The sequence below is a fragment of the Dermacentor silvarum genome, chromosome 3 (assembly GCF_013339745.2).
Source record: "Dermacentor silvarum isolate Dsil-2018 chromosome 3, BIME_Dsil_1.4, whole genome shotgun sequence".
Lineage (NCBI taxonomy): Eukaryota > Metazoa > Arthropoda > Arachnida > Ixodida > Ixodidae > Dermacentor > Dermacentor silvarum.
Genome location: NC_051156.1, coordinates 161,529,276 through 161,601,364, shown reverse-complemented (window position 1 = coordinate 161,601,364; position 72,089 = coordinate 161,529,276). Strand labels below are relative to the sequence as shown.

At 46.8% G+C, this 72,089-nt stretch overlaps 1 protein-coding gene and 2 non-coding genes across 3 annotated transcripts; all 3 read right to left on the bottom strand.

Moving 5' to 3' along the window:
• Window positions 1-14,089: 14,089 nt before the first annotated feature.
• LOC119444971 (Na(+)/H(+) exchange regulatory cofactor NHE-RF1-like) lies at window positions 14,090-65,029 on the bottom strand. The gene is made up of 5 exons (XM_049663777.1): window positions 64,838-65,029; window positions 50,800-50,971; window positions 48,385-48,555; window positions 43,333-43,551; window positions 14,090-15,931 (listed from the first exon to the last, which is right to left on the bottom strand). Exons 2-5 carry the CDS (start codon window positions 50,878-50,880, stop codon window positions 14,933-14,935), a joined length of 1,470 nt encoding a protein of 489 aa, XP_049519734.1. The 5' UTR covers window positions 50,881-50,971; window positions 64,838-65,029; the 3' UTR covers window positions 14,090-14,932.
• Trnaq-uug (transfer RNA glutamine (anticodon UUG)) lies at window positions 64,829-64,900 on the bottom strand. Its single transcript has one exon. It is a non-coding gene; the product is annotated as a tRNA-Gln (tRNA).
• Window positions 64,908-64,979, bottom strand: Trnae-uuc (transfer RNA glutamic acid (anticodon UUC)). The gene has a single exon. It is a non-coding gene; the product is annotated as a tRNA-Glu (tRNA).
• Window positions 65,030-72,089: the final 7,060 nt, after the last annotated feature.

Below are 72,089 nucleotides of genomic sequence, written 5' to 3'. Positions count from 1 at the left end.
AAATGTGCCTCGCGGTTTTGAAACCACGTCCTTGCGCTACCGTCAAGAGCGAAGTACACATTGGAAAGCTTCTGGTCTGGACGCCACTGATTGACCCTAGCCACGCGTTCGTACTGGTCCAGCCAGTCTTCGGCGTCTTCATACGTGTCACCGCGGAAGCTTTTGGGGACTAGATTGTTCTGAACAGTCACCTGTGTTGTACTTGCAAGCGCCATTTCCTGAGTCGGTGCGGTCGCTGACAAACTTCCTTGCAAGGGACCGAATTCCGGGCACAGACCTTGCAGGCGGCGGCTTGCGCGGTGCACAGGTGTCTCGACGCGTGGATGATGTCTTGAAGGGCTGGATGCAGGGCTACTCGCCGGAGTCGTCCCAATCATTAGGCGAGGATGCGATACCCAGCACTTCCACCAGTGTCACGGCTCACTGGAGACAAGAGCGAAGAGCGGTATTTTAATTGAGGCAATGAGGACAAAGCGCTCAGTTCAAAACTTCGTCTTCTCTAGCACCTCGCTTGCAAGCTCGAGGTCGTTGTCTTTGTCGTCAGCGTGGTTGGGCACAGATAGCGTCGCGGCAATATTGTAAATACATATATTTTCTCCCCGTAACAATATGTTGACTATTAGAAGAAAAACGAAGCAAAAAGATATATATCTATATATAGATATATATCTATATATCTATATATATATATATATATATATATATATATATACATATATTGTGGGCATTTTTATGCTAATCATTGTCATCTGTACATGATCATCATACCGTGGGGTTCACATGGGGTTCTTCTTCATCATCGTTTGTTGGGTTCTCTCTTGTGTGTGAGCTGTACTTTGGGCGTTTATTGCGCATCTCCGACGCGCACTAAACATCGATATAATTGCTGCATCACAAGTGCTGGAGGTGCTGGATGCACGAACTTAGCACTGCAAATTGTACGTAATGCAGAAGTCCATGGATGGAAATACGAGCAGTGCACATGGCGGTTGGTCAAATGGCGGCCCCTTGAGCAGCCAGTAGTGTAGGTCCATCATAGGGGGTCGTAAACACAATTCATTGTGAATAACTGTAACACTAGCACCCGTGTCTATCAAAGCTTCCACTTGTACACCTTCTACTACAACCAATATGATATTGCACGGACGCGATGGAGGAATTTCTGTCCTGTCGTTCGATGCAGATTTTCCTCCAAAAGCTGCATAATTTTGTTTTCCGGACGACTTTCGGCGAATCGAGTAGCAGGTCTAAGTGGGGAACGCGTTATCGGCAGTATGTAGAGGCAGAGGCCGTAGAAATAAAATCCCATCCTAGAGGCTGTCCGCTGTCTGTTTCCTACGAAACCATACAACGGTCCTCCAACTACCTTCCTTGACAAGCTTTCGCGCGATCCCTCTTCACATGCTTTGTCATTGACCACTGTAGACGAGATGCCTCCACACGACAACAGATTATTCCAATCTCAACAACTTGCTGACTCTTACTGTCGGCGCATTAGAGAACACCGTCAAGGAGCTTCGCGCCCGCCTTACGCCCGCCTTCGTCGACAGCTGACGCAATTTAAGCTTGACAACAGTGTTCTGCACCGCCATGTCTATCACCTTGACGGTCAACACTCGGTTCCTGTCCTGCCACGCTCTCTACGTGCTGATGTCCTGCAGGCTTCTCACGACGACATGACTGCTGGTCACCTTGGTTTCCTGAAAACCTATGACAACATCAAAGGTCGCTTTTACTGGTCCGGCTTGTCCACCAGTGTAGCGAGGTATGTCGCTTCCTGCGCCCTTTGTCAGTGTCGAAAGCTCCCTACATCAGCCCCAAGCGGACAACTGCAACCGGCTCCGTGTCCGTCTCAACCATTTTAAGTCGTTGGCATTGACCTGTACTCTTCCTGTGACTCTCACCGGTAAACAATGGATTGTGACAGCCGTTGACCACTTGAAACGCTACGCCGAAACAGCTTGTGTGAGTTCTGCCTCAGCCTCTGAAGTTTCTGCATTCATACTTCAAGCCTTAGTACTGCGTCACGGTGCTCCTCGCGTCATCCTGAGCGTCCGTGGAAAAGCATTCCTGTCGAACTCGTCGACGAAGTACTCAGAGCCTCCGGAACCACGCACAAGACTACCTCTACGTACCATCCGCAAACAAACGGCCTAACACAGCTATTTCATCGCACGCTCTCAGACATGATAGCCATGTACATCGAACCAGATCACAGAAACTGGGACGCAATTTTGCCATTCGTGAATTTTGCGTATAATACCGCCGTTCAACGCCCGACCGTTTACTCGCCATTCTACCTTGTCTATGGTCGTTCGCCCTCTTCCTGTCTTGACGTTTCATTCTTCGCGCCGACTCTCGTTCGATGTCTATCCTCCTGGGAAGAATATGTGTCCCGCATTCTGAGTGGTCGCCAGCTCGCCCGCATCAATACCGAAGCACGGCAACAAGGCCGCAAGCAGCATTACGACGCCTCTCATCGTGTCGTGTGCTTCCGCCCTGGCGAGGAAGGGCTGCTCTGGACACCAGTTCGTACTCCTGGCTTGTGTGACAAGTTTCAGCTTCGGTTCATCGGCCCCTATAAAGTATTAGAGGAGAGCTCTCCGGTTAACTATCGCGTGGCACCTGTTATTGTTCCAAATGACCGCCGCTCCCGCGCTGCTGCAGTTGTCCACGTTTACCGTATGAAGCCTTTCACGAGGCGTTCTCCGACCCCTTGAATTGCAGCCAGGATAGCCGCTCTCGCGCGGGAGAAAATTAGTGTGCGCATTTATTATGCTATTCATTGTCATCTGTACATGATAATTATCACGTGGGGTTCACGTGGGGTTCTGCTTAATCATCGCTTGTGGGGCTCTCTCTTGCATGTGAACTGTACTTTGGGCGTGGTCGGTTCGCCGCATCTCCGACGCGCAATAAACGTCGTGATAACTGCTGCGTCACAATATATACATATATAAATTCTATTTTACACCGGAACCCCGGAGCCCGTACGTTAGTGTAACGTCACAGATTTCAACGTGTTTCTTCTCTTCTGAGCCGTGTTGGCGTGCTGAAAATTCTTGAAACTTGCTAACTTCTGTTTATGGTTCGCTTAAGATAAAATGCAGTCCGGGAAAGTTCGGGGGCGGGAGGCTTGGGCGTCCGAGCCCTACCCCCTCCCCCCTCCGTAGTAGTCGCCTATGGTCATCTGAATAAACATGCACTTGTGTATTCTGCCCTTTAGCTTCTGACGTGTGTTATGTTAAGGCTGTGTCGAATTTTGCGCTCTTATGCTGCTATGGGCATTTCTTCGCGCGGGCCTTTAGAGTGACATTTCATTGCCTTCGGGATCAGCCAATGCTGTAACGGAAAAAGGTTGTACGGTTTCCCCGGTAGGTCGCAATAAATAAGTCGTCGCGCTAATGCCATCCTATCCATCTTCGTAATGTCAGCGTCGTTGCTGTCGTCATCATTACGTTGTCGTCGCTGCTTCCGTTATACCTTGTTCATCGCCATCGCCGGTGTAGTCATCGTCATCGTGTCGTTGCATTTCAGTATCGTCATTCATCACCCAAAATGCGTGTGTGTGTGTTGCTCGAGTCACACACACACTTTCTCACCCCACGGCGACATACCATGCAGTGATAAAAGGATTAGTGTGGAATTTTATTGCCTTATTCTTTTATATTGCACAAATATGCACCAAGTGAAACATGAAAACATTTCCCGAAAAACTAAACGAGATACATAAGTCAACAACATTGTTGAGCCGCCAGTTAAAGTAAATGTATCATCCAAGGCTGCTGTTTGGTACTTGCTGTAGGAAACCAGCAGCGCACCGCTCTTTTAGAGCTATTTTAATGGTCAAAGTGGTAAAAAAGTTGTTTGTACTTTTGAAACAGAGAAACGCATTGCATTGTGTTTCCTCACTGCTAAATACCAGCTAAACGAAAACTGAAGGATTACTTTCCCGCCGAAACTAGGCAATCTGTCACAACCTTTTCAGGCATCTTACGTAGGCATTTTGAGGCAGTGTTGTCTGGAAAATTAGTTTCGTTTCATGTTCTAGAATTTGTCACATAGAGGTGCCTTTCTTCTTCGTCATAATCTGTGCCTTGTTGTTAGTAACAGGGAATCATGACGAAGCTATAGCTCATTGGTATCCATGGTGGTAAAAAGCAGCGCTAAAGACACGGACAGGAGGATGAACGCAGGACCAACGCTGTCCTGTCTCCTTATCCCATGAGGTTCCACATGAAGTTCAACTGCGATAAGATCGTGGCCCCGAGATAGTGTAAGTGGCAGAGGGTGCAGAGGAGCCGAGGGAGATTTGCGTTTATATCGCGCGTGCAAGGGAAGAAGGTGGGGAGGAAGCGCATTGTCTTCCATCGCGCAAGGCAGCGGAGGGAGGGGGGACGGCAGGTGGAGTTCTACGCATGACGTGGCTGAGCGCGGCCGCGCTCAGCCAGTGTCTTGTTAGTAATCTGTGGTGAGTACAAAGTCTAGACTCGCCGAGGGCTAATGATTTCGTGTGCACTGTGTTCTCGCCACTTCGCCTTGAAGCGAGAGACAACACGAAGGGCAATTCGTTCACTGCTGCAGCCGCGCTTTCTCACGCCAGTGTTCTGACAGCGAGTTCCTGTGGTCATTGAGTGAGATATGTTCATGCTTGCCTGGGCTTGCATGACAACATGCTTGTTATTTTAGTTAGTAAGCGAGTGTTTACAAGTTTATATGGCTGATAAGACTGCTATTCTTACTTCGTAAGCTGCCTAATGAGTTGCTATTGCAATCGACGCTTCATCTTTCGGGCGAAACTGCTACATTTTATGCTGCCTGCAGACTGTTTTAGGTTCGACGATTTTATCAGCAGCATTAATATCAGTTCAATAAAACTCTCTCTGTCTCGAAAAAAGTTGAATATCTGGGCTGCGCTTCGCTACCCTCTTGATACTCTGCAAAGTATGATTTGGTCTAGGCTGGCTAGACGAAAAATTATTTGCGTTAAGCTCACAAACCGACGTTTTTATGGAAAACTGTTTGTCACCTGCCCAAGCCATTTTTTTCTATCTCGCCCAATACATCATTTGAAATGTGCTACTGACAATCTCAATTTTGTGTAAATGCAATATTAACTAAATAATATTTTCTCGGAATTCATAAAGGCCATTGAAGGTAGAACATCCGGTGCACAACACTAAACTTACACCTCAACCCTTTACTGGCAGTTAAACAACTTTGTTGACTGTTATCGTGCACCGCCTACAGGATATATAATGGCAAAAACACTTTGAAAACGTCAACGTGTGTTCTTGGGACGCACCTTTATGCACATTTAAGATAAGAGCTTGCTTGAACAAAGGAAACAACTTTCTCAGTGACGAGAATATGACAACCACGTGTGCTAAGGTGAGAACGACGAAGCGTACAGGTTTTGTCACCAAAACATCTGATTGTGCTCACGCTTAACATTTTTAAGAATACTACTGTAGAGCAGGCAGCAGAAGTAAGTCACTGGTGTGTGTCCCTCACTAGGGACAGGACAACAGCAATTGTCAAAAAGTTAGAGGTACGGAAAGGCAGCGAGGTTAACCATATGAGCACGGCAGTTTGCTGCCCTATGAGGGATAAAAAGGCGAAAAAAGAAAATAACTGTAGAACTGGTTAGAAAGTGCAATGATTTACCATAAGCGTGAAGATTTATACGTCGAGTCCATATACGGTGGCAGAGACCTGCAGTCGAGTTGGGGAAGTGGAGTAAATGTTCTCTTAGATTTTCGCACCGGTGCTGTGCACGACCCCATACCTGGGAGTTTTACGCTACATACAGCCAGCGTTTGCCAAAATCTGCAAAGTTATTATTGACTCGTTGGTGAGCTTGCAGGGCCAGTCACTGCGCACGTCTTTGGGACTTCCTTATCGTGCTTCAACGAGTGCCACAATCATGCTTGACAGAGATAATCCAATCTCATCGTTCGCCAAGTTTTCGATGCAGCAAAGGAATCTGGCGCAGGAGTGACAACACGTTGTGGTATTCGTGCGAAAGCAAACCACCGAAAAAACTTGAGGAGACATACGTTTGGATGTCATTATTGTCATCCATCTAATTTATGTGTCCACTGCAGGAACAAGGCCTATCTCAGCAATTTCCGTCAGCGCACTACATCATATGTCCTGCATCACATAGTTCATTTAAGTATCGCAGAATCAGTGGCTCTTTTTGTTGTTTAAACTATGTAGTAATTTATTCAACTGCAGCGGATTTTGCGGATCCTTCTAGTATAATCTTGGTAGTGCTTTATTTGGGTGTAGGAGATTACAGCGTCTTTCTTTCTTGTATAAGCTGTTCTTCAGTTTTCCTTTTATGGCTTGATCCTGTTTGAAAACAATGTCTAACTTGAAAAAAAAAATGTTGTGGAATTGTGCGGTCTGTCAGCTGCAGATTTTGTTGACAAAGGGGAGAAGGACCCCTCAAAGCTTTAAACAGATTTTGCGTATCCCTCATGTTACACTCTACTGTGACGAAGCAACTAAAGCAGCCTGTAAATCAATCAATCAATCAATCAATCATTTTATATTCCAAATCTTATCACGTAACCTAGTCTTCGGCGGTCCTTGACGGCGTTATGTTTGGATTCGCACTCTTTCCTTCACTCTAATAGGCTACCCATTATCTGTTTTACGCAAACGTGGCCGGCGCTACTCCTTCCTTTTAGGTTTCGATTAGAATATCATTCACCGCCATTTTCTCTTTAAACGACACAGCTGCCTGCCTGCTTCTTACGCCATTTATTTTATCGCGATAGCAACTATATGTGTATTGCAGTCCAAGCTTCACCATAGCTGTCGCCGTGATGTTGTGTATAAAGTCCAAGTGCAATAAAAATAGGAAGTCCGAACTCCTTATCCTGCGGATGCGAGGCAATGTATACGCAGTGCGCAAACCGAAGCTTCTTTCGTTCCGATTTTCGTTTAGGATCCATGAAAACAATTCTGTTCCGGGTTAATTCCGGAGCGAGAATTTACGGTTCAAGCTGGTTGAAGTGAATTTGCATAAACTAAAAATAATTGCAGGAAAACAGCACGCACTTATTTCCTACAAAAACTCGACCTTGCCGTTAACCTGTACACCGAAATGCTACGCCTGTTGTCCGTTTTCCAGGACGCACGTAGTTGCAAAAGTATTAGGTAGATCCAATGCCAATGCAGAATTGAGGAAACGCCGAGAGGTCTTCCAGCGTGCTACTCTGCTCAGAGGGAAAGAGAAAAGGAGAAAAATAGGAGACTGAGGGGTCATGGATAAACTGTAGTCTTCGAAGGGCCGTTCGCAACCTTCAATCTAGGCCAGGGTTAAAACTAAATATTCTAAGAGAACATCTATGGGTCGCTTCGTTGAAATGTCTCGTCGACGGCCATGTAACTTATTTTATCTGAACGCATCAAGTTGATAATTGGCGCTAACGAAGAGATCAGTGCATGCCGTTCACAGTCGTACTGGGGACAAGCAACAAATGCACGTGCTCCACTGTCTCAGGTGCTTGGGGCGCATCACAGTATGGCGAGTGCGCGTGTCGGAAGCGATGTAAACATTCTCCCAATAACACAACACCTATTCTGTCCCCTATCACATTACGCTGAAAACCGTACTAATTGTGTTCCTGCTTTTAAAATCACGGGAGAAGGAGTGTGTGTATTTACAAATGAGATGACATAGCCGAGTCACAAGTGCAGCAATGCATGAATAAAAAGGTCCAGTAAAGGCCCCAAGCCTGAAGTCAATACCGTTATTTTTGCCGTTCTCGCTCGGGGGCAAAGAAATCGTAACATTCCGTTTCAGCTGTAATTCGAGCAAAAATGAAGTTTTTTTTTTCAGGTTTTTGGTTGAATTCCGGTTCGATACTATGTACCGTGTACGAGGGTGAACCGAGAAGGCTGGTGGCTCGAAGCGCGCCGTCTTCCCGTACTCCTAGTGTAGGAAGTCGGGTAATATCAGTAAAGAGCGAGTGCTCGTGGTCATGGAGTGAGATCTGTTTATGTTTGCCTGTGTGCGTGGGACGCAATGCTAGGGAAATCAATTAGTAAGCGAATGTCTACTGCAACTTAATCTGCCGTTAGTACTGCGAGCCTTACTTCGAGTAATTGTCTAGTACTTCGCATTCCCAATCAGGGCTTCGTCTTTCGAGCAGAACTGCGACTTTTTTCGTTCTATTGCTTGTTTCACAGACGTTATCTTCTTGCCAGGCTTTTTTAAGGTCTTGCCTCATTTGTTGATGCGACAGTCTTTAATCATTGTAAAGCTTACATAGATAGCGGTATCTTCTGTGTATTTCCCTCTCATACATACATACATACATACATACATACATACATACATACATACATACATACATACATACATACATACATACATACATACATACATACATACATACATACATACATACATACATACATACATACATACATACATACATACATACATACATACATACATAACATACATACATACATACATACATACATACATACATACATACTATCGACCAAAAACGTTTACTCACCACGGGATCTCACAAAATGCTAAATATCCGAGCAGCCTTTAAAAGTAGACAGTAAAACCGTACATCGGAATGTTGTTCGCATATACCAGTAGAGGCTGGAAATGGGAATACCAGGCTGCGTTTTGAGGCAGCCGAGATATTCAGCTTTTTGTCAGATCCCTTGGTCCGTCAACTTTGTTTGGTCGATAGTACATACGGACATACATACATACATACATACATACATACATACATACATGTATGTATGTATGTATGTATGCAACCTGTTCGTGAACCTATCCGGCGTTGCGAAGCCTGCCCTCTCTGAGTGTGTGTGTGGTGTGTTTGTGTGTGTGTGTGTGCGTGTGTGTGTGTGTGTGTGTGTGTGTGTGTGTGTGTGTGTTTGTGTGTGTGGTGTGTGTGTGTGTGTGTGTGTGTGTGTGTGCGTGCTGTGCGTGTGTGGTGTGTGGTGTGTGGTGTGTGTGTGTGTGTGTGGTGTGTGTGTGTGTGTGTGTGTGTGTGTGTGTGTGTGTGTGTGTGTGTGTGTGTGTGTGTGTGTGTGTGTGTGTGTGTGTGTGTGTGTGTGTGTGTGTGTGTGTGTGTGTGTGTGTGTGTGTGTGTGTGTGTGTGTGTGTGTGTGTGTGTGTGTGTGTGTGTGTGTGTGTGTGTGTGTGTGTGTGTGTGTGTGTGTGTGTGTGTGTGTGTGTGTGTGTGTGTGTGTGTGTGTGTGTGTGTGTGTACATACATACATACACACACACACACAATCAGAGAGGGCACGCTTCGCAACGCCGGATAGGTTCACGAACAGGTTCGTCATAACTAATTTGACCCTCCCTCTCCCAGATTCTTCTCAAGTGGCATTTCATGTTTTTCACGTCTTGTCAATTTTTCATCGGTACAGGCATACTGCTGAGCGAAATGCCAGAAACATGCGGCGACGTTGCAACTACTGCCGAGAAAATTGAACGTCGCAAGTGCTCGACGGATGCTTATGACGGTCTCCAGATTTAGACTGTGTATGAAAGTGCAACATGAACAGCTTTTCAGTTTCCGCATGTGTGCTGTACTCACTCAATGTTTTCTTCAGTTCTCAAAGCCCGTTGTTCCTCCACAAAAAATTTCGATGGCATTCAAATAACACTAGGGAGGGATAGAAGAACACTGTGGCTGCTGCTGTAGCAGCTGCACTTACGGCATCTGTACTTTGACAGATGCTGTAGTGGAGGACTCGGCGTTGAACTCTAATCAAAGGTGAAGCCCAAGCTTTTTGCATTCAGCTCCATACGGAATACAGCCTCCACGGCCAGGAATAGAAAGTGGTCCTGGTGATTAGCAGAAGAAAGCTACAGTCTGTGAGCCACTGTGAAGATTCAAGCAAATTGTGCCAGATCAGTGAGAATCATTACAAAATTGTTGCAAAAGCTATCGAGGACAATGCTAACGTAAGCAAATTAGCTTATGTGGACAGCAGAAGGCGGTACAAATTCTTGTCGAGATGTTTTCGTAGTCGGCATAACAAAGCAACGACGACGATTTTGCGACGAGAATCGAGATGACGCCGCGATGACGATGGCTGCTTGGCCAAGCTGGGATGACGGCAACGGAATAGCGACAGCGCTGCACGAAATGCCAAGCGAATGCGACTAAAATGAAGGCATAATAAATGTAAATCGCGGAGGTTAGGTGAACACTTGGTGCCTCAAAAGTAGCATGGCTCGTACCTCAACTTCAATAGTTTTTTTTTTTCTTGTTTTGTGGGCACGTACATGTTATTTGTAGAAGAAATGCAGAACGTCACAGGCAGCCCGTATTACAGCAAAGGCGTTAGCCACTAGTTGGCCGGGATTTTTCTGTCTATGCTCGCTCAAAAACGAACGGCATCTGGGAAAGGGCTTTGTGTTTGAATTTTGACGTAGCAGAATTGCATTTTCTCGTATATTGGAAAAACAACCCGATGCTATCATGTCTGCAGGTTGTGTGTAAGTCGCACTTTACGAATTTGCTGATGCATATTACTTTGAGAAATTTAATTAGTTCAGAAAGTCCCAGTTTCGCCATTGTGATAGAAAATGAGTGGGCAGCTATACGAAGTAAGGATAGTAGTTTTATCCGCCATATAAACTTGTAAATATAAGCATGATGATTAAATTAGGAAGCACGGTGTCACGCGCAGGAGCAAACATGAACGCATCTCACTCGATGACCATGGCAACTTGCTATCATAACACTGGAGTGAGCAAGCACGGCAGCAACAGCGAACAAATGGACCTTCATGTTACCGGTAGCATCAACGCGAGCTAAGCCTCGAAAACACAGCGCTGGGCGGACCCTGTCCACGCCGTAGATGGCTTTCAAGATACAGCCGCCCGGGCGAGTGCGCGTAGCCTATAGAACGCCCTCTGCCGCACACCGCTGGAAACGTTTTGGAAGGGTGTCGGGGTTTTCGCCGGTTGATTTGTGAACCTGCGCCCATGTCGAGTGCGCATCGGTTGTGCGTTTCGTGGATCGCGAATAATTATTAATGGCTTCTCCGGGGCAGCATGTCGTTTCTGGAAGCCTTGTAAAACCCACCAACTATGTATATATATATATGGTGAGCAGGCCTGAGTGCTCTGTTTTGTTAACAGTGCGGCCGATAAAGACACGTTGAGTTCTGCTCTTGCACCTCACCTTTTTTTATAATTTTTACACATTCTTTAGATATTTCGCGTTAAATAAGAAGTCTCCGAGCGCGCAGCCTTCCGCGTCGGATTTAGCAAAGTAGTGCACTTGTTTACATCGACATCTATCGTTGTTATCGTCAAGTATTGGGGAAAAGGTCATCGCTGATATGAAATAATGTCAAAACGTAGAATAAAACAAACATATCTGCGCATATGAGCCGCGTTGTTCAACCGTAAGACGAGTTAGTATGAGCGGCTGAGCCACTTAAATAACGGCGACTGTGAGCCATTTACATATATCGGGCTGTTAATTTATTACTGATTCTCACCTTTCTTTAACTTCATCGTACTTACAGTTTGTGCGTGTCATAAAGCATTATTAGAGAAAACTGCTCGCATAAGCGCTCATTTAAAGGCTGTGTTCTACCGCGAAAACGCGGATGTCATCGCTGACACCGTTGACATATAACTGAGCGAGGCGATTGTTTATGCTGCTGCACCGAATGTACCGTCTCATGTTTCGCGTTTGACGCATAGGTAAACAGTACATCTCAGGAATTAAGAAATGCATCCGCATGACAACACGCACAGACCCACCCATCTACGTTGCGAATGCGACCGGCAGCCTACGGGAACGGTGACAGATGTTGGCACAGCCGTTGGGCCGAGCGCTCTGTTCCCGCTTGCAGCTTATATTATGTACGCGCCGTGCGAAGCGAAGAGTAGTTTATTTCAAATCGCTAAGGCCAGAACTGAACTATAAAAGCAGTTTCCGTTCGTCCTAGCTGCAGACTTTTCAGTTCAGGTCCGCCGGCAGCGAGTGCACGAACTCGATGGCGCCAGGCCTAGCCTTCGCTGAACAGGATCTTCTTTCTGGAGTTTTACGTGCCAAAACCAGTTCTGATTAGGAGGCACGCCGTAGTGGAGGGCTCCAGATTAATTTTGACCACCTGCTGGTTCTTTAACGTGCACTACAACGCAAGCACACGGGCGTTTTTGCATTTCGCCTCCATCGAAATGCGGCCGCCGCGGCTGAACACGATCAACATTGGGTCAAACTTCCTGCGCGCAGCTTGAGAGGGTTGAAGTTGGTGCATTTCAACTTCATAGGCATGGTATGACTCACTTTGAGCGCGATTAATTATATGTGCAAACGAATGCGTTGCGGCTAACACATTATCGGCTCGACGGCCGATCGCGCGGGGTTCGGTCGAACGATGATCGGCACGCTGCTTTTATCGGTGCCGTCGACAAGAAAGTCCGTCGCAGTACAACAACTCGCGCTCGTCGGTTGCGTCTTGTAGGCCTGGTATAATGAAATGGTCTCAGCGACAGACTGGGCTGAATAGTCGGTCGATCGTTTGCGTGAGCGTCTTGTCGGCCTCGTATATCGACCCAGTGTTACCACGCCTGACTTCACGAGTACGTGAAGTAAGGCACACGCTGCCACTACCAGCAAGCGAGGACCGACGCTGCAAGAAGTCTTCGTCAGCAGTGTGATGTTTTTAAGTGCCGTCCAAGCGTAACGCAGGGGTTTACCGATAAATTTTCTATTGTTGCCATCAATACAAGGCGGAAACTATATATACGTGGTTCCCTGTGCAGTCCGGACGAAGCCCTCGCCGCTTTCTGCTTTAAAGTGGAGTTGCAGTCTTACGCTACGTACTTTTCAGTACGCACCGACGTCGAGCTACCAGTGGAATGAATGAATGAATGAATGAATGAATGAATGAATGAATGAATGAATGAATGAATGAATTACACTTTATTTGAAAATGTGGAGTTTCAACGTGTCACACGGCACGAGTGTTTGCAGTAGGGCGCATCCGAGTGCTTTTTTTTTTTTCTGAGGACTTTCCCCTGAGATGGGGCCGCGCGGCGCGCGCACGACCCTTCCAGGGGCCGTATTCTGAAACGTTCCACTTCGGCGAAATTTCTTTTTTCCCTTTCAGGCGCGCGCTGATTGGCTGGTTGAGCAAAATTGAATGACGTCGGGCTCAACCAGCCAATCAGCGCATCCAATTTTGCTAAAACAGCCAATCATCGCGCGCCTGAAAGCGAAAAAGAAATTTCGCCAAGTGGAACGTTTCAGAATACGGTCCCAGAACGCTTCGCGACTAATCCGCCAGGGCAGGGCGCATGCGCCTTCGGGCCGTGAAAAAGCCTCCGCCAGTGTGGTGGCGCCATCTAGTTAGGGCACCGGCAAACGCAGCGTGCCCGACATGTAAGTTGCATATAGCTGTTGCATGCTGCATGTAACTGGACCTGGTTAACTCAAGCAGGCTAGGCGACTATGTGCCACCAGCCCGTTTTGAAAATTTTAAATAAGTATGATCATCATCAACAACAACGTACCATGCCACGGGTTAAGGGATGTGAGACGTGCGCCACGTATTCTGGGTACCTCTTCGGTACGCGTTATGGCGTCTCCTCGCAAGGTACGAACCGCTGCTGAAGCGAATCGTAGAGCTACGTGCGCGGCTACAACCAGGCATCACCGGGCTCAGCAGACTGCTGTGCCGAGAGCATTACAAGCCACAGCTCGCCGTCGACGCCGGGCGGACAGTTCAGATCGTTCTAGTCAAAACGAGGCGAAGAGACTGCCGCAAAGACCCTGTTGTGCGTGGTGCCAAAATTGGAGCTACTCTTGAGCCACTCCACCACCTTACGTTCTGACTGTGCTGCGTGTGCCACGCAGGCCTGCGATTTTTTTCACACAACCATTACATGCCACCCTTACAAGCCCGCTCATGTATCTAACATTGCCTGCATGCTGCTTTATTAGGGCTGAAGGATCGAAATACCTCGCACAATAACTGCTGTGGCAGGCTGCGTAAATGTTGTGACTGCGCAAGGTGAAAAACTTATATTTAACAAATATTTCTGGATGAGAACATTTATGCGTCACATCAAACATGTAATTGAGCACACATGGCATGCAGAACTTTTGGCATTAAGGCTTAATCACACAGAAACACAGAGACCATCGTTTTGGGAGCACGTCGTGATCTATTATACGTTGTTATATAATGTTCATTGCCTTTTTAGAAAAGACAAAGATGATGACGGCTCGTACGTCCTGGTAATGGCTCGCTTTAATGTTATATCGTGAAATTCGTATAGCCACGGCCTTATACAAATTGCCCTGCCGTCATCGCCTATACAATTTTTGAAATCGCTTTGGACATGAAATTTGGCTCTCGCAAGGCACTTGAGAGCGTCATCATTTTTGCGCCAGCATTTTTCGTCTACGAGTAAAATTTTGCTTTGCATGCAATATTCATTATCTCCCCGGTGGAAATTGCCATGGATATTTAACATGCAATTCGAAGCACCTTCATGTATTATATTACAAAGCTACTACATAATTCTATTACCCTCGCAGTTCTTGAGGGCCAGCTCGACCGCAGACGCGTTTTACCGGTCACGCTAAAGCGTCGACTCGTCTTTATGTCTTGGTTGGAGACAGCACAGTGAATAGCGCTTGCGAGAGAGTTGAGACGACGAGACACGACCACGAAACGCCGAACACCTGCACCGTCTACGTCGCAAAAGTGCAACGTATATTCGGTTCACACAAAATGGAGCCATGCATCCCTGCGCAAGGAAGCGGCTCTATGTCACTCTCATTTTGGCGCCGATCTTAATACTATCTCCTATAAAAAGTAATGCAGCAAAGTCGCAAGAACGGCATATACGACGGCTTTGAAAGAACAGTATAGACGGCACTAAGAGCTCCCCACGTCATGGCCCTTTGTCCGGCTTTTGATCCTGTGGGCCAGGAGAGTGTGATTCTTTAGCCTTGGCTTTCGCCTGCGGCTTCTCCTTACGCGGCTTTGCTTCTCTCCGTCGGCTGGGATAAGAAGAGACTGCCTGATGCGTCGAAGCATCAGCGGTGCCGCCCTCTTCAGCCTGTTCCTCGTACGGGCTGGGGCCGCCAGCGTAGGGGAACGGTGGGTACCTCGGGTAAGGGGCCGAGTAGAACGAGACGTCGGGATAGCTCGGCGGCACGTACTGGTAGCCGTAGAAATTTGGCATCGGCATTAGCGGCCCGTAGGGTGTCTGGTACGACACCATTGGCGGCATCATCGGCGGCGACCAGTACGGCGATCCCGGAAGCGAGTACGGCATGTAGCCACCAGCGCCGGACATTGGAGACAGCGCGTTGTACGGCGACATCGGGTAGGCGGACGGCGCGTACGACGGCGACGAAGGCACGCTAAACTGCGGCGCATACATGGGCGATGAGGGAGGAGCCCACGGGTACTGGTCGCCGGTCCAGTAATAGCCGGCCGAGTCGGTCGGTGCGCCATCTGGGAATCCACCGTAGTAACTGAGTTCTGGCGAGGGGTACGGTTGCGGAGACGGGAATGCGGATGTCGAATTCGCCGATACTAAGAATGCATTGTTGTCGCGGCGTTCGAGCGAACTCTGAGGGTTGGCGTCCTCGGCGGGCTCGAATCGTTCGGTCGGTTCCAGATCGGTGTCGTCCCCGGCTTTGCCCAAGTCGGCCTCGGCGCTCTCAGCCGCTCGGGCTCGCAAGACCTTCTGCAGCAGCTCAGCCTCGGCCTTGGACACCTCGGCGGCCTTGGCTTTGCCGACACTCTTGGCGGACGCCTTCGGTTTGACGGGGTTGGCCTTTTTCCTTAAATTTCCGACCTCGTCGGGCGTAATGCCGCCGCTAGACGTCTCCTCGATTACTATAACTTTGCCGCTGGGCACGGAGGGCGCCTTGTGGGCATCCTGCGAAAACAGACGTGATGCTTTGAACAGAAGCAATGAGAGCAGATCTTCTAAGCACATGCATACGTTCTGTCCACACCTCGTGCTTTACCTGAATCTAACAATGTCTCTACGAATGTGGCTGCGAATGTTGGAAAAACTGGGAGTTTTTGAACCTCTGACAATATTCACTTGTTCTTAACACCCAGTAATTGTACACAAAACTGTCCTAGGTGGACACCGCATTGCACGGCAATAAGTTAACTTTTGTCGCCAGAGTTTCTTCAACGTACACACGGTTTTCGATTTCCCTCCCATCGGAATGCGGTCGCCGCAGCATCACAGGGAAGCTGCTATGTCGTGTTGAGCCGCGAATAAGCCGCAGCATCCACTCAGCCACCTCAGTGGTCTTGTACGTTTTTTTTTTTATTCCTACGTAGTTTCCTTATAAATCAAACTTGTCTACGCCGACACCTTTATCCACCAATAGACTACTCATCTCTGTCATTTCGCTTACCAACTTCTTAAGAACAGGCTTAACCTCGAACCAACTCCGATATTCTTTACTTATTCATGCGCATGTGAAACGCAGAAATGCTCGCGCTAGACTACCGCCAAACCTAGTTGAATGAAAGTAGTATTTAAAACAAAAGTATAAATTCTACCGATTTAAGGCATCGGAATTCCTATACTGGGCCTCATTGTTTTTAAGAAAATTGCCGTTTATTGCAGCTTCCGTGGTACTGATGCAATAGTTACGGGAATATTGTAAAAATACCCGCCGTGGTATCTATCGTATAGTAAAAGAATACTGGTGTATTGGTGGAATGAAGGCTGGGAATAAAGAGAATGAATAGACGTTACTATATTGGGCAAAATTGTTTTCAGCTTCGATTCTTAGTTAACACGAACCACAGATCTTAAGAGCCGAGAAAAACCGTCGAAGGAAGGTAAATATATTGACCATGGTGGCATAAGCTACCACCACGTTTCAAAGGGGATGCTCCTCACGTTCATTCCTTCATTCGTTCATCCATCCCCATCCATTCAGGCAAGCAACCGTGTGTGACGCGAACGTGTAGGTGGCGAGAACGACGAGACGGCTCCACGACGTACAACGAAGACATGACGATCACGGCGAACATGACAACAACGGCGAAGACGACAATGAGAACAATTGAGTGGCGATAGTATGAAGATGATGATGGCGCTCAGCAGCATGTAAAAAGCCATGGCCACAGAGCCACGACTGTTGTGGATTATCCAGCGGCCGTGAGCGTAGTATGAATCAGTATATTTGAAGTATTATCTTCATGATCCAAGCATTTCCGGGCTCAGCATGTCCACGCGGACGTACCCCACGGACGAATTTAATCAGTGCTCGAAATAGGAAGGCGACATAAAGGCAATTATCGACGTAACAATGATTCCATGGTGAAAAATGACCTTCAACAAAATTACTGTAACAAAGCCACCACGTCGTTTGAAACCAGATGGTCGAAGCTTCAGGCCCAATCACTGACCTGCGCCAGCACGTGCGAGCACGCGCCTACGCTTTAAATGCCGACAAAAATTAAGCGTCGGTCTCGAGCATGGTGACGCGTCGCGCGGAGATTTTGCCTTCTACCGGTGCTAGAATATCGTGTGACGTGTCGCCGGCGTCCACCAATCAGAGGGCGCGACGCCTCCGGCTGCTATGATGATATGATGGCCGCCGATTAGAAGGCGCCTACACCAACGATCGTCCGAGTTCTTTGGACGCACGACACACACGACAGTATTCCTGAAAGACAGTGTCGCAGAAACTAGGGCGACAATGCCATGACAGAAGACCATGGGTGGCGGCAGTGCGACGTGAATATGTGCCCAGTTCAAACGGCACCGAAAAATGCAACTGGCCGACTTTGATTACGCCGGTCTCAGTGCGATTGTCTGCTAAAACATTGTACTGAATCGTGATTGCCGCAACGCCTGTGCTTGTTGTATATATATGTTGTTGGGCTCGAAACGAATGCAAACATGCTTTCGGAGTCTGAAGTCTGGATAATCAGTAATCGCCTACCGCCGATGTTGTTTAATGTTAAGCTTAGGCCTAGCGCGTCCGTTGAGTTCGTCACCGGGAGTGAGCGAGACCAGCTGAGGAACTCTGTTGAATGAATTTCACTTCTGTTAGCGCTGCAGTCACTTGAAATATGGCGCTCTTGACTTCATGGGGTGTGGTGCGGTGTGGTGAACCGCGGTGTGTTTCGTGTGTGATTAAACCTCGGCCCTGTTTGCAGCTGCAAATGTAGCTTTCGAACGCGAAAGACATTAGTAGCGGAACAATGGGGAGTACATCTTCAGCCATGCCGTTCGTTTCAGTTGACAGTGCGCTCTTCGATAAGACATGTGAAGTCCAGTTCAGTACAAGCACACAGTACTCCTTCACTAACTTCTTTCAAGTGCACGCGCCGTCTGGGCTAGTTGGTGATAAAACGCTCGTGCAGCGCTCAAGAATATTGATGCACTGAATGAAACATGACGCAGTGCTGTCATGTTTGACTTTGTGTGTCCTTGTACTTGAACACTGAAAGAAAATATGTTCTTCACAATTTGTGCACCATGTGCACTGCATAGGAGGATCTGCATCCTACAAGACCTATGCATGCATGCTGCCAAGTATACAAGAATTGCTTCGATACCTGCCTGCGGGGGCAGCAGCACGCACTGAGTCAATGAAAGTGTAATTAGTTTTAGATTTTTCCCCGTTTATTGAAAGAGCGGCTGGTATGAGTGCATGTGCAGGGAATGTGAAAAGGTGTCATCAATGCTTTGAATGTGCAGTGAGTATGCATTAAGATGACCTAGTCTCTTTAGCTACCACTAAAACGTTTCTCGCAGGGATACCACACTCTTAAACAGTCGCACCCCTTGGCGCTTATCTTGTCACAACGACAATGGTCGTCTACCTCGCTTGCGTTCCCTATCTTGATAAGTCTGCGCTCGCTACTTTCCTGCCAAAAATGCTCTGTCACGCGGATTACGCCCATGCCGTTCTTGGCCGGGAAGTACCGAGCGCGCAGCGTTATGGAAATGAAAAGCGCGCAAGATTAAATGACGATTATTTCTGCGGGGCAAGATAAGCCCCAAAGGGTGCAAACATTTTCAAGAAGGATTCAACTGTAGTCAGGGAAAATATTACCTGAACACCAAGTTCCTAATGCATTTTCCCAGAATGCGTGTAATTAACGAGTTAACACTTCCACTGCCATATTATGATGATATGCAGCATATGCGCTTGAAATAATTATGTTGTGTGGAAAAGGAAATGCACAAGGCAGCGCGGACAATGAGAAAGGAAGAGTGGGCGAAGACACATAAGTAAAGCAGGCATTCGGCAGAATGGCTACTTGTCCGCTTCCCTCTCTCACGATGCTGCAGTCGACAGAATGCGCCAGGAGATATGTCCTGTTCCGTCGGAGCCACATCTTCGGAGTTCAGTGCAGTCATTGGCAGAATGCGCAGACATTCGCCCTCTGCCGAGCGATGTGTCACTGAATGAAGCCAATGTGACCAACACGGCTGACGGTCATTATTATCAGACACCTGCCCATGCAGCCTAAAGGCCCAACCACACGGAGCACGGGATACGCGTCTCGCGAAGCGTATTGACCCTTTTCGGGGAGCTGTTTGTTTTAGAGAAACGAGATGGCGCTCACGGCAGCGCGCCATACCTCTCCTCAGCGACCGCGCACGAATACGAAACCATTACCGCTTCTACCTGGCTTCTGTGCGATCAGCTGTCGGAAACGAAACTGAGTTTTCGCTAACACATTGTGCTCCAATCATGCTAGATTGAATCATGTGGATTGAAGACGTGTGCAGTAGTTGGCTGCAAAAATAGTGACTAGCATGTTAAGGAATAGAATGAATCTATGTGGCCAATTTCGCGTGCCGCTGCTGCAACTGTCCGAACGTGTTACTGGCACTTCTTGATGTGCGGCTTTCCTCGAGGATACAGAAATTTGCTCATCCACCAACGTTGTATCGCTAAACTTCAAAGAAAGGGCTTCATCCCCAGAACGTCGGCAAGAGTGAGTACCACTCGTTAAACAATGACAAAGGGAGTAGCGCCGCTTCCTGTCATAGTAAGTTTCGCGCACGTTATCTATACACATCTTTCCCAAATGGCAGGAAAACTTACGCCCAATCTATCGCCGACGTATCAAGAATAAGTGAATGGGCGCACACTTGAATATATGCGCACTGTATACGCACAATGAATGACGAACTACACCGATGGCGCACGAATGGTTGAAGCTGAATGTTTCGTGACGGTCCACAAGAGTAAGCGAGTTACTAGCTGTAATATATATTTGCTACAAGATATCCAATGTATAAAACAGCTACGTTTCAAGCCTTGTAAGCAGCAAGAACAAATCTATAGGAACTGAGCACACCCGCGAGCGATTAGGCAGAAAATAATCAGATAGTGGCCGCACCGAGGAACTTCACCGAGTCAGAAACTGACAAGCCACTGCTTCAAAATATTTGCCGAATAAAGAACAAAGAGCAAAACACATTTCATTTCATTATGGGGTTTTAGGTGCCAAAACCAGTTCTGATTATGAGGCACGCCGTAGTGGGGGACTCCGGAAATTTGGACCACCTGGGTTTCTTTAACGTGCACCTAAATCTAAGTACACGCGTGTATTCGCATTTCGCCCCCATCGAAATGCCGCCGCCGTGGCCGGGATTCGATCCCGCGACCTCGTGCTCAGCAGCCTAACACCATAGCCACTGAGCAACCACGGCGGGTAAAGAGCAAAACACACTAATCCTGACTGAATTCATAATCGGAAAGCTTGGAATACATATTTAGCCCCGCTTTTAGAACAAGCACCATATACGCTGCTTGCGCCGTTTGGACATAGCTTAATCAGCTCCTAAATCGCTTTTGCATGTTCTCTGAAGCTGTGATCAAAGCTTCGTGTCGTCCACCTAGTCACCCTGTACGATGTCTCCGAAAATAGAGATTTTCTAAGCCGCGCCGGCGTCATACACTTCCATTGTAAACAAGGAGGCAACGGAGGCAGTTGAGGCAAGCAATGGACGCGTTACCACGCGATCAAACATGGCAGCGCCCACGGGGTCGCCGCGAAAAGGGTCAATACGTGAGAGTACGCGTGTGAAGAAGGAAAGGGCGAGCAGCCACACGATACGCGTGCAAGTTAGCGCTTCAATGCGCGTAGCGCAGTGCTCCTAGACTCACTTTCGCGGGAAGCGTTCGTTGTTGGATTTGAGGAAAGTTCTTTCTTACGCTGCGCGAAATAGGCAATCGCCATCAAGAAATCTGATACCGAATGAGCTCGAATGTGCCCCGTGTATGACTCCCGTATAAAATTTTGAGCACTTGCCTGTTACGACAGCATGGGCATCGTCTTTCTCGCCACCTCGGCACAAATATCTCGTCACGTGCTTATTCTTATGGTGCTTGTGCTTGGCCGGCCAGGGCCGGTCGCTATCAAAGCGCAGGCCGAGCCTGACCGCAGGCGACCAGCGGTTCATTATTGATAGCGTCCATCGTCTTTGTGCGACACTGAACTAGCAATGACTCCCGGCCACTCAGCCAGGGGGGTGAATCTTCCTATGGGGCTCCTGCGTTGCCCAGGGGGCGCGGTGAAAATGGTGTTAAAAAGCGCCCTCAATCCGAAACTGGGTAGTACCAAGCTCGGTCGTCTGCTTCGGAAAGCACCTTTACAATATGAACCCGCCACTATCGGTTGTGTTGTACCACGGCTTGCAGCGAATATTTGGCGCCGATTTTTTCAGGGGTGGCACGCTGCGTAAAGGCAAGAAATTATGCAAAGCCGTATACGTGTACGCCGTTCAAGAAATAAGCGGCGAAGTTTTAACGCGGTGTCAATCGCAAGTGAAGCGAGTCGCGTACGAAGTTGAACTTCAGGTAAGGTTTGCACGCTGCTATATTCAGGCGCACAAACGCGAGGAAATGCTTGCCTATAAATGAAGTCACAGCAGCGATAAGCAGACATCACGTGTACGGAATAGCTCGAGCGCACGACGGTACGCGCCGCGACGGCAGCGGTCTTTCAGCATGCCGCGAAACGGCGGGACTCCTGCAATCTTTGTTGACTGCATGTAGCTAGACAAGTAGTTATGCCTGCGCTGCAGTAGCGGCCGTCTGTCCCTTTAGCAACTGATAAATAACTGATGCAATGCATATGAGCTCGCAGTAACGTACGTACATGTACGAGCGAATCTCGCGCTGCAGCGCGAGCTCGTGCGCTCCTCGCTTGATGTAGCTTTTAATGACAGAGCTCGAACAACGATGTGCTGTAATCAATACTGCTTTGCTGCGCTGCCTCAACGTAATGGCTTGAGGTCAAGGATGAGCACATTTAACTCTGAAATCTGTGCTGCTCATGGTGGGCTAATGAAGTTATCCAGCGCGCCCGACGCTCCGCAGCGTGAGGCCTTGAAGGAAAACAGTAGAATCTGATGTTGGGATTCCGGCCTTCTTGTTCATGGCAGCCCACGACCCAGTTGTAACGGCGGTGACGCTTTTTCGAGGCTGAGCTAGGTCTCTCCGGATCGGCGTCGCCCATGTCTTCTGCTTCCACCATTACGTCCCACGGCACAGTACTACCAGAGTCTTTCTATGGAAGGACTCTGGTACTACCCAAGCCGGGTACTACCCAGATGGCGTTTTTCGCCGCCACCAGGCGCCGGTACTATACCTCAAACTCCAGCGCAAGATGCCCATACCTCCCATTGGTTCTCCTATAGCAGACGCTCAGTCGACGCTAGCGCCAAGGTGCACTTCAGTTAGGCCCTAGCGGATGGATGACGGTACTACGGTGGAGGAAAAAAAAAGAAAAGCGGCGCGATTTTTTTTACCCTCCCCCTTTCGCTATAGCGCTTTTTTTTCTTGCTTTCTTTATGATAACGTTGTTCCGCTCGTTTTTCCTTTCCATTTTGACTTTCCTATCCCTCTCCCATACCTCGCGCAATGCTCTTTTTTTATTTCTTTAGCTCTCCGCGACGCGCCTTTTTTTTTTTTTTTTTTTGTCGCGGGCGTTATCACTGGTAGAGAACGGATTTTAGGCAAATGCCTTTTTTGTTCCTTGCACTCCTATCACCCCATTTTGATATATGAGCATGAATTAGAGGTTAAGGAGGGCCTTTATAGTGTTTTTGTAGTGCCTATAGATGCCTATTTTGGCGTTTGAGCCTAAATGCCTATAAACGCCTATAAATGCCTATTTTAAATATCGACACCTATATGAACACGATTTAGCCTCAAGTTTCGCTTGCGAGTGCAGTTAGAGATCGTTATTCATGTTACCGGGCAACATTGTTCGGAACTCTATGGGGTTCAATAATAATAATAATAATAATAATAATAATAATAATATATGGGGTTTATTGGCGCAAGGGCCAATAATGGCCAAAAAGCGCCAGGCCAGTGGTGATGATGATATATGGGGTTTAATGGCGCAAGGGATAATAATGGCCAAAGAGCGCCAGGCCAGTGTTAATGAGTTTGAATTGAAGCGATGAATTACGAGTGGTGGATATGACGTGGCTGTAAGGGGGCCTAAAATAGTCACTGTAAAGTGCATAAAATCTACAGGTAATAAGATTATGGAAATGACTGATGGCATGTGCTATGAGCATGAAATATGCATTGCAAATAAATGTTACTATTTGCAAAGTATGTCTGACGCGAAAATTGACATGAAGCACTATTGCCTCAACAAAGCCCTTGAACATAAACGCCTGGAGGCATGTGCTATACTGAGCACTATCGCAACAGCATCCTCTAGGTGGGAGGATGTGCTACGAATATCTAGGGCTAATCACATGTAGTACCACGTCATTCAAAAAACCTAGGACTGCTTTGGTATTAAAAAAAAGTTGTCGCAGTTTCACCTGAAAGGCGAAGCATCAATTGCGATAGCAAATTTGTAGAGAGCTATACGGAGCAATGATAGTAGCTTTATCAACTGTATAAGCTTGGACATGCAGCAGCACCGGCAACACGCAGAACTGTTGTCGACGCCGTCGGCGTTTTGCCCGCGTTCGCTCAAAATGCGTGCGGCGTTGGTGACTGTTGCCGGAGCCTCTGATATAAATAGGCACTTGGTGCCGCAGCTAAACGTCCCCTCCCTTCCCTCCCCCTCCCCCCACGGCCTTTCGTGCGTCCGAAGAAGGCGCGTTTGCTCTACATATATGGTGATTGTAAAGGAGGAAAGAGACGCCTACTTCTGCAGCCCTTAAGGGAGCACGGCAGCAGAACGCGCGTTTGTTCTCCGCCGTGCGTTCACTCCCCGTGAAAGCGCGCGTCCCTTGCGCCCTTTCACTCGCACATACAGCGTTCGGCGGCGTGCGGTGACGATTTCATCTCCATTGACGTCATACGGAACCTCACGGCGACGGCGACGGCGACGCCGACGGCAGAAATCTGCTTTTGAGTGTCCATATAATTGCTATCGCAATAAAAGCGGTTCTTTGCCAAGGAACATACTGGGTCTTTCTCTATGGGGTTCAACCTAGTCCTCTAATTCAACCAGCTCCCGGAAAACAACCGCTAGCAGCAGTGACATGGGACGCGCCGGCCAGTATACGCCGCCGCGCTGACATGGCGCGAGCGGTTGGCGAATGCGAAACCGCGGAGGGCCGTCACGGGAAAGGAGGGTGAATAGCAAACGAAGAAAGAAAAATGTGATGTGCCCGCGGCTTTTGTTTTGTTTGTAATTTACTTTGTAAGGTGTTCACCGCCATCGAGCGTTCCTTCTCAGCGCACAAAATGCCAAGTGACAAGAGGCACGATTTTGAATGTAAAAATCTGGAGATGGTGGTAGTTTGCTATTGCTTCCACAATCTTCACAGTGATTCTAAGACTACGTTCCGCATGCTCTCCGAACAGATTTTTTCAAACATGTGCACTTCAAATGGGCGCAAGTGTATTTGGCAGTGTTGGGGCCCGTATTAACAAAAACCTTCTTAAGGCATCCTCTCTTGTATCGCCTGTACAATTCAGATGTCATTGTATATGATAAAATTGCCAGAGTTGTACATAAGAGTCGTAATGCAAAAACATGTTAATTTCTTAATAGATCGTAGTCTCTCTTGCATTTCTTATTTGTCTGTTTTTGGTGTATCTTAATTTAATTGCGTAAGGCAGACATAAAGTAGCGCTTTTTTAACCAGTAGTCCCAGCTTTCAAGTGTTCTTTTTCATGCCTGTTTCACTACATGAGACGCTCGAGTACAGTGGCCATCGAACATGAATATGAGCAGTCTGCTTGTTGAATTAAGCCAATTGATCGTCATTAGTCCAGCAGTTTTATGGGACAATTGCACGGCTATGTCCAGCTGTTGGCGCATTTGTGCCATTATAAACAATAGCATTTCTTGTTTTCCTGTCGTAGATGCAAGTCGCGCACGTCTTCGTTTGAAATTATATGCATTTATGTAAAAATTTATTGAGCCTTTATTTACGACGTTGGAGGCCTAAAACGTTCTTTTGCCTGCCTATTTTTGGCGCCTAAAAAGCGCTTTTTTAATGCCTAAAGATCCGGCCTCTAGTTATCAGACGCACCGCCGGACCGAAGCGCGCACTCCGCGGTCCTCTCCTGTCCGGCCGTGCCATTCGTGCATTCGTGCTTGCGCGCAGTGGATTCTTTTTGCGTTTTCATGCATGCAGTCGCGTTCATTATTACAATCAAGCAAGCATGTGCCCAAATTGTATTAAAAAACAATTCCACTCACAACACAACAGTTCTTTCGACTCACTTTATTGTGTTCGTTTGCGAAAACCAGAAATGGAGCAGACAGTGCAACACACTATAGAATGCGACCAAACGGGGATGGTGTTTCATGTACGCACATGTAAAAAACATTTATTGTAATTGCTCTAATGGCCAATGCACAGAATAGCTTCTCACGGTCACGGCCTGCTTCTCGCTCGGTCCATAAAATCCACCTCCGTGAAGTGTGCCGAGCATATTCTGCGGTTGTTGACCTTGTCTCTGGGCAAACCCATTAGGTCCATCCTTCCAGCGTAGGTTAAAAACGCTTCCATCCTGAAGAACAGTGAAGATCATAAATTATAACATCGCAGTTGGAACATACAAAACTGAGCTCGTTTCGCGTCGTGGCAGAGTACTAGTTGCGATATGTCAACCTTAATTCTCAGAAACGCATTTTTAAACGATGGCGACCAATTAGCTAGAAATAAGTGCAAAGCGCACACCTTCACACGTGTTCCTTGCGATACGCACAGGTGGTACTACATTTATAAAGAAACTTTATTTTCGCTGCTTGTTGACATAAGGATTTACTGCATCGTTGTGGTGTGAAATCAGCTAGCTGCTGGCTCACCACCGGACAGCCATGCATGTACGACTGCGCACAATTACTATCACAAATAAAAACCGGGAAGTAAACTGCAAAGTGCTCACCTGTTGTCTTTAGGGATGCCGTAGAATTTCACGTCGCATGGCTCACTTCGTCTTGATGTGTTCGCACACCATTGAACCACACACGAACAGCGACAGCTGCGAGACATTGAGGGGAAAAGCCGACAAACGTGCAACGGTATACAACGGTATACACTGGTGTAGCAGTGTGGTACACATGGACCACACTGCTAGCGCGGAAGGCGAAAACCGCGAAACTGACCGCATAATGCCAGAAAAAAAATTGCTGCCGTTTTGGCCGTTATCAGCACGGCCAACGACGAGCGCGGGCCGCGCCAGCCGCGCCGCCGATAGTTGAAGGCGAGAGAGAAACGACAAAGCTGAGAGAGAGTTGACAAGAAAAAAAAAAGTAAAAGTGATTTTGGTTTCGCATCCATCTCATGGATGGCGCTGCAATTCGCGTGGACATAGGGAGCCTACATGGAAGCGCAGTTTCAGCGCTTGCATGAAGGCTCCCTACGTGGACAAAAAACCTACGGAGTTTCCGAGGAGTGACTCAGCCGTCTCAACACGATTCCGAAAGAACAACAACCCAACCCGTGCCGGAAGCTTATATGCCGGCCACGTGCCGACGGCGCACAGGTGGCCACTTCCGTCGCGTACGCTCAAAATGACGCTCAAAATCAAGTCCTGCCTGGCACGCGCGCTGGCTGCGCGTCTTTCCTTTCTAGACGCGTAGGACGAGCGCGCACGGCATCGCAGACGCGTGACGCGTAGCCAGGCGTGCGCAATAAGCCACGTGTGGTCCGGCCTTAAGTTTTCCTATGAGACGCGTAAGATACGACAGGCTTCAGTGCAGTCGCAGCTGTCCCCTGCTTCTAGCAAGGAAATGCTCGCAACACCGCCTTACCAGTTTGTGGGCACGTACACTCTGACTGACGTCATAGCTTCTGCCCAGGAAATGCGCTCTACTTAACCTTTGAGCATTGACGGCTTAGCAGCCTCATGTCGACGGCGTCGTATTCAAACGCGGCGCTCGCTCGCCTGCACGCGAAAAAGCCTCGGATGTGTTTCACCACTGAAGAGGACCTCTGCATACTGCGAGAGGTTTCAGCAACAAGGCCGTTTACGATTTGAAGTGGAGAATCGCGATCGGGAGCCCGAAGCGAGCGCTTGGCTGTGAGCTGACGCTAACTCCAACCTTGTTCGACATGTGGCGCAGCAAAGCGCTCAGTTCAACCGAGCGAGGGATCGCTGAGCTAAAACTGTTCCTTTCGTGCGGCGCTTCGCTGCCATCTCCGCTCGCCTGCTCGTTCCGCTGGCCCGTAAACCAGCTGAGCTATAACTCTCTAATAAAGAGCTATAGCTCAGTGGGTTTACGGGCCAGCGGAACGAGCTGCCCGTCTAGGCTCCTCTGACCTCCTTGAAGCCCTTGGGTTCAGGGATAGCGGGGGAAAAGTAAACATCTCCGCTATGCGGATTAGTAAGAGGCGGTTGGAGGTTTGGTGGCAGAAAAGTGGGGAGACCTGGAACAACGGAAACGTACAGAAACAGAGTTCCCAGTAATGGTTTAAAAAGTTTGATGCTTGCAATTTTTGGTACATTCTTAGCACGGTAACGTTTATGTTAACCTATAATTGCCAGTAACTTATAGCATAAAGGGAAAACAAGGGGAATGCGGGAGATGGCGATTCAAGGCGATGAGTAACACGAGAACAAGGTGAGGGCAGGAGCCAGAAGAAGACAAGTCCACTTGTCGAAACGTTGGCTCCTGCCCTCACCATGTTCTCGTGTTACTCATCGCCTTATAGCATAAAGGTTACTCGGTGACTAAAAAAACTTGATCTTTGTGTTTTCGTGAATTTCCGTCGCGGCTAGAGGTTACATGTGCCGAAGCGTATATTTTAAAGGTTACTGCAACGCCAAATGTCTTGTAACCTTTAGATTGTCACCTCTAAAGGAGTTGCCATTCGTGGCTTAGGGGACCTACTGTATGGATTGGAAGTTTACATATTATTGTGTCGTATTGCGATCCTGATGCGGTGTGTTTAGCCGGGACTAACCTATACGATATGTTGTGCAGCCGAGGGAATGAGGCTGGTTGAACTAAATTAATATTTTATTGATACCAGTAGGGTTCTTCGGTTTCGCAATGTAAAAAAAAATTAATTTGCACGAGCGTAGGCTGAAGATCAGAAAGCAGCAATTCATTCGTCACTGATCTCTACTGCATACGTGCCATTTTAATTTAAAAGGAAGCCACAGAAACAGTGAACATACATCGGAGAATATTGTGGCAAACGATGTTTTGGCATGAATTATCACTACGGTTCAATGTGATGGAAAGCCCCCCGCTACCGATACAGGCATTTTAGGCTGTGGTATAAAACATAGACTTGTGTACCTGCACAAAACCTAAAAGCAGATGCATTATGGTGATTGAACATATATTGTACCCAATATTCTTTTTTTTCCCTTGTGTATCAATGCTCCCTATATTCGCGTTTGTTTTATATTCTCCTGAAACGCGACACCCACTAACAGCGGGCGCACACTGAAGGCCGCACGTGGGCGCACGCTAGAGTACTTTAAACCTCGACGACCGACAGAATCAAAGCGTAGAGCAGGTCGGATAACTAATCTGCAGGGCGAGAAAGATGCTTCGTAATCAGACTTACTTGCACACTGCAACTGAATCTTTTTCCACCGCGCTTTCTTTTTCTTATTTTCTCTTTTTTTCTATTTTGATGTATAAGAGACAGTGGTTCCTAAATTACAGAAAATGTTGGGTTCATTAGAGAATGCCAGACACGCACCCATTTCGCCCGCTCACTAACACGCGAGAAAGACGCCGCTACATTCACATGACAGCGGGCGACAGCCGCTCCAGTAAGGTCTCGTAGAGAGATGAACGTGCGCTCACGGTGGGAGGCCAAAATGGCGGCCGGCCAAATGAGCAGGGAGAAAACATACAAATACAAACGAACAGCAACATCCTGAAAGATTAGAATATTAGCATCTTGATATATATATATGTTCCTGTGACACTTTGACGGAACTGTAGTTTATTATCTTTAGTTGCGCTAGATGCGGGGCGTAATCAAACGCGATTCAGCTTCAGCCACACATACGCGCCGTCATATCTCATCTGCATTGCGCAGCTCTCGCGATGCATGCCGGGAAGAGTATCGCCAGTGTTGTCGTTTTTAATAGGGTTGCCAGATTGGGCTATTAATAGCCAAATTGGGCTACTTCTTATGCGGGTTGGCGTCGAAAATTCTGAGTTGGCTACATGGCTATATTTGGGCTATTTTTGTCTTAAGAACTTCGGAGTCCCGAGGACCCCGTCAACACTGACAAAACTCGGGAACGCCGGTTTATGAAAACCCAAAGCTCATTGCTGCTGCAAAGATGTGTAGGTAATCGCGAAGGCTGCGTGTTTAGGCAATGTCGGCGCTGGGAGGATGGAGTTAAGTCATGGCTGCCATGTTTTCACGTCATTCCAGCGCTAAGCTCTCCTCTTCTTGTTTTGGTTTCGGCGCCATTTGCTGCCGGTTCACGCGTGGTTCAGTAAGAAAAACGGTGGGGCTGACAGCTGTCGATTGCGCGTTCCGTGTCAGCTGGGCAGCTATACTGCAAACTATTATGTGGACTGACATAACAGCTCAATTATTCGCACGTATGTCGTGGCGCGTTATTTTCGCCCGTGGTCCTTCAATGTTTATCAAGGGTTCCTCGAAGCCTATTGCTTGGTTTTCCCGCAAATCATCGCGCTATTGATTTACCCAGTGACATTACGAGAGAATACGAGTCGCTTTCAACGAGAAACGCGACGGTTTTTTATGTACGAAGCTCAGCGAAGCGCAGTAGTCTCTACTTACGATCAAGACGAACTATTCTACTCTAGTTGGGGTCTGCATGTTCGCGACAGCACTGCATGAACATTGGTAACATCTGATGGGGAAAGCTCATAATCATTGTAATTCCTCTTTGTTCGTCTTACTACTCAATATATTGTACTTTGCTCACGCGTATTTTCTAGATGTGATGACGAAAAGAACTGCGTTCGATATACATAATAGGTGCTTGTGGTACTCCTACGTCCATATTTTATTTTTGCACACATCGCATTAGTGGTAGGGCAAAGCTCTTGCCAGTTTGTAATGGTATACACAGTGTTCTACTGACTTCATATTCTGATTTATAGTGCTTGAATTTGTTAGACAAAGGGGCTTACTTTGTATTTAACTTCATGACAGCCGTGCGCGACCCATAAAATCAATTTTGTAGGTTCCGTAGCGGAATTACATATCTTTTTTTTAAGTCATACTGAAAGTAAGGTACACAGCCCCCCTCGGAAATATGACAACACACGCATTCGTGCCTGCATTCACAGAAACTTACGTACACGTTTTCATATTGCACGAATCTTGCGACTGAATCCCTGTTTAAATATTGCGCAGTTCAAGTCTTTTATACAAATACCACCAGGATTATTGTCAGTACCATAACCTGCATGAAAAATAAAATATAAACTTTTATTTACTTCTTCTGTTGTGGGCCAGCAGATCGTTCTGTTTGTTTCCACTCAAAAGCGAATTCTAGTTACAACTGCCTCTTCTTCGCACGAGGAAAAGGCGTGAAGGTTTCAAGTTTTCTCCAGAGTCCAGTGTGCCTCCAAGGGGGTGCATTTGTTGACTCAGTGTCGAACTGCTTCTGAGTAAAAAATTACAAAAATGAGAGAAAGAAAGAGAGCGGCAGAGAAATAACATGTTTGTTTTATGAATCAAGCTTAGGCAAGGCATCCCTATTCCATAATGCCTTGAACTCGGGCCGCCTCTTGGGCACTCCATCGTGAACATCCGAAGCTGATCCTCGAGGTTGGAGCTGGCAATATTTTGGCCGACTCTTATAGAAAAATGCCACGGGTAAAGCGAGGTATGAACTAAAGTTAGCTTGCAACATGGCTCAATAAATACCATTAACGTCATGACAAAATCGGAACAAAAATCAGTCGGCTTATTGTACGAATTAGTGGTGTCCAAATCCACGGCTGAGTGGCAGCTCTCACTAGAATTATTTACGCAGACCTTGAGACTAGTGTTGTGCTGGTTGCATGCGGCGAAAGAAATTTTGGAGACGGAAATACACGGTAAGATTTAAACACCATCTACACCACCTACAAGACACCTTCAGAACATCATCAAACGTTTTGGGTATGTTTTTGGCTACTTGTCACTCGTGATAAATTTGGATCTGGCTATTGTTGGGCTACATTTTGAAATTATTTCGCTATTTTTTGTTGGGGCCATCTGGCAACCCTAGTTATTTCATCGCTTTACCCACGTTTTTACGCTCTCCAATTTGGTGGCGGGCGCTTACCAAGTGTGTTGTGTGTCTGAGTCACTCGTGACGGGTGGCACAGCCAAAATGACTCCTAAAGGTGCGCGCGCCGCTGAAAAGAAGCCATGACGCCCGGCGTGGAGCACGGACATGTTTGGCGTGCTGCTTGGCCGCTTCGACGAGACGCATTGACGATGGCCAATGGTAAAAGTTCTTCGCTTACCTGAGAGTGGTGATCATCGTTTGTGTTGTGATTGCTGTAATGAATGCCGTAGACAGCAATAAATGTGACCTAGGTAAGCAATGCTTCCTGTTCAACTATTTATTTGCTGGTGTGTGTCTGTCGTATATTTCACCGTCAATTCATGCTCATGCTCGCATCCTTCAGTTTTATTGAAGTGAACTACTTGCTCGCTTCATAAACACTGTTTCTTAAATATTTTTTATCACTATCAGTCCCCGTGTGGGTTATTCTTAAATCTCAAGTTTATGTTGCACTTTTGTACGGACGCACAACATTGACCTTATGCACGGAACTGGTGTTTTGTGCTGATATTCAGTTTGTAATCACTTGATATTCCGTTTTGACTGTTAAACTGTCACATTATTGCGGTGTTGTCTTTTGTATTTGGAGAGGAGTACGAACTGACTTGAGAATTAATTTTCGTTCAGTTTTTTCATCTTAAATTTTTATTGTTACCGACATTTCCTAGACAGAAGAGTATATTTACTTTAGGCGTGTTTATTTATTTGTTCTGTGGTAGTTTTTCATCTGTTTGTGGTTTATTTATGTCTCTTTCATTACATGTTAATAGCTGTTGCTTGCAGGGCGACGCTAACACATAACTATGAGATTGTAAGATTACTTTTCTGTCGTTGTAGGCTCCAATACACATCAAGGAAATCTGAAAATTAGCAACTGACATACTAACAGCAAAGAGACATGATTGTGCTCGAAACAGGGATGAGATCGGCCTCCTCGTGGAAGCCTAAAACTTATATGTATTTGTATTTGAACATATTGTACACGAACCTTCAACTTTTCTTTCTTTTTTTTTCCCCATTCCTCGTGATGCTGTAGAAATTTGTGATGCCACGCAGCGCTGTACTCATAGGTTTTTTCATTACTGCTTCATGGCCGTGGAGAAGAAAACAGACCAAGGCAAAATGTTATTTTGCTTGTGAAGGGAAAACTTTGAGTTACCTTGTTTTGTATATGCAAATAAAGTAAACATGACATTTTCCCTAAGTGTTTTGTGTCAGCTTTCCTTCTCACAGCTGCTACTCACATCATTTCCACAATGTGGGTGCTGCCGTCTCATACCTCTATAATTTTTTTCGATAGAAGAAATGTTGCATGCAGAAGTGCGTATTCATTCTGAAATGTGCCGCCTTTTCAGTTGTGCTTTCCACTTGTGCAAAATATAATTATTAGAAATCTCATTATCTTGTGATTACGACATCATACTTTTTTACAAAAAACTTTTACCATGGTCCGCAGCAAAGAAAAATGTTACGGGACGAACCTTTATACAATGCATTCACCAGTATACAAAAGCAACATACTGTGTATTTTATCAATTATTTTGTGTTTTGCACATTTAATCCAAAATTACCAATTATGTGCCAGCTTATTTCAAAAGGTACAGCTGTTTTGCTGCATTGTGCATTCTATACTCATTCCTGCAAGCTGCCTTGTGTAAATGACCTGCGCTGTAAAATAGCAAGGTGGCAAAGGTTTATACGTTGTTAACCAGTCTGTCCATGAATATTAAAAAAAGATAATTTGAGACGAAATGTTGATTTCTGCTGAACAAGTTTTATAGTCATCGCAACAGAATTTCAATAATAATCTTTAGTACGAATGGCGCCAATGTTTGACTGATTAGCATGTCGTGGTTAACGGCAGAGCTGGTGAATCAGCACTCCATATCCGGTTGCTGGAGCATTCTGCCACAAAATAGTCTCAAAGACACATACTGGGAACATGCCATAAAATTCATTGCTGTTCCAGTTGAGATATCCACAGAATTTTGCAGCAAACATGCCATAAAATGGATTGCTGTTCCAACTGAGGTATTTACAGAATTTTGCTGCAGGTTGTGCAGAAAGAATAACTGAAACAGCAACGCACTTCATTGCAGATTCAATTCCTCGAAATTGGTGCCAGGCACAGTGATGGCAAATTGGTATGCTTTCAGTACCGGCTGCCTTCAATATGCAACTACATTTCCCCAAAGAAATGAAAAAGCTAATTAGTAAAATTTTGTTCCCAAATGTATTGAGTATCGCGCAAATGCTGTCTGTCGCCGCTATGAAGTTTTCACAGCAATAAAATGTCTTTTTGTCTTAAGACCTGAATATTTTTTAGTTTTAGACAATGAGTCATGTCTAAGAAATTAGGGCATAACCCCTGCGGCCATATTTAGGAACCTTTTTTCCTGTAATCTTTCGTATAGGCATCAAGTCTTGTACGTTTTCACCCGCACGTCCTTCTGCGCACGCAAATGAATTTTGTGCATTGCTCCTTCGGCCATCCATTGAACTTAACTGCAGGGCACTAGCGTAACTCACGGAGCAGCGTATTCAGAAAAAGTGTATTTCGGAAGATCTGCCGAAGTTCAACAACTTTCCGTTAGCTACGCCGAAAGGATATTTTTTCCGATAACATAAGCTTTTACGGCGCTTAGTCGTAATTTGCCTGCTGAGGTATAGCAGTGATTTAACCTTGACCAAAGCTCAAATATAACGCAGCAGAGAAGTTATGACTAAGTGCCTTAAATGCCTATACTTTTCAGGAGAGCATCCTCCTGACGTTGGTAACCGAAAGTTGTAGGAATTCGGCCGATCATTTGAAGTAGAATTTTTATGAAGTTCTGTTCAGTGAGTTACGCTAGTGCATTGCGGTGAAGTTTGGTGGTTGGCCGACGAATCAATGTCCTAAATTCATGTACATGCGCAGGGCGCACGTGTGAAACCTTGCAAGACTCTATGCCTATACGAAAGGTTACATACAAAAAGGGTACGTGTGCCTATACTAAAGGTTACTATATTGTAACCTTTAGTATAAGTACACGTAGCCTTTTATTTTATAGGTTACAAGTTTGTGAGAGTATGCCCTTCATTAAAGGTTACTTAAATAAACGCTACTATGTAACTTTTTTGTAGGTGCACAAATTTGTGAGAAATTACCCCTTTAGTAAACGTTACCGTGCTAAGAGTGTAGTTGTGTGTTCTCTCAAAAATAAAGGTAGGACATTAGGCAAAGAAATAACAAGAGCTTGGTGGCACAACCCACCACCCCGTTTCAAAGGGGACGCTCATAGCATCCGTCCGTCCGTCCGTCCGTACATCCATCCATAACTCAGTATGCAGTTAACAGCTTAACAGCAAGTATGCGACCATACCGGTCGCATACTTGCTGCTAAGCTTCCTAGTTCTTTTCCTCCACTGTGAGTCAATGTTTTGCCTGTACAAATACCTGAACACTACTTTCTTCCATATTTCCATCTACTTTCTTACAGATTCCTCAGTCGTTCTTGAAAATCAGTTTTGCTCTGAGCCTCCCTTACTTCAAAATTGGTCCAGCCCATATCACCCTGCGCAGCTTCATTAGAAGCCTTCCCGTGAGCGCCCAATGCGAGACGTCCCATTGACCTTTGGTTGCCATTGAGTCCTGATTGTACCCCTTACTTCAAGCAAAGAACCGCATTTCCAAATGTTGGCCCTCGAACCATTACACCTTTCCACATACCCTGGAGCACCTCATACCTATTGTTTTTCCATATTGCTCTGTACTTCATTATGGCTGCATTTTCCTTCCCTTTTGCTATATTGTTTTTTTCTGTGTCTCCGGGTATCTATCGCCTTCGTTTATCCATACACCCAGGTATTTGTGTTCTTTTGCCCGAGGTAGGCCTTGCCCTAGCTGTATCAACAGTGTCTGTTCCCTGTTTTCATTGAATACCATAAAACCTGATTTTTAACGCTCAATTTTATTCCTAAATTCTCACATTTTTCTCCACAGATATTGGACAGACATTTCATGTCACTTTGCTTGTTGCAAGCAACACAATGTCTTCCGCATAAAATAAACCTAGAAGCTGCTGCTCAACTATTGTGCGGGATTGTTTTTATGAGAGGTTTAACCCCAATATTGATTCCTTCTAGCGCCCTTTCCATCTTTACCAAGTACATCATAAACAGCAGCGGGAATAAAGGGCAACCCTGTCTTAGTCCCTTGTTTATATTAACTTTATCCTCGCTCCTCATTCCTTCTCATTCAACGCAAACGGTATTTTCTCGGTAAATCTCCCTCAATAGCTGTATACAGTCGTTGCCAATACTTTCCCCTTCCACAATATCCCATAAAATGTTGCGGTCTACGTTGTCATACGCTCCGGTAATGTCTAAAAAAAGCCACATATAGCGGTCTCTTTTCTTCTCAGCATATGTCAAATACAATGAGTAAGGACAAATAAGTTATTATCCAGACGCCTACCGATTCTGAAGCCATTCTGAAATTCTCCCATATGCCATTATTCTCTGCCCGTGCTTGCAGCTTCAATTAATCGCTTGCATTGCTAACCTGTACATTACCGATGTAATGGTCAGCAGTCTATACGAGTTAATTATACCTTTTTCCCCCTTACCTTTATAAACTAAATTCATTTTACTTTGTCGCCAATTGGCTGGTATTCGCCTTTCTTGTAAGCATTTTTCTACTGCTTTCAACCGAGCTTCCGTACTTATTGGTCCTAGCTCATTATACAGCCTAACGGGAACCTCGTCTAAATCTGTGGCTGTGCGTTTAGGAATTTTCTTTTCAGCTTTCTTCCAGTTGAAGTTACTCAGCACCAACTCCCTTTTCGTTTGGTTCTCGTTCATTCTCTTTTTCTCCTCAGAGACCACCTCGCGATTGCCCTGAAATGACTCGGCTGTTATTTTTTGACCATAATTTATTGCCGAATCCCCTTCCAGTTTGTCTCCATCTTTGTCAAGGATATGTTGTTGTACGGTTCTCGACTTCCTGCCTAATAAGTAAATGTATTTCCACAATATTCTGGGTGCTGCCTTCTTTTTTATCACGTATTTCTGACAACCAACGTTCACTTTCACGTTCAATCATTGTTTGAACTAATATTTGAACAATGGTTTTTTTCCCGTGCTATATTTCACATTTCCTGTCTGTTTCATCCTGGAGCAACTCTGCATTTTTTGTCTGCCTGTGTTCTCGTGATGCTTTCTTTCGTTCGTCGATCGCCTCCCGTATCTCCCTGAGCGCTTTGCTGCGCCACCTGTCGAACAAGGTTGGAGTTAGCGTCAGCTCGCGGCTAAGCGCTCGCTTCAAGTGGCCCAGGTGGTCCAAATTATTGGACCACCTCGGGTTCTTTAACATGAACCTAAATGTAAGTACACGGGTGTTTTCGCATTTCACCCCCATTGAAATGCGGCCTCCGGGGCTGGGATTTGATCCCGCGACCTCGTGCTTAGCATCCCAACATCATAATGTTGTAGTCCACAAGGCAGCGCGGTCGCTCATGCCGTGTTCTGAATGGCATCAAATGTTTCCAGAATTTTTTCGGGCTGCCCTGTCTTGCGGAATATGAGCCTTGACTTCATTTTATTGTCACGTTCATGTTAAAGCAGCTACTAATTAAGACAGACACACAAAACTACTTACTACATCAACCTTTTCACACAACATGAAATCACTGAACTCACTGCGAAGATTAGTCACTTGATAAGCTAAGTTTGCTTTCAGATAAAATGCAGGTACTGGCCAGCTGTTTGTGTTATGCTATGCACTTTGCTTCATTTTCTAAAAATATAGCTGTGCATTAGCTAGCTAGGTTGTTACTACATAACACGCAGCCCATGCCCAAATCACTCAAATAACCCGAGTAGAGCTTACAATAGTTCATTTATCCTGTGCGAGCTTATTTTTTACATAGCAGAAAGATTCAAAATGAAACACGCATGTCTGTTGCTGACAGCATCAAACGGTCTCGAGTCGATCGCCCTTGTTTTCTGTCATGGCTGAGAAACGAAGCATGCTTGTCAAGGTACTGATTCATTTTTTTTTCACTTTCGTAATGCGTCGCACAGTGTTTATGTGCTGACTATGGTATGTCTAAGTAGAAAAGGGGCAACAAATTGGCAACCCAGGCCAGCAAGAAAGAATGTAATTTGATTTCACTTGGCATCAGGTGTCTTATCAGCAATGTAAATTATTTGCTTTTATACAAATATTCTCCTTGATAACGTCTGATGAGTATATATCTGCATAAGGCGAGTGCTATACATACTTGCTGCATTTATGCCAGTCATAAGGAATTGTACACTGACTGCTTAACCTTCACTTCCTTGCTGCATCAAGTTAACCGCTTATGCACAACATCTTTACACACGGTAAGAGCTTCATTCAATGCTGAGCATATTATTTATTTTTCTTCTTCAGTTAAGGTTTCATTTTTTTCGAAAGTTTACAAACAGCAAGCATCCAATTTCTAAAAGGCATCGTTTATGCCACGCTTCGTCTTTGGTGGTTTTATGTATTTAAAAAAGGTAAAAAGCGCGAACAAGCAAATGCAAGCAAACAAGAAAGCTGTACTTAAGCCCCACAAGCGTGCTGAGTTTTGTGTGTACCTGTGCAGTGCATAAATTGCGAAAACATTTTATTTATATGCAATTTTTCATACAGTGCCAATGAGCTGCCACCGTACCTTTAAGATAGCATAACTCAATGTTACTTCCGACGATACAGTTATGTATTACAATGCTAGAAAGGACATAAATTCTGGTTGAAAGTATGACGCCAAGTTGAAAGCAGGACTTGTTTTTGAAAGCCTTAGTGAACTGCTACCTTTTGCCGAATTACTTTCATCATTCAGTGATGGACATTTTTGCAGCGAAAATTATGTGCCTGCAAAGCCTCTTTCAAAAGATACAGCGACACTTTAAACCAAGCCAGTGTCTGTGACACGGAAACTGATACCAATTTGATTTACGTTTGATGTGTAACATAAAGAATGCCTTGTAAGGCCCTTCCAACTTCATCTCTCGTTATACAAGGAGCCTCTGTATCCGATTCATCACTACTTCGAATGAAAGTAGCTTAGTTGCTCTGGGTACTGTACAGTATAGAATTTTTCCGCTGCTTTTACTATGTCATCGAAATTGCTGATGATATTGTCTTGCTTACCTTTTAGTACATACATCTTGCCTTGTCCAACGCCCAGTTTTCTTCTTACTGATTTCATACTGCGTGCATATATTACGGCTTCCTCAATCTTTCCTACATTAAAATTCTGAATGTCCTTTATTTCTGCTGGTTGATCAGTTTTGACACTTCAGCGAATCCTATCTGCTCTCTTGAGTTTGACACACTTTATTATATCCTTTGTTACTTGCGGGAGTTTACCTACTGGTTGCATTGATGCCTTACCTCTCACATCAATTGCTGCCTCTGAGATCAGCCTAGTTGTGATTTCATTCATCACCTCTATGTTATCTTCATCTTTCTGTTCTAAAGTTGCATATTTGTTTGCGAGTCCCAGCCTGAATTGGTCTGCTTTTTCTCTTACTGCGTCTAGGTTACCTGTTTCGTCTTGAATAATTTTACTCGTTCTCTCTTCAAATTGAGGGAAATCATAGACCTCACTAATCTATGGTCACTGCACTTTACCGTACCTACACTTCTACATCAAGCACTATGCTGGGATCGGCAGAGTATGAAATCTATTTCATTTCTTGTTTATCCATTAGGGCTCTCTAGGTCCACTTCTTGTTGCTGCGCTTCCTGAAGAAGGTATTCATTATTTGGAGCCCATTCCTTACCGCGAATTCTACCAGAATCTCTCCTCTAGTGTTCCTAGAATAGATGCCATAGTTGCCAATTGATTGTGACTGCCAACAACTACCGCAGTTGCCAACAACTTTCGCATTCAAGTCGCCCGCGACTACCAGATACTGAGTCTGCACCTTTCTCATCGTTAATTCAAAATCTTCATAAAACTGTTCCATTTCTTCATCATCGTGACTGCAGTTTCTGGCATAGCTAGGCTTGTACTACCTTTATTCTATACATCCTCTCCTGCTTCTTTACGACGACTTCCACCCTCTCATTAATGTTGTGGAATTCATCAATTATGTACCTAATTATGTAAATAATTATGTAATATGTACTTAAGGATTAGAAATCCTACCTCGCATTTTCACTTAACTGGAAGACCTCTGTAGCAGAGGGCGTGGTCGTTAGTCATGACATGACCAATGTAAAGACATGACCCGGGAAAAACCGGCTGGAGAAGATGCAACAACAATCTATTAATTAAGAAACGGAGGATATATCACGCTTGAAAAGCTTGCGGTCCTTTACACGCAATGTCTCAAGACGTCAAATGTACCAGAGAACTGGAAGAATGCCAAAATTATACTAAACCATAAGAAGGGAGACGTTAGAGAATTGAAAAATTAAAGACCCATTAGCATGGGGCAGAAACCTGGAGGTTAACAAAGACGCTCAAGAACAAATTAAGGACCACACAAAGAGCGATGGATAGAAAAATGTTAGGTCTAACGTTAAAGGACAGGAAGCGAGCAGTGTAAATCAGGGAACAAACGGGGACAGCCGATATTCTCATTGACATTAAGAGAAAAAACTGGAGCTGGGCAGGCCATGTAATGCGTAGTATGGATAACCGCTGCAACATTAGAGTTACAGAATGGGTACCAAGAGAAGGGAAGCGCAATAGAGGACGGCAGAAAACTAGGTGGGGTGATGAAGTTAGGAAATTTTCAGGCGCAAGTTGGAATCAGCTAGCGCAAGAGAGGGGTAATTGGAGATCGCAGGGAGAGGCCTTCGTCCTGCAGTGGACATAAATATAGGCTGATGATAAAAAATGCTCTGATTGTGTGGCATTTCCCTAACATTAATATTATGTTCAAGAAAGTAGTAAGCCTTCAAAAGCTTTACAGCTTGCTTCCACCTGTGATAAACAAACTCTCAAAAGGCGGGTGCACAACCTTTAAAACATGTTGTTTTCCAGTATCCTGGTGTTCTGTGGTTTAAATACATAGCGAATTGCCTTTCTTCGGCTGTATTTTATACTTAGGTTTATAATTTATGCTAGTAGCTATATTATGGGAAATATCAGACAGGCGAAGGTGAGGGAAAAAGTTTCTTGGGAATCAATGGTGTGTGCGCGAAGGACCCGATCAGAGAATTATTTAGGAAGTCTTGAAAATTGGTAATTGATGTGAAAATTGTCTGTTGTTTTCTGAAATGCGTCTCTGCACTGGAGGGAAACAATTATATATCTTGGCACTCTGTAAGAAATTGTCTTCCCTTGAATAAGTACTTCAATACTACGAGTTCGCAAAGGGCAACCAAATACACCTTTTAGAGCACTCCGATCCTCAAGTTAGTAGTATCTGACGCTCTCTGTCATTTTATTAATGTCGAGAAAGACAGACTTGGCATGTTGAAACCCGCTACAATAGAACATGGCTTCTACACAGTGAAAACTATACTTACAATGCTGCTGCAATTCTATTACAATTATGTTACAAGCTGCTCAATGTGAAGGCCTCTCGCTACAATTTTGATGCCTCAAAACAACCTAGAAAAACAAATGAGATGCTCCTTGGCAAGACGAGGCAAACTGAAAACTCAGGAAGAGGCAAGCTACCAATTTGGTGAGTTTTTGCTATTTTAAATGTTTTGTGAGCGCTACAGGCATTTCAATTCTTTTTGCTGATTTTCTCAGAACCCACTTTTTTATGTTTCTTTCATAGACGAACTAGCATAACTGTGTTTCTAACAAAGTTTTTTTCAATTATACCTTGCGCTCCTATTTCTTAGATAATGGCTGTGCAATGAGCCTCCAAAAATAATATTCTATGGCAGCATTTGATGCGGCTTTTGACATGAAATGACATGGTCGTGCACGTGTTAGCAAAACGATTGCATAGGCGTTGGATATCTTGAAGACAGACCCCGCGGGCACCGAACGTGAGCGCAAAAGCTGATGTTCATATCTTGTGCACTGTTTCTTACAAATGTAAAAAAAACTGTTGTGGCAGGCGTACATTCATTAATCCAACGTGTTTTTAATGTCTACAAGAGCATACAGATCACTAAGGTATTGTTTCAAGCTCAGTTTACAGCTAGCTGTTTTAGGCTATACATGGACGGTTTAAGACAAAATGATCAAGCAACAGTGCGCCGCCGCCTAGGAGCGAGTACAGTGCCTTGAATAAGTATATTCTAGGCACTATAGAGCGAGCATCAGCGCTCGTCTGAGCTTTGTCCTATAGTTGCGTTCCATTTTCCTCCAACCAGCGTGACCCGACGCGTTGGCTTGTCGGCGCACGCCGACGGGTTCCGACGTGTGCCAGTGGTTGGCGCTTTAGCGAAATCTGTGTAATGCCCGTCATTCCCATGTTGCCTGAGCAGCTATGCCTGTGCGTCGAAGCACTCTCTAGGCATCACAGCCCGATGCTTCACTCATCGCTGAGGCGGCGGTGTGCAATGTTCGTTAGTTTAAATGCGTAAGCATTTCTTTACCTTCGCATCGAAGAAACCCGACCGTCTTCTGTGGTCGCCTTGTGCAGTAGCCGACCCCTTCGAACCGCTTCCTAGTCGGCCCGTCACGCAAGACGGTCGCTTTAAAGATATGGCCCGCAGCAGCGAGTAAATTGACTTTAGGGTCGGCCACAAGAAATCCAGTCACCCCTTTTGGGTCAAAACTCCAACAGTAGGCAGTGGGAGGTGTGGCTAGCCAGCACAGTCAGGGAGGACCAGTTGGCCCTTCTCGACCAAGCCCGGCATGCCGTGATCGCCAGTGGGACCCTAGACGGAGGGACCCACCCACTGCCATCTGGTGCTGCCTCTCGCTTCAAGGCAAACTAAGCGGTGAGAACAGCGCACACGAAGCTATCAGCACTCTGCGCACTCTGTCCCCATTGCAGATTCCTTTCAAGATATATGGCCCGCGCCATACGCAGCCGTCGCCGGGGTACGTTTGTTCACATTTGATAATGGTTCGCATCTAGAGAAGCCAGCGCCATCGACCACGTCTACCTACGAGGTCTACTAAACGTGACACTGTTCAATTACGCCACGTACTGCAGCACGCATAGGTCAGTGCTCATCTTCCACGAAGCAGCGGCATCATCCAAACACGCCATCATATGATATGAGTGGATTTTGCTGCTATCGCCTCTTCTTCGTCGCCTCATGCTGGTCTAAGTTATTATTTGGTGTTGCAACCGCGCTTCTTCATTTCACGTTTCTTCCACGGCGTTTCTCGCAATTATACCGAACACAGCAGCATAAGACGACGAGACAGCTGATGGTTAGTAGCAAATAATTACGCATCGTTTAGATAAACAGGAAGTTCTGCGTGTAATGTTTTTTTTATATTTATTTATAGTACGTTTGTTGGGCGCTGCGTTAAGTGCGTGCGTTGCTTTTTACAGCTAATGATTACGATACGGTCCTTAATCACAATTTTCAACTAGTGCTCTTCGCACTATAATAACAATGCCCGAGCATATACGGCAAGGCTGTTCATACAGTATAGAGTGTTGAGTTGTAATTATAGTGTTCGTTTATCGTGTGTTGCCAAGAGAAGGCCCGGGTGCTGCTCACCACTGGCTTGTGCTCGCGGGCAGTGGTCGGACGCGGCATCTCGGCGGGCGCTGTTTTGCGCACCAATCTGGGCGACTTTCTGCTCGGAACCTCATGGCGTTTCCTAAACTCCTGGTCCGTCTCAAGGTCGATGACCAGCAGCTCCACCTTGGTCGGGTCCTCTTTGATGTGGCCGAGTACGTCCTGGTACGTCTTGCCATCCACCGAAGTGCCGTTGACCTACGTTCCACGCGCCCATTTTGGAAATATTCTCGGAACTGTGGGCATAACTCTCATGCGAAGGAGGATGGTCAAACTCGATCTAACTGCAGAATAACGCTCAGGGGGAACCAAATAGGCCTCCTCAAATAGCAAGCACGTCAGTTGGTCCGGAAACTACATCCGGGACCAGTGCTAGACTGAGAACCCTACGCGTCAGGCCTGCTGGTGAAGCATAGGCAACGAACAACTACTGTAACAACGTGTCAATATGCATTGATCTGAAGCAGCTAAAGCAGCATCTATATGTTGTTACGGTGAGGATATATACCTATGTCCCCATCCCCGCGCTTCGTAGTGGGTCGCGTAGCTCCCTTTGACAGGAACCCTCCGCGTCAGGTGTGATGGCGAAACATAGTGGAAAGAAGGGCAGACACTACAGAATCGAATGGGTAAATGATATAATAGTGCAGATTGGAAGAAAATATATGAGAGGAAAAAAGAAACAATTAACCGATGATTAGGATACTCCCTAATGAGAAATTTGAGCACAGCTCCATACGTGTTTTCATTTCGCGATACATTTGCTGACGCGCGCAATCTGACTCGTGTGACCACCTGAGCTAACGAGGAGGTCAGAAGATGGCAACGAGAGACTGTGGACATCTGCTAGCGTCCTGGTCAACTGAGACGTTAGATCGAGTTTACTGGTGGAGCGGTTGTGGTTTCATTCAATGACCAAGAATAATTTTTCGGTTGCGCGGTTTTTTTCTATAACGCAGCTCAAGGTCGTGTTCACACTGGGGAATCCGGCGTCTACAGCGAACGGAATTCTCCTGCCGCCGAAATTTGCGCCGTTCACACTAGAGCACTGCACGGGCTCGGCCTTACCCGAAAGCCCGGGCCGGCTAGAACAGTTCTTTCACGGGCTTGGGCCGGGCTCGGCGTGTGCTTTTTGACCCGGGCCTGGGCTGGGCTCGGGCTTTCTGGTGGTGTGCATGTAACGTGCAGCGAGTTATTCTCGGGCGTCTCAACTCTGAAAAACATTATTTTTCGGTCTCGGACCGGGTTCGGGCCGGTTTCGAGTCGGGCTCGGGCCGGGCTCGCGCCTAAGGTAAAGGGCTGGCGGGCCGGGCCGGGCGGGTAACGTAGATTATTTTCGGGCCCGGGCCGGGCCCGGGTCTTGCCATAAAAGTTTTTATCGGGCTCTGGCGGGCCGCCTAACGTAAAAACGGGCCCGGGCTGAAAAAATCGGCACGTGAAGTGCTCTAGTTCACACTGCTCTAACAAAGCGCCGCCGGAACACGATACAGCGCCATCTGCGGTGTAAAGCGCTAACCTCCAAACAAGCGCGGGATATACCGGATGTGCCCGCAGCCTCGAAACTGCGCAGTTATCTCCGCTTGCGTAGAGTTCGCGTGGTTTTATTTCGCGCCTCATCGCTGCAAGCGACGACAATGAACGCTGAGCAAGAAGAGGTAGTACTGCTAGGCTTGTTGGCAAGCAGCTTTCTGGCGATGCATGACGCGCAGAAGCATTCGCAGAAGAGACGACGCCAGCGGCGGTGGTAGGTTCGTCCTGCTTTGCAAGAGCGCGAAAAGCTTAGTCACGCCATCAAACTACTAACCCTTCTGCGAGATCGCGACATGGGGTACTACCGAGAGTAAGTTGAGATGTATTGTTTTTCGGGACAACATCTAAGTTTCGGACCAATTCAACCAGCATTTCCGACGTCGCGACAGACTTCGATGACTGCGACAACGCGCGCGCGTCCGACTCGGCCGCCATCTTTGAAGTTCTTACTCGCGCTCCGATTGGCCCGCGGTAAGGGAATGCGGCGGCAGCTGCCGCAAAAATCGGTCCAAGACCGATCGGCGCGGAAAAGGCTATTCCAGCGGATCTCGCCGCCGCCGAACTGGGTTCCGCGCCTCTCCAGACGCCGAATGTCTTCAGTGTGAACGCGCCCTTAGGCGAGCGTCCCTCGTAACCGAGCGAACGACCACAGCGAAGGATGAAAGAGCGAAACCGGAGTGCAGCGGGGGATGAAAGACGGCGATCGCGGAAATTGCACTAGGAGGAAACGAGTTAGGAGGGTGCAGCGGAACCGTAAGGCGGAAAGCGGAGGAGGAGGGTATGGCGAAAGCGTGAGAAGAAAAGCGTAGTGCCGCACAAGACGGGCTCGGCGGCGGCGATGGCTACGCGATGGCGCCAGAGTTCCGCGCGTCGTCTGTTCGCCGATGACCCCACTGATGCCTGAACTCTAAACTGCGGAGCCCTTGAGTGTTGCCTCGCCGTAGCAGACGGTCCAAAAGCTAAATGAAGTTCAATGAGGGACCTTTACTCTCCCGACTTCTCCGTGCACAGCTAATCAAATCTAGCTACAGATCTACACGACCAGATAAGGCACACGCCCTTTACATCGGCACCCTCGTATCGGCAATGAAAGTTCGACCACGATGACAAAAAGAAAGTCGCTTGCTAAAAAATCCCGCGTTTGTAGGTGATCCAACTTTGAAACCTTCTTTGCGCAGTGTCGAAGATTAGACGAACCTAGTCGTATAGCGTCGTTCGTGCTAAGACTAGCGGTAGTCCTTCGTGCTGTTATCGCACGGTCGCACGATATTGGGACGCGTATTTCGTTTTATTGCGATAGCAATTATGGGCGCGATCTTGTACGTGTTTCAAAATGTAACGGAGGCGGTCCGTTCCATCGAGCCGCACACGATTGGTCACTTTGAACCATGACGATCAAATTGACCAATCGTGTGCGGCTCGATGGAACGGACTGCCTCCGTTCCATTTTGGAACGCGTACAAGATCGCGCCCTCTATGAACACTCCAACCGGATTTTTGCCGTTGGCGTCGCCGTCGTCGTCACCATCGCCGTCGCCGTGAGGTTCCGTATAAAGTCCAAGGGCGATAAAATCGTCGCCGCACGCCATATGCGCGAGTGAAAACGCTATCCCTACTCCGAAACTACTATCCCTACTCCGAATAGTTCTCTAGTAATTTGCTATCGCAATTGATGCTTCGCTTTTCGGGCGAAGCTGCGACATTTGTTTGTAAAGGCACATCGACGTGCGAGATCTGCGCCACCTTTGCCCGACGCTCGTGCGCTTGAGTGATTTGCGAGATAAAAATCTGGGGACTCTGCTAAGGAAGGACTCGCTTTGCTCTGTTCGTCCCTAGCCGATGTAAATGCGCCATACGCGAGAACTGACGCTAGGCTTCTGTTCAAACAGGACCACAGTGGCCTATGCAGAATCCGTAACGGGGAAGCATACAAAAGAACAAATTCTCAATAGCAACGTGCCATTGTTCATTCGTCTGGGGCAGCTAAAGCGGCATCTACCTAAGCCCCCAAACCCGCGCTTCGCGTCGGATCGCTTCGATCGCCTTGGGAGGAACCGTACGTGTCAGGCCTGCTGGCGAAGCACAGTTAACGAACAGCTACTGTAACAACGTGTCTTTATTCATTCATCTGGAGCAGCTAAAGCGGCATATATCTATGTCCCTATCCCCGTGCGTCTTGCGTGGTCGCGTAGCTCCCCTTGACAGGAACCCTCCATGTCATGTGTGATGGCGAAACATAGGGGAAAGAATAAGAGGTAGGGAGAATCGAATGAAGTGAATTTTATAATAGTGTAGATTGGGAAGAAATATAGGGGGAATAAATGTAGGCAGCTTGCACTATAGTGGTGCAAGGCTGGAGTAAACAGCGGAGCTGGGATCGACCTAGCTTCTTAAGGTTTTACTAGGTTTTGCTATGTTTTGCTAGGAAATTATAAGTGCTGCACGGTATTCCGAATCGGCTCGCCGCCGACGCGCAGATACTCGCTTGGCAGCGTGACGCGCTTCAAGATGAGCGGCTTCTTGAGATGTCGAGATCAATTCTTTGGTCGTCCCATGTCAGGGCTACATGTACTCGCCACAGAGTCAACGAGATCTCTGCCGCCGTCACGGCGTCTCCGAGCTTTATCTCCCCAGTGACGTCACGGCCAAGCTATGCTGTAGCAAATAATTTCATTCGAAATGACGGGGTCATTTCGGCGGTGGCGCTGAGCCTCTCCTCGGACACCTCGTTTAGCAGCAGCGGCAGACGAAGCATTTATGCCGGTTGCATCGCTCATCGTTCAGAAAGAAAGCGTGAACAAGGGAACGCGTGGCTCGCGCGGAGCGCATGCTCTAGCGGCGGCGCAGGTGAACCAGCGCATGCGCAGTGGGTCCCAATCCCACGCCAGCTCTTTGTTTCCGCGCTCTCCGCATGCCTGGTCGCTGCCGGCACTCCGCTTTCCTCCTCATGTTTCCGCTGCAACTCCGTCCCAGCCTTTCTCCTCGCACTCCCTTCACTCTCGCCGTCTTTCATCCCCCGCTGCGTTCCGCGTTCGCTCTTTCATCCTGTGCTCGTTCGCTCGGTTACGCCGAGGACGCCGAAGGACACTGACCGCAGGAACGGGCGTCTAAGAGCTGCGCTCTAAAAATATATCGCTCTCTGTGCTGCCTTGAACTAGCGTCGCTTTCTTTTCAGTTGCACACGGCGTCATTGTCCTTTTACAGGTGCCTTCGTGTGCTGCCACGGTAAATGTGTTTACCGCAACGTTGGCTACGATCCACGGTGATCCACGGTTGAAAACTACTGATTAAGAGCTCTCATTTTCTCGATAGTGATGTTACATTGTTTCATGTCAGGGTTACCTTCTAAAGCTATCAAAGCTAAAACTAGGTATTTAGAAAGAACGAACTACAGAAAGCTTCAATAAAAGTACCACTATCTGGCGACGTATAAACGCCTTGCCTAACTGCAATATTCCTTACATACAAAAAGAAAAAGGATAAATTACACGTGGCTCCCACCTCAATGAGCCTGTCGTCGTTCCGCAAGCCGCCCAGATCTGCGGGGCTCTTGATGTCGACTTTGGTGATGACGAATCCGTGGCCCTTCTCGGCGGATTTTACCTCGAAACCGTAGCCTTTGAAGTTCGCCCATTTGTGAAGACTGCAGAGGCGAAGCCCGCGAACAGCTTCCTGTATGCGCATAATAGGAGAACAGTAAGAGTAGGTAGAAAATAATTCGTCCAAAGCGAAAAAAAAATAACGTTATCCTGATCCAACGCGCGTTTTAAATCGCTCTGAGGCGAAGCTTTCGTGAAGTGGTTCTGTCCATTTCATTCATGAATCTCTGGCGTAAAGGAAACTGACGCGCGTGCAAGTGGTCTCGCGCACCCGTATGGAAATCATCACCCATACACAGCGATCATCTGAAAGACGTAGTTGGCGTTGGCACAATAGAAGTATTGTTAAGAGTAGCATTTTGAATTTGTTTCCATTATTATATGTGCGCTTTATCAGTTTTTCTAGTGTACTAACATAGGAGGTTCCGCCTGCGGTCTGTAACCTTGGGACCTCCTTCTGCGTATTTACCTGCATTGTATTCTCTTATTTTACCACTATTAAATATTTATTTATTTATTTATTTATTTATTTATTTATTTATTTATTTATTTATTTATTTATTTATTTATTTATTTATTTATTTATTTATTTATTTATTGGTCCATCCTATTGTGGGAAAAGGTTTGAGAAAGTAGCAATAGAAAGGTTACAAATTTTAATAAATAAATTGGGCTCTTGACGGCGTATATTTGTTGCAATGAGGATATTTACGTATAACTTTTTTTTCTGCCCTGAGTAATTTGATAGAAAACAAGGCGAGTAGCCTGGACACCTATGAAGGTATTGAAGATGGTATATAGCGATGTTCTGCGTACGAGTTATTCCGTAAGACAGCACCAGCAGCACCCAGCCAGCAACCACGCTAAGGAAAATACGGGAAAGTTCGCAAAGAAAGCTACACTTTGAAAGACGAAAGCAATTGTAAAACTGATGTGATCGAAGTATATGGTCAATAACAAGCACATAAGAAAAAAATATAGGCAATAAAAACGTTTCCGTGCTTTTTCAGTAATATAAATGTTCTGCAATCATCATCTGGCTTGACGAGAATACTTTTTGTTCGCCCGTTACTGGCGGTTGGCCCGCCCTTAGGTGTCTCGGTGCCTGTGGTGGTTTGATGCTGAGCACTATAGGTCACAAGTCCGACTCCCGACCATGGCGGCCACGTTCTTGTGGGAACGGAATGCTATGATATTCGCGTATACACATTTATTTACTCGAACGTTAAGACCAAAACCAAGACCTCTTTCATAGACACTTGCTCCCTCACGTATGCTAAACCCCATCAATCAATTATACTCTCACCGCGTCGCATAATTACAAAAGACGCCGAACGGAACCGCGCTCTACGAAGCTGCTCATTCTACAATGAATGAAGGCACGTGAGAAATTAACGGCCTGTTTGCAACAGGCTTCTGCTGCCGGAGTTTCTATCACTTGCTGGCGCTCCGAGCTCTTAAAAGCACAAGTGCATTCGCTGCTCATATGCAGAGGTTCATGCAACGAATAGCGTGAGAAATCCTTAAAGGAAGTACAGTGATGCAGCCGGAGAGCAACGTCGCATATCAAGAGCTATAGAGATTGTCCGGTGCTTTAATCTTACCCTGTAAGAAATCCCAATAGTCAGTTTTTACAGATCTCAATATAAATGCTTGACCAACAGCTTGAAGCCATCGAATGGACACAGAAACCGCACTATCCACAGGGTCACTTGTCTTTGTGCTCTCGAGGACAACCGTGAGTCACGAACAAGCCTAAACAAACGCCTTGGCGAAAGACACTGTTGCGTGTGCCATCGCGCATTTTCAACACAAGAGACGCCAAATAGCGCACAGCTTTGCCACACATCCACACCGCCACCTCTGAACGCCAAACGCACATGCATTTTATTTTATTTTTATATTTTATTTCGTCTTGGTACTTAGCCATTGCTTCCAATTTTAGAGACAGAACTATTATGATCTGTAGGCTTTCGCGCATTCTAGTTTATTATTTCATGCCTACACAGTAAAAAAAATTGCAGGCGTCCTATTGGGTGTCTTTTGTTAAATCCATGTATCAGCAAGCGTCCTATTGGGTGCAAGAACTTTAATGTCACTCTGAATTCTTCCGTACGAGTCAGGCCCAATAGCGTCTCTCCGTGAGCGCTCACAACTAGATTCAGATTTCAAAGTTAAACTCGTTAGCGTCGCAGGTTCCTAAGGATGGCCGAATCTCGGGCGACAGATGTTAAAAACGTGGTGTCCCTTTAATACGCCCCTTATGTGGTGTATGGCAACGCTGAACGTGAAATATGGTTGCGAAGCCTGCACTTACAGTTGACGTCAGTGTTTCGGAAGGCGTGCCCGTTATTGGCGGGCGATTGGTGACCTGCTTTCCCTTGCGCGAGGCCGCCATAACGCCGCTTCGCAGAAAAAGACCAGTCCTTTCCAAAACGCGTGCTTTAGTCCAACCTGGCGAGGCACGCCTCGGTGTTCCCGTGGAATTGCTGAAAGGGCCGCGCACATCACAAGAAATGTCAAACCTAGCAGATCTAGCAGCACGCGTAACCCTGGCCGCTTAAACACTCGGAAATGCTTAGCGTGTGATTACCTTCTGTGCTCTTTTTATTTATTTATTTATTTATTTATTTATTTATTTATTTATTTATTATTGCGATAGAAATTATATGGACACTTCAAGCGGATTTCTGCCGTCCGCGTCGCCGTCGCCGTGAGGTTCCGTGTAAAGTCCAAGGGCGATAAAATCGCCGCCGCTCGCCGTATGTGTGAGTGAAAGCGTGCGGGGGACGCGCGATTTCACGGAGAGCGAACGCACGGCGGAGAGCAAACGCGACTTCCCTCGCGCGAACGGCCGTGGGGGTAAGCGAGGAGGGAGAGGGGGTGACGCTGTGCTGCGGCACCAAATGCGTATCTTGCAACCGGGCGCAAGGGGAACTGGCGACGCAATCTCCCACGCGAAAGGAGGAAAACGGGAAGGAGAGCGTGGGACGCCGGGGGGGGGGGGGGGTGCGTCTACTCTGCCAACAAATGCGTTCTTGTACTTTGCGCCGGTGCGGGCTGTCGGTGTTGTCGCGCGCACCGTATCTTGAAAGCGATCTCCACACGGCTCTCACCTTTGTATGCGCTGTGCTTTCACCGCTCAGTTTCTGTTGAAGTGATAGACCAGCACGAACCTTCGGTCGCTGCGGCGGCCGCCCTTCCTCACGCCAGCGTTTTGACAGCGGTTGTCTGCGGTCATTGAGTGTGATCTATTCATTTTTGCTTGTGCGCACTGACACCACGCTTGTTCCTTCAGTTAGTAAGCGAATGTGACAAGTTTATGCAGCCGATAAAACTACAATCCCTACTCCGTATAGCTCATTACTAATTTGCTATCGCAATCGATGCTTCGCCTTTCGGGCGAAACTGCGATATTTATTTATTTATGTATTTATTTATTTATAGCATATAACAAATATTACAACTGCAGAATATTGATTGCATCCATAGAATTGACAACTAGCAAGGGGTTCACCGTAAAAAACTCGCATAATACGACAGCGCCTCACTTATAAAAACTGCAAACATGAATGAGAAACTACTGCATCAGAATAGTATCACACACTGCTTGACCATAGACAGTCAACTAAGAAAATAAATGTTCATAAATACGTAAATATACAACAGAGTGCACACACACTCAAAGTAAACATACCGACATGTGATACGGTATGATTCCAGGGAAATACGCAACATTTTTTTTCTGCAATATGATGTCGACTGTCTATATATATAAAGGTATTCGTGAGGATTCTGTCACACTAGATAAACACACTAAAATTATCCTCTAACCTCAACTCATCTGCGTGATTCTTCTTTCTGGGGTTTTACGTGCCAAAACCAGTTCTGATTATGAGGCACGCCGTAGTGGAGGGCTCGGGATTAATTTTGACCGCCTGGGTTTTTTTAACTGTGCACTACGACGCAAGCACACGGGCGTTTTTGCATTTCGCCTCCATCGAAATGCGGCCGCCGCGGCCGGGATGGCTAGTTCAAAACTCATCTGCGTGCTAAAAGCATGTTCTCGCTACAGGAAACCTGCAGTGGTTGCTCGACAAGCAAGCTTCGTGGTTGCAGGTAAATGAATGTGGGCTAGCGAATCGTGTCACGAGCAAACGCTTGACTTGAGCAGTCGCTCCAAGAAGTGAGCTAACAAAAAAGCCAGCAGTTGGCACTGCGAGGGATCCTGTTTCCCCAAATCTAACTGCGCCGTGTGAAGGCTTTCTGCATGGCGTATCAATAATTTCAGTAGAATAACATATTTATCTTCTGTGAAACTTCATCACCTTTGCTGAAGTTGTAATACGTGATAAGGAGATTTACTGACGGCAAGCGGCAGGCGAAAAACCAGTTCAGTCGCCAGAGAGCAACGGTCTCAACGCCAAGAGCTCGTGATCTGCGCTCGCGCCCTATATCTATGAGAGCGCCCCACTACTGCTTGCTCCCTGTTCTTCTTCTTCACTACAATAACCCCGGCGGCGAATCCCGGGAGCCATCCTGGCGACTCAAGGGGACGCAAGGATGAGAGGGTCGTGATGCAGCTTGAGGCGGCTGACGTGGACCGTGTCGCGACCGAGACGGCGCTTGTCCGAGGAGGGGTTGACCGGCTCAATGACATAAGTGACGGGAGACCTGCGCTCGATGACGCGGTATGGCCCGTGGTACTTGGCAGCAAACTTGGGGTGAGGCCAGGAGAGTTGAAAGGTATGCGGAGCCCGACGAGGGATCCAACGGCAAAACTCAGCACATGCTCATCGGTGTCGCGGCGATCTTTCTGGAGGGCTTGGCTGTCGGACGTGAACGAGCGGGCCAGCTGACGCCACTCCTCGGCATGCTGGGCATGGGCATGCTGGGTCGCAAATGCTGGGCATGCTGGGTCGCAAATGCATCGTCGCAGGCCGGTGTCCAGTGGGAAAGGTCGCTGGGGCCGGCGAGGAGCTTCGTAAGCGGTGTGATGATGGAGGCGAAATTTCGGACGAAGCGACGAAAATAGGAGGTCAAGCCGACAAAGCTTCGAAGTTCTTTGAGGGTAGAAGGCTTCGGAAACTCGGCAACAGCACGTAGTTTTTCCGGGTAAGGGAGAATGCCATCTTTGGAGACGACGTGGCCGAGGATGGTAAGCCGGCGAGCCCCAAAGTGACATTTCTTCAGGTTGAGTTGAAGGCGTGCGTTTGTAAGGCAGCGGAGAATTTTGCGTAAACGAGAGAGATGTGTAGCGAAATCGGGAGAGAACACGACGACGTCATCCAGATAGCAAAGACATATCTTCCATTTCAGACCGCGTAAAATGCCGTCCATCATCCGTTCGAATGTTGCGGGGGCATTACAAAGTCCGAAAGGCGTCACGGTAAATTCATACAGGCCATCCGGTGTGACGAACGCCGTCTTGGGACTATCACATGCCGCCATAGGGACCTGCCAATATCCCGATCGCAAGTCGAGGGAAGAAAAAAATTCGACACCTTGAAGGCAATCGAGGGCATCGTCTATTCGAGGAAGAGGATAGACGTCTTTGCGAGTAATCTTGTTGAGGCGTCGGTAGTCCACACAGAATCTAATAGAGCCATCTTTCTTTTTGACCAGCACAACAGGAGAGGACCAGGGGCTGCAAGAAGGCGTAATGACTCCGCGCTGAAGCATGTCGTCAACCTGCTCCGTAATGACACGACGTTCCGCAGGTGACACACGGTAGGGGCGCTGTCGCAAAGGAGCGTGAGGCCCAGTGTCAATCGTGTGAACAACCGCATTAGTTCGGCCTAGGGACGCTTGCGATAAGTCAAACGAAGTGCGGAACTCGTGTAGAAGGGCAAGAAGCTGCGTCCGTGCAGCCGGATCGAGGTCGCTGTCGATGGAACGGTGAAAAGATTCCGAGAGCACGGCGTCGGACGCAAGGTTAGGGGTCAGGGCGTTCAGCGGATGCTGAGTCTCAGGCACAGAGGGGTCAAGGGGTACGATAACAGCAGCGTCTACAGGCTGAACGTGGCCAAGCGTTCCATTTCGGTACAAAGTCAGAGGGCCAGAATTGGGGTTGCAAACAAGTAGTCCGGTATTGTCCTGATGAAGCGCGAGGATGGCAAAAGGCAGTGACGTATTGTGGCGGCGACGAAACAAGTCAGATGGCGTGAACAGAACGGTGGCGTCGGAAAGGGCGGCACAGGAAACGGGAACAATGACGGCACTCTGAGGTGGCAGGTCAATATCGGCGGTGACGACAAGCTTTCTATCCCCAGGACCGGCCACATCGGTGGAAGGCGTCTCGGGAAACACAGCGAACTCTACCTGAGCACGAGCGCAGTCGATAACAGCGTGGTTACGGGACAAAAAATTCCACCCGAGGATCAGGTCATGGGAACACGAGGCCAGCACAAGGAACTCAACGCTGTAGATCACGTCTTGTATGAGCACTCTGGCCGTACATGCTGCAACGGGTTGAATATATCGAGCGCTCGCAGTACGGAGAGAAAATCCTGAAGGTGGCGTCGTCACTTTACGGATAGAACGGCAAAACGTATGGCTCATTACAGAAATAGCGGCGCCGGTGTCCACAAGCACAAGAGTTCGTACACCGTCAACAAACACTTCAATAACATTGGCGGGGGACAAACGAGGACTTAGACAGGTTGACGACGGCGCAGCTCGTGCCTCAGAAGCTGCTAGTCAGTTTTCCGCCTCACCAGTATTGTACCGACGACGCATAGGCGAAAGAGAACGGCGGCGCGGTGAGGGGGACCGACGAGCAGCAAAAGGTTGGGCATCGGAAGTGGGCTGGTGATCACGGGCGCATGTCTCAGGCTCTCGTTCTGGCTGCGTGCGATAGGGAGGTCGGAAGGAGTAGTCTGGATATCTCGGCATACTCGTGGTCGCCGCGAAGCGTCGGCGACACAAGCGCGCAACATGACCCGAAATTCCGCAAGCATAGCAGATCGGGCGGTTGTCTGCAGTGCGCCAAGGATTTGCGTACTGTGGCTGCGCCCCGAAAAGCACCGTCGCTGGTGGTCCAATTGGTGGTTGAGGGGTTAGTACTGGTTGAGGACCTGGCTTCATGACGGCATCCGCATACGTCAGAGGCGCGGCAACAGGAGCCGGAGGAGCAGCAGACGGCACCACAAATGATAGCGGCGCGGTGACTCCAGTCGATTGAAAGGTAGACGGCAAAGCCACGGTGACCTGCTCCTGTATCACCTGTCGGATGGTTGGAGTCAGCCTAGGCTTAGGCACTTGCGTGGTCGAAAAAAATGAAAGCTGTCGAGCAACTTCCTCACGCACAAGCTCCTTAATCTGTGACAGGAGCGCCGTGTGGTCGCCGCCGATGGTCAACGCAGCGAGGGAATCGTCTGTTGACGTCTGCCGCCGAGCTAGGACGCGCTGCTTACGTAGTTCGTCGAAGCTCTGGCACAAGGTCACGAGTTCAGACACGGTGCGTGGGTCCTTGGCCAGCAACATCTGAAAGGCGTCGTCGTCTATGCCTTTCATGGTGTGCTTTATCCTGTCTTGCTCAATCATAGAAGGATTCACGCGATTGCACAAGTCAATGACGTCTTCAATATAGCTCGTGAAGTTCTCGCCCTGCTGCTGCGCACGTCCGCGTAGACGCTGTTCAGCGCGAAGCTTGCGCACTGCGGGGCGACCGAACACTTCCGCGAAGCTCGTCTTGAAAGCCGTCCAATTGGCGAAGTCTGACTCATGGTTACGAAACCAGAGGTTTGCGAAGTGTGTTAGGTAGAACAGGACGCTGCGTAGTTTTGTAGCGTCGTCCCACTTGTTGTGCGCGCTCACCCTTTCAAACGACGTTAGCCAATCTACTACGTCATAGTCATCGGTGCCGCTAAAGAAAGCGGGATCGCGCTGACGCAGCGCGCTTGACACGATGACCGATAGAGCTTGGGCCGCGTCTTGCTGGGTGGCGTCATCAGGCATTCTCGGAGCAGTGGTGGGCAACGTCCGGCTTCGGAGTTCCAGGTTTGAAGGGGGTACCCAGCACCTCCACCACTTTGATAAGGAGATTTACTGACGGCAAGCGGCAGGCGAAAAACCAGTTCAGTCGCCAGAGAGCAACGGTCTCAACGCCAAGAGCTCGTGATCTGCGCTCGCGCCCTACATCTATGAGAGCGCCGCACTACTGCTTGCTCCCTGTTCTTCTTCTTCACTACATACGTAACGATTATTTTCATTTCCCATATTATTTTGCGGTCCTTTGTCTTTGGTTCGCACAAGGCCAGAACCCCGTTATTGCCAAGATTGCCCACTGCGCGGGACGGAAGATGATAGATTACCAGAATAGGGCAAACAAAATTCTAGCATAATACGACCTCGAATATCCTCATGACTATTCACTTTATTATTCGAAGCAAGTCAACCCAATGTCAATGGATTCATCCCTACACATTTTAATTATTTAACGATACAAGGACTCGAATGACGTCAGTGTTGGCGTGAAATTAATTTCTAGCTCTCCATTACCTTTTTTTCGTTCCGATTGATTCGAATGGGACTTAGAAGCGAGTACTTTCGCTGGATTTGGCAACGCTGGCTCAACACATGAGCAAAGAAGAACGTGAAATGAAATAGAACGTTCCACAATGCGGGTCAAGCATTGAAATTATCAGGGATTTAGGTGTGCGCCATCAGTGACGATCTGGGTGATGCACAAAGCTGCCCTATCTGGTGTCAGTACATGCCGACGAGAAATGCCAGCAGTATTACAGATTCATTTCAGGTTGCAGCACCCATGACTTTGCTTGCCCTTCAAGCGATTCGCAACTGACTTTCAGCAACACGTTGTCTCTATCTTGAGTAATCTGTCCTGGTGTGAGCCGCGAGGCAGTCATGCACAAAAACGCCACTGCCCAGCCTAATTTTGTTACAAGGCACGGACTGAGTGTGACCAGGTTAAGTAAATTTTTGGTAGCCTTCACAGAATATGGAAGAGCGGTGTTATACGTGACTATATACTGCCGTTACACCCTAACTACCTGCCGAACCACAGCTGTTTTGGGAGCTTCACAGCCACTATGGTGAATCAATGTTCAGGTAGTATTACTTCATCTTCCCTTAACGTGTTACATGCATATTAAGTATCGACTTTGTTTGAACTTTACAGGGTTCACCAGAGGTAGCGCTTAACGAGACATTAACTATATGGCTACATTTGCAAGTAAACTAATGAAGAAACGTTTACTCCACCGCGGGTAGAGCACTGCACGGGCCGATTTTTGCAGCCCGGGCCCGGCCCAGGCCCGTTTTTACATTGGGCGGCCCGCCCGAGTCCGATCAAAACTTTTATGGCGAGACCCGAGCCCATAGTCTACGTTACCCGCCCGGCCCGGCCCGCCACCCCTTTACCACAGGCCCGAGCCCGGCCCGAGCCCGGCTCGAAACCGGCCCGAACCCGGCCCGAGACTGAAAAATATATGTTTTCAGAGTTGAGAGGCCCGAGAATAACTCACTGCACGTTACATGCGCACCACCAGAAAGCCCGAACCCAGCCCGGGCCCGCGTCAAAAAACCCGAGCCCGGCCCGGGCCCGGGTCCAAAAGCACACGCCTTGCCCGAGCCCGGCCCGAGCCCGTGAAAAAACTGCTCTACCCGGCCCGGCACAGCCCTCGGGCCGGGCCGGGCCCGGGCTTTCGGGTAAGCCCGAGCTCGTGCAGTGCTCTAACCGCGGGTAAAGTAACAAACTTAACCGAGGTAATCGAGATATGTGTTCTTTGAAGAGTTTATCAAAAAAGTAAAAAAAAAACGTTGATCACCACAATCTCCACATTATGTGTTACTTGCACCAACAATTCTCGAAAAAAAATGGAGGACGCTTAAGCTTCGCCTTTAAGAGTAGAAAAGAGTAGAACGCGATAGCGTTATCGGGACCCGCTCACATCGCATCGTTAGCATACGGCCAGTAGGCTTCATTCACTGCAATATTTAACGTGGGAAAGCCAGCTTACGAAGACTAAGCTTACACCAATCCCCTTAAAGTCGGCTTCACTTTTAAAGTGAAATGCATTGCTGGAAAGACGTTTTTCCAGGGGCAATATCAGTGGTATTAAATTAAAATGTGAAGGACCTAGCACCTTGTCTTATTGTTTTATAGTTTGCTATTGCCCCGACGCGCGCAAGTCTGGTAGAAATGCTGCAAAAGGGGTTTGTGTTTGAGTTTCCTCGTAGCAGAATTAGGCTTTCTCGTACATTCAAATCCCAATCCGACGGCGAATCCGACGCCGAATGGTAAAGTCGTACTTTACCATTTTTCTGACGTATTTCACTGTGCGAAATTCAATTTTTGTTCACCAAAACCTTGCACCACGGGGAGGGCCTGCGCGGTCGATGTGGTTGGATGGTTTTCTCCGCCACCCTCGGTCACACGCCGGTCGCCGACGCCGGATTTTCTGCGACACGTGGCCGCAAACGCTATTGCGTTAAAACAGAACATGCTGACAAAGTATAATACCCAATTCTTACTAGTATTTGTTCTCCATTTGAACCATTCAGCATATGCACGCAAGTAATAGTGCGTCCGTAGAAAACCGCAAGTGTAGTGTACAACAATTTCAGGCAGGTCGCGCCACCTCGTGGAGTCGTATGAACACGATAGGTTGGCGGCGTTTTCCAACTTAAGATTGTAAAAAAAAAGTATGCATTTTACCGCGGTTTCCGCCTGATCTTGCGTTTGCTTCTCCATGGCGTGACATAGGTCACCCTGGCGACCACGTGAGCGCGCTTGTGTGCGCGCCACGATTGGCGTAGCCGTCTTTAATAAAACAGTTTGACGGTACGGTGATCGCGACTCGGTACGTTGCCCCTGCAACGCCTACGAAACACATGGAAACGTTCATGATAGACATGTTCGGTTGGGTGATGCCCAACGATGATACACCCATTCTCATCGTGGCGGCAATATTCACTACAGCAGACCCACCACAGACTCCACTTCACTGGCTTCCATGTTCACAGTAGTGGAAGGGCTCTGAACTTTGTTCTTAATGCTTTGATTTTACTCGATTTTCTCTGACAATTTTGGTTGCAGTGTTTCTCTCTCGCTTTTGTAATTTTGCTCTAGGACATTTCTTTTTTCTCAGCAAGAGTATCGCTAAGATATCGTTCGGTAATTCTGCCTTCAATTCAACTACATGCACTGCTACAAACGAACCAAAAACTATGCCCGCTAGACGGATCGCAAGAAAGTAAATGCCAGACAAACGTTTTCGGCAACGGGAAGCTTGCCTTAACTACATTGTGATAGAGCTTGCGTATAAGCAATTTGCTTGCTTAATTAGCGAATGCCTCGATAATTGAGAGGGAACCTATCTTTCGTTGAGTGCGTAGAGAATAGCTTTTAGCCGGTATTCATTCTATGACTGAATTGTACATTATTAATGATTTCGTGGTTTTCTCCACTTCTCCAGCAACCCTGCGCGTGCCTTTATTACAGCATAAATACTGCTACCCAAATACTTTCGCTGTCACCCTAGCCCCCAGGCGGACAACAACCAACAATTTCGCGAGTACGTCATGCTTGCTCTCAGCGCCTTACCTCAACAGGATCCTTGTTCACCACTTTGCTCCGCAGGGGTAGTTGAACGGACGTTCGGGTGGGCAAACAATATCGTTCTTCTTCTTCTACCGCTGCTGACGGTTATCACGTGATGATGACGATAATGAACCTCTGTGATGGCTCGCACCCCCTAGGAGGATAGGCCAAGAATTGGGCGCCAGTGTGTATGCTAAAGAAAATTCGTATTTGAAAACGAGAAACGCTAGGTAAACCACAAACAAAAAACAAAGGCAGATGTTGCAATAACTAGATTTCCATGTGAGCGAGCAGTCAGGCTACCTGAAAGGTGAATGTTAAAAGCGGTTACAATCAGAGAGAGTTAATATTAGCAAAGAATTTTGAGAAACCAATTTAGGTCTGACGCAATACAGATACAATTATTAGCAGGGTAATCGTTTTGTGTCGGTTAAATAATGAAATACTGCACAACACACGTCTCTGTGACTATAGCCTAGTGTCGAGGCCCCAAAGGATAATAATACTGGTATGGTTAATCCTGATCCAATTTTGTAGAGTGGAGCTTCGAGTAATAACTTTCTCTGGTGTGAATATCGTCTGCATGATAAAAAGTAGTGTTCTATTGATTCAATTTTCTTACAGTTGAGGCATACAGGGGACATCCGTCAGACCAGCTCTATGTAAATAAAAAATCGATTTCGGGATGAGACAGCGTAATCTGGTGTGTGTAACTTCCAATTGCCGAGAAGGACATCACTGTTTATTCCAGCAAAAACCGAGATTCTGAAAATCTGGAGATGGTATCAGCGGTAAGTTGCTTAAATAATTTTGCAAACAAAATTTTCTGTATCTCGATGCAGTGACGTAAACTGTATCCGGTAAAAGAGGGATCAAAGGTCCACTTAAAGACGTTCTGGCTAATAAATCTGCCATTTCGTTTAGATATAAACCGCGTGCATGAATATCTCTTTGTCTTCTTCTCAAGTCATATTTCGTAGCAATTCTTTTACTTCTTATGAAATCTTTTTTTTTTATATCATGCCGTTCCGAATGACCAGCCCTGATGATTATTAAATGGCGAACTATTGTGCGAGACCACGATAAAGGACCTTACTGCAGATTCTCGCGGCCGATGTTCTGCAAGACTGGCTGTAATGTGGCCTGTAAGCGTTTCATTGCGGGTAAGCACTACAATGTTCATTCCTGGAGACACTGGCGTCAACGATGATAATTTCGTTGTTAGTTACGCTCTCTTCTGTGTGTTCTAAGCATGCTGTACGTTTGTGTGACGTGTTCTAGGCATATCATTTCATTTTCATCCTACCCATCAGGAGCAGTGCGGTAGGGTGCCAACAGGCAAATATCTGTAAGATTGATTGATTACCCCTCTATCTCTCTCCTCCTTCTCTATCTGTCCATAATCAGCTACTCATCAGAGTTGTAAGAACATAACTGCTGCCAACTCGTCATTTCATGGCTGGTGATATTTTCCTTTCATCACAGAAATGCTGCGATTTTTATTTTAAAAAATAAATCGATATCTTTTATGCTAAAGTGTTCGCTGCGGTGTAAAACGTGTGAAACATTAAAGTTATATATACATGACATTGTATAGTTGGTTATGCCCGAAAATTTCTATCAAGGATCTGCATGCAATGGTGAGATCCACAGATGGTAGCCACTTGGGCGGCTTGGGTGTAGCCGAAATTTCGAATGCAGTCCGGGACAATCCCCAAATAGAGTGGCTACTTCGAGTGCGTTCTGTCCGAAGGATAAACTTAGATAGCTTCATCAGCGGAGGAGGATTGTTATTTGTGTTTGTTATTGCGGCTGACCTCTGAAGAAAGCAACGGCGACGCTTTTATACACTAGTCGCTCAGAGGTGAAAGCAGCGACGATGCTTCAGACAGTGTGTTGCTCGCAGGCGCTTTAATAATGAAATATTAAAGTATTGTATCCATGAGTCGGTCTCAGTTTTGGTATTATCGGTTTGTGTTTGGCGTCCACGCCGACATCCTGCCCACATTTCCTGACAAGAAAGGAATTGCTCTCTGCATCCCTTGTTGTCGAAACGCAATTATCTATCTGTCAGTGCTTCGGGTAAATACATATTTGGCATCGATCTTTAATAGACTTCCCCTTCGCACAGGAAACCTGATTTCACCTAATTAAAACAGGACATTTTTGTAACAAAGGGAGCGAAACTTGAGACCTGGAATAGAGACCACGATTCTCAAGAGTAACAGGAAATAATTGAGGCAACGATAATTTTTATTCATTCTGTCGAAAAGAGTTCATTATTACTGAAGGAAAAGAACGCCGAACAGCCATTTCTGGAAATTCAGTGCTGAAGTAATCTCAGTGCCTTTTCATCAATGGGACTTAAAAATTATTTGAGCCGCTTTGGCATGGGAATGTTCTCGAAGCATTCTCGGTTGACAGATTCGTTTCGTTGGCAAGTAATGTAGTGTTTTTTCCCGATAGACTATTACCTACATCCGAGTAAATGTTAACAATATAGATGGGAACAAAACACAGTACGCCCTATCACCAATTGATTTTCCGTGAGTCTATAAAATACCCTAATAAACGGCGTGGAGTGCCTATGGTAGAACTGTCTTAATGTAGAATTGCCACTTTCGAGACAGTTATCTAAAAAGTTCGTGATTTTCCTTACAGTCGCTGATATCCGAGGTACTTGCCATTTTTCATCAAAGCTCACCGGCGAGGGCAGAAGAATGCCGCTGACGAAAACTCATTTCTTGAATGGACAGGTGCTACCAAGACAAGATCTTCTCTGGCGGGTTCAGATCGATTTGGCTTTCGTGGAATCTGGGTTGTGCGTTCCAAGCACTTTCGTCTCGTAAATTTGACAGCTTCAAGCGTTCTAGAGCTTGCAGCACAACGAAACATGTGTCAATATGAAGCTTGCAACAACCAAAAAATCAGGCGCCACTCCACTACTGTGCAGGTGGGTTACCAGTTAAGGAGTTTACCACATGCCATAGAGGTGACATACAGTTTAGATCAAAGGTATGAGCAAATTTTATATTTCTTGAGCGCTGACGGCGGTGATTCCGAAGACACACGCACCTTTATTTTGACCGGCGGTCTTTATCGGCAGCTTACATTCACTTGGAAGACTATGGCCACGTCGGGGAGCCGGAGGAAACTAGACTCGCGCGACGGGACCGCCACGTCGGGAGGGCGGAAGGAAACTAGGCATGCAAGCGCTTGGAACGACGACAAAGGGAGGGTGGTGCGAGCGTAGACATGGCCTACGCTGGTCGCACAGTGGTGCATCTTTGAGAAACCCTTGTTATCTACCTGAGAGTCTACTGATTTTGAAAATGGTTTCTATTGGTAACTCTACTGAAAATGCATATCCAAGGGATGACACGTGTAAGCTTTTGCATAGAATGAAGCGATCTTGGATCAAATTCGGGGGCTGAGTTTTTGCACCCGCAGGTCTGTTGACGGACACGGAAAATGCACAGAACCGTAGCCATAGACAGCTTCGCTGTAAGAAGACACGCCAAGTGAGCGTACAGCTATGAACGGAGTGGTAGTAATGAGTAATTAGCGAAAAAAAGTTCGCAAGAAAAAGCCCCGATGCGCTCGTTCCAGCTACGCGCGCCCAGAACCAACCGGATCCAAAACTGTGGCTTTACTCAACAAAATATGTGGGCTGGTCTTGAAGTTAAACGGCTTCAGGTGAAGTTAAGGCAACTCAACAACGGTTGGCATCGAAGATAGGCGAGGTCTTCTGCAGGAGCCTCTCTATTCTCCTGAAAAATTCAAGGGACCCTTAGTTACCTCTATGTGGATGAACTGCGAAAGCATAGCGACCAGCGCGCGATTCCTATGCTCTTTCAGTCGTTACGTATCTACATGACCGAAACGTTTTGATGCATTGTGTAATTGCGACAAACAATGGTGTTCATCCCAAGGAGCGCACAACGCAATGTCGTGGGTTCGAATCCCGCCAAAGGTCGAAGATTCGAGTGCCTTAATTACCTCTACATTAAATAACTGTGCATTAACGCTTCGCCTTAATTAAAAACGACGGTCGCGGGTTTGAGTGCCATAATGAACCTTATCTTAATTAAACCTGCCCTAATTAACATCGCCTTTGTTCACCCTGCCTTAATTCACTCTGCCTTCATTATTTTTTTCTAAGTTAAATTTGCCTTAATTGACGTCATCACTTGCCTCGATTGGTTCACTTGGGCTCACTTGACTTTTTGGACCATCGTGGTCAGGCTAACGCAGGATTTTCCGCCTCATGAGCCATATAATGCCTTCGCGTTAATAACGAATATGGTAAAACACGTAACAAAAAACCGCATGGTACACTAATGCGCCCCGACATACATTGTCTTTATTCGATGTCAACCACTGTTGATTTACCTTTTCTAGCGTTCTTATTGGTCGCATTCCAAGACGTAAATGTTCTGCTTGCATAAGGTACGAAGACACTCAATACCATTCAGTCACTTAAGCAATCGCGCTTTGACACCCCGCGGTTTCGCAAGAACTCGGCGTGCGTTGACGCTGGTGCATTCCGTTAGCATCAAACATTGCCGCCACAAAATAATTGGGCATACCGTTGCTTAAAGAAATTGTCAAAAAGAATGAATAACAAATCGATTCATGGTGGTTTTGATACGACCAATATTTCAACGCGGGAGAACAGGAGCAACGCGTACAAATGGAATGATTCGTGAGCTATTATTCAAAATAGCGCAGATAATATATGCGGGAATTAAAAGCGAACCCGATGGAAAAAAAAAAACGAAGGTCTCACCGAGACTCGAACTCGGATCGCTGGATTCAAAGTCCAGAGTGCTGACCATTACACCATGAGACCGAAACTCTTCCGACGCCGGGAATCGAACCCGGGCCTTCTGGGTGAAAGCCAGATATCCTAGCCACTAGACCACGCCGGAACGCATTTACCGCAGCTGCGGAGGGCCTACGCTAGGCACGGACGGATATAAAAAAAGAACAGCAGCACGAAGATTGCGCAGCGACAAAAACAACAGCTGCTGAGTTTTACGCTTTCGTTTCGCGTGCGCATCTCGCGGCTTGGTCAGTTACGGGATGCATGTGGCTTCCGTCGTGCCTGCGTTATTGTTTGCTGATGTCGTTCCAGCGACGATGCACACATTGGGTTTTATGCAGTCGGAATACTGGAGCGAAATCTGGCGCTAGCCGCCTCGATAGCTCAGTGGCTATGGCGATGCGATGCTGCATTCGTGATGTCCACAGTTCCAATCCCAGCCGCAGTGGGTGCATCCCATCACTGGCGGAATGGAAGAGATCCACGCGCAATTCTTTTGGCGCCTGCTTAAGAGTGCCTGCCTAGTGGTCAAGATTATTCCGGAGCCGTTTCCACTAAGGTGTCCCTCATAGCCCACTGTGCATTTTATGGATGGTAAACCTTACGGTTACTCGTTTTACATTGGCGCTCCAATGTGAGACTGAAAATGAGGGTATTTGTACGATTTGGTAGTGTTTCGTAGCTTCATACGAAATCTCTAGATGTCTGTGATTCTTGCCTTTTTGTAGCAAAGCTAAACTGAGGAAGTAACAGAACGTCATTACTGGCAATCCATTTCTGGCATGAACACAAGATGGCACTTCGTTTTCAGCTTTCTGAACAGCTAGAATTATTAACGTAAATGTTCTGCTGGTTCAAAATACCATAGCATGCTATAGATCTCAAATATTGCACTTTATAGCGTCCTGCGATTTCGCAACAACCTGACGTCCGTTACAGATGGAGCATTTTCTGTCCAACAAAAATTGCCACAACGAAGAATCAGGCATACTTGTCAAAATTGTCATTTTAGAATATGCTAACGAGGATGAGGGCGAAAGCCTGCGCGCTCACGAGACGTTCATTAAATTTCTCGACATTCTTATTCGATTGCGTTGTTACTTCCTATTAGTTGTTTTCTCCCACCAAGATCGTGGGTTCGAGTGCCTTAAATAACTCTACCTTAATGAACTGTTTCTTTATTAATGTGACCCTAATTAACACCGAAGGTCATCGGTTCAACTCACACCAAAGATCAAGGGCTCAAGTGCCTTAATTAATTCTACTCGCATATTACGTAACTGTGCCTTAAAAACTTCACCTTAATTAATACCAATTATTGTGGGTGTGACTCCCACCAAGGGATGTGGGTTCGAGTACCTTAATTAGCTATATCTTAATTAAGGTAGGGTAATTAAGGCACTCGAACCCACCACCTTTGTTGGTGACACCATGTGGCAGGGTGGCACCATGAATTTTGGTGCCCTAACGCCGGACATCGTATTTTTCGACCCATGAGCCATCTTAGACTTTCGCCTTATAAAGAGACTCGACTCAGCAGCTCAGTGGCTAACGGCGTTTCGTTGCTGAGCGCGAGGTTGCGGGTTCAATCCAGGCTGCGGCGGCATTCCGATGGGGGAGGAATGCGGAAGCGCTCGTGTACTTATATTTAGGTGCAGGTTTAGCGAATCCTGGCTGGTGAAAATCAATCCGCAGTATTCCCGTTACGGCGTGCCTCCTAACCAAGCGGCGTTTTTGGCACGTAAAACACTAGGAAACACGTAAACACTAGGTAAAACACTGAGCTAAGCTAATCAAACGTTGGATTGCATGCGCACTTATTACAATAGCCCGGTAAATGGCTTCCATGCCCATTCTTGACGTTATTGCAGTGCTGACGTGCTCCACTATAAGCACTCTCCCATTTGTACTGTATACAGTTTATATGACAACTTTGCGGTATGCGCTAAATCAGGATCAATAATTCAGGATCGCCAGTCAGCATCTAAAGTCTGTAAAGAAGTACGTTTATCTAGGTTAATTAGTCACAGGGGACCCTGATCATCATCAGAAAGAAAAGACAGAAGAATAAATTGGGTTGGAGTGCATACGGCTGGCATTGCCAAATTTTGACTGGGAGCTTACCACTGTCGTTGAAAAAAAAAAAAAGTGTACAATCGCTGCATTCTACCGGTGCTGAGCTATGGGGTCAAAACTGGGAGGTTAATAAAGAATCTCGAGATCAAGTTAAGGACCGCACAAAATCGTAGGCTTAACGTTAAGAGACAGGAAGAGAGTGGTGTCGATCACAGAGCGAAAGGGGATAGCCGATATTCTAGTCCACATTAGGAGGGGAAAATGGAGCTGGGCAGGCCATGTAATGCGTAAGATGGATAACCGGTGGACCATTAGAGTTACAGAATGGATACCAAGAGAAGGGAAGCGCAGTCCCGGACGGCAGAAAACTAGGTGGGGTGATGAAGTTAAGAAATTTGAAGGCGCAAGTTGGAATCAGCTATAGCGCAAGAACGGGGCATTTGGAGAACGCAGGGAGAGGCCTTCGTCCTGCAGTGGACATAAATATAGGATGATGACGATGATCATGAAAGCAACAGTCAACCTTATCATACCACTGAACACTGCAGATACATTTCAAGGTACGCTGCACTGAAAAATAAATTCCCATTATGCCTGTTCGATAGCTTCTTTATAGGTTGCGCGATAACGTGCGCGCGTGCGGCTGCACGTGCACTGGTCTCTCTTCTCATCTTTTTTTTTTCTTTGCGCGCTGGTTCCGAGCGTATTCGCTTTTATTTCTGCGGGATGTTTTCACATACTGGAGTGACGAGAAAACGAGTAACCACCGCTTCCGTTAAGCGCGTTGTCTGATTCGATAAACCTTGCTCAACCTCGTGCTACAATTACTTCTACGGTACTGCCTTAATACACGAGGCCGCTACGCCTCTCTTAATCAGTTTACATTGTGCGCTGTCATATATGGCAACATTGTTTTCTGGGATCTGGGCTGATACGCCTAGCATGCATGTGCATCCGAACAAAACCTCAGATTGGGTCAAGGAATTGAACACATTTTTTTTCTAACTTTAAGTTGTTGTTTTTTTACCTAAGTCGCCAGGGAGAATTACTAACAAAGACATTGATGATGTTCTTTATACGTCCAATTTATGAATGCCAACGAACAGCTAATTATTCGTAAGCAATGCCTATAAGTGGAAAATTTCAGGAGCCGAAACCCGAGATATCGTAGATAATTTCCAGTTGAACAAATAAATTTTAAGCGAACCCGACGCAACAAGTAAAGGCCTCACCGAGACTCAAACTCGGATCGCGGGATTCAAATTCCAGAATTCCGACCTTTACACCACACAGCTCTTCCAACGCCGACATCGAGAACAAAACCCGCGCCTCTTGCGTGAAAGCCAGGTATTCTACCTACTAGACCACGCCGGAACCCGTTTGTTGCAGCTGCGGAGGGCCATAAAAACAACAGCCTGCCGAGTCTCGCGTCAGCGCTGCACATCATGCGTCGCCGGCAGTTAAGCGATACACGTGGCTGTTTGCACCTAAGATGCAACGTTGCATCTAAGATGAAGTGATTGCTGTGAGATTGTCGCAAACCGATATTTTCGGTCTGACAAAAGCGGATAAAAGGCCTTGGTTGCGTAAAAAGCCTGTGACAGCACTTAAAAAACTTTGCCGTGACTGTTCCCAAGTCCACATTCTTGTGTATTTATCTAATGTGGCTGTAACTCCAATAACACTTACCACACCGCCACCCATAACGAAGCTGAAACAATGAACCTGCGTGTGGCATATCTCTTTCTCTGTGTGAAAATCGGCATAGCCCTCCAGGAAGACCTCCTATCTTTCTTTTCCCTCTCTCTCTCTCTTGGCCAGTTAAAAAGAAGTTGACATAGCGGAAGGTGCTAAAGAAGTTGTTTTCGGTGACTGCGTACTTCTAAGCTCAGGAGGTCAGCTTTCAAAAGACCGCAAAACTTTTTTTCTGTAGCAAGCTCCAGTTAAAAATGTTCGGTAGAGGCCGATTTTGCGCTTTCGAAGAATCGTGTCGCAATGTGCCTGACTCTTGGCCGATAACCGTGAGTGGGTATGTGCGAAAGACTTTAAGGTCATCAAATCAACATCAACATGAGACACCCACACGCGAGCGTGGTCGAAGACAAAGAAGAACAGAGCATTCCCACGCGGAGGCTTCATCGTGTCCCTCGGGATTGACTGGAACATTTATTATCGACTTCGGGCTACCCTCTCACGGTCCTGGTCACTTGCAGAGTGGCGACGTTGTTTCCGTTTAATTCAAGGTGCGCGGCCGGCAATAGCCATGGCCACGTCGAGCGCCACGCCCCAAACGGTGCAGCCAAGCAGCGAGGGATGCATTCCAGGTGAGCGACGACACTGCAGTGTGTCACTTTCAACAGAGTTCAAACAGAAGACAGAATCGACTCGTTGAGTTCGAGCTTGTAAGACGGGATGATCTTAACGCTAGCACACTTCGACGCACCATAAAACTGATGGGACTGCCGCGCTCAAAAGTGTTCGGTCCGGCTTGTTCGCATTTGAGTTTGCAGAAGTAGAGAAAGGGTACTTTCGCTTACGTTCAAATTAACATTGTGATTTTAATGCGATAGCATTAAGGGCTCCGTGTCGAAGAAAATCAGGCGTCGGTGACGGCGTCGGCATCCGCGTCTGAGAAAATCGTTCCGAACGACCCCGACCAAACAGGCCCTACGCGTGGCGCGGAGGCGTTTGTGAACTAATTCAATTTCTCAATGTACCATCCATAAGGAAAATCGTAAAGTACGACTTAACCACAACCTAAAGACATGACAGCGTCGGATTGTAATTTGAATATGCGAGAGCACATAATTCTGGTACGAGGAAACTCAAACACAAGCCCCTTTTCCAGCATTTCTAGCATTCATACAGCGGCGCGCCCAAGTAGGTTGCTTGCAAAGACACCATCCAGATGGCGCTCGCCTCCTCTGCAGCGTAAAACGGCAGCGGCCCACAGAGGCGAAGGTGTACAAAAAAAAAAAAAAGCTCCAGCTGCCGGGAAGCCTGACAAGCATTTTGAATTGAATTGAATTGAATTGAACTTTATTTGACAAATTCAGAAATCTTTCGAATCGATAGCATTCAGAAATCTTTGAATGCTATCGCATTCCGCTCTTAAAAGCGAAGCTCAGGGTCCTGCCATTTTTGTTTGCCCCTTGAACCTTTTCAAACACGTCTCAGATCTTAAGAATGGTAAATTAAATTTTGTGGGTATAGTATGGGACATTTTCTTTATATAATTACGAGCAATTGGCACGACACTAGAGTTAGCAAGGGAATGGTAAGGTTCTATATTGGCAGAAACTGCGCCATGCTGTTGTATTTTCTGTCCGTTGAATTTAGCAGGCTATTTTGGTTGTCTCGCGGTGGTTAATTCTGTTCGGCAACAACCAAAGGGTCTAGATGCTGCCACGAAAAGTGAATGTCCTGCCTTGCGGAGTCAGAATGCCTGAATGGGATACAAGTTACACTGGCCCTGAGGGTATTGTAAATAAATAAATAAATAAATAAATAAATAAATAAATAAATAAATAAATAAATAAATAAATAAATAAATAAAAGTTGGCCCATTCCAAAAATGGAGGAAACATTAAAGGTTGAAATGCTTGAATTGAACTGTACTGAGAACAAGGGACCAAACCCACTATGCTTTTTGTCCGTAAGTGTTATTTACTTTTGGTGGACCGCGTTCGCTAATGGCATGTCCAACAAGACGATTGGTCGGCATCTGCTTTCATAAACAGTTCTAGCATAAGAATTTTCTTATCAATACGGGCCTAAGTTTGCAATGCGCCTTGTAGAGGAATCTATACAGGAGAAAAAAGAAAGCAACGTGTCTGCCCACTCACAGGCGAGATGATGAAGAAGAGCTCGACGACACCGGAGGCGGAGCTGCAGCGAAAGGAACGCAGCTACCAGGACTGCCTCGAGTTTCTCATGCCCATCTACCTGCTGCCTTTTGTCTTCTGTGATAAGGTACGCGCATGGGAAAGTTCTGAGTCGCATCGACACAAAATACTTGCGAATGTCGTCGGCTATCATTGCCAGTTTTATCTTATATTCTGAAATAGCAATGAGCACCACTGCCAACGTACTGAGCCTCCGATCCTAACTTGCTGTCACTGTCTTAGCCAGGAACTTATACTCGGAGGCTGACGATGGGAGGAGATTCAGAATGAGACCACTTGGGGGATGCCCGGTATCAGCGCATAAAGCAGCGATATTTATACGCCCAGAGACAAAACAATTAAATTGGGACTAAAGTTCAGCCATGAAAACACTTGTCAAATTGAATGCGATGAGCATAGCATTCCGTTTGACGTCACTGCCTTGAGCGTTCAGCCCTTCTGGCATGTTTGAAGGGATTTGAAGAGAGGTTGAGAAAAAGCGTACATTTTATTATAGAAACTGCACGTTTACCATGTTGTGTGGCTCGCGGGGGTGCCGTATAATGACCGAAACACATTCAGTCGAAAGCAATTTGGGACACTTTGCACTCGACTCAGGTGTTAACGGAACATTGACGCTTAAATTTCAAAGTCGATATGTTTGTCTTGTTCGGTTCTCCTGTATACATAGGTACATCTGATCAACTAATAATGGCGAACGTTGCATAGAACATAATTTATTGTGGTTTTAAAGTAAGCGAGAATGCTCATCTGAATTGTCAGCTCTTTTTGACATCATCATCAGTATGTCGCGTTTAGTGGCTGCTAGGGCTCTGTGACGTTTTGGTGGCTCCAAATATATTCTCGATGCCATAGTGTCGGATACTTGCGCGGAGCACGATGGAACCTCGGATCCTCGCTTCGATCTGGGGCTGTTCGTCTACCCGCAAGACACACGGCGCGATCCGGAGTCCGCCTTGTACCAACTGCCACACGCAGCCGATGTTCAAGTTACTGCAGGATCTGGCTGTAGATCGCACGGCATACGAACCACCAATTCGCGCAGACTGCGTGAAATCTGCAACAGAGCGGCGGTGGTTGCGGGCCGGTTATTCACCGGTCTGTCTCCACAGCGAGGCGTTCGCGTATATCGCCACTCACAGACGCATAAAAATCCGTCAAAATTTGTTTCTGTGACGAAATAGCAACTCATAGAATAAAGCTATGGGAAAAGTGCGCCTGTTCTCCCAAGCAGT

What these genes read in the sequence shown, in the direction of transcription:
- LOC119444971 (XM_049663777.1), bottom strand. Translation starts at nt 50,880, where the DNA reads ATGGCGGCCTCGCGCAAGGGAAAGCAGGTCACCAATCGCCCGCCAATA. An exon ending in ACGACGACAGGCTCATTGAG is followed by an intron (nt 43,552 to 48,384) that starts GTGGGAGCCACG and finishes CGTGGAACGTAG; the next exon opens with GTCAACGGCACTTCGGTGGA. An exon ending in CCCGCGAGCACAAGCCAGTG is followed by an intron (nt 15,932 to 43,332) that starts GTGAGCAGCACC and finishes CTGTTTTCGCAG; the next exon opens with GATGCCCACAAGGCGCCCTC.